We start from the raw sequence: 72,089 nt of genomic DNA, 5'->3' as shown, positions 1-72,089 counted from the left end.
AGTTATTTCCATGCGCAAATAGATAGCTGTGGAGATATTTCCATGTATATGCAGATAGCAGTGTAGATATTTCCATTTTCATGCAGATAGCGGTTTAGATATTTCCATGTTCAAACAGATAGCGGTGTAGATATTTCCATGTTCATACAGATAGCGGTGTAGATATTTCCATGTTTATACAGATAGCGGTGAAGATGTATGCATGTTTACACAGATAGCGGTGTAGATATTTCCATGTTCATACAGATAGCGGTGTAGATATTTCCATGTTCATCCAGATGGCTTTGTAGATATATCCATGTTCATAGAGATAGCGGTGTAGATATTTCCATGTTCATACAGATAGTGGTGTAGATATTTCCATGTTCATACAGATGGCGGTGTAGATATTTCCATGTTCATACAGAGAGCGGTGTAGTTATTTCCATGTGTAAAGAGATAGCTGTGTAGATATTTCCATGTATATGCAGATAGCTGTGAAGATATTTCCATTTTCATGCAGATTGCGGTTTAGATATTTCCATGTTCAAACAGATAGCGGTGTAGATATTTCCATGTTCATACAGATAGCGGTGTAGATATTTCCATGTTTATACAGATAGCGGTGAAGATTTATGCATGTTTACACGGATAGTGGTGTAGATATTTCCATGTTCATACAGATAGCGGTGTAGATATTTCCATGTTCATCCAGATGGTTGTGTATATATATCCATGTTCATACAGATAGCGGTGTAGATATTTCCATGTTTATACAGATAGCGGTGAAGATGTATGCATGTTTACACAGATAGCGGTGTAGATATTTCCATGTTCATACAGATAGCGGTGTAGATATTTCCATGTTCATCCAGATGGCTTTGTAGATATATCCATGTTCATACAGATAGCGGTGTAGATATTTCCATGTTCATACAGATAGTGCTGTAGATATTTCCATGTTCATACAGATAGTGGTGTAGCTATTTCCATGTTCATACAGATAGCGGTGTAGATATTTCCATGTTCGTACAGATAGCGGTGTAGATATTTCCATGTTCATACAGATAGCGGTGCTGATATTTCCATGTTTATACAGGTAGCGGTGCAGATATTTCCATGTTTATACAGATAGCGGTGTAGATATTTCCATGTTTATACAGATAGCGGTGTAGATATTTCCAGGTTTATACAGCGAGTGGTGTAGATATCTCCATCTTAATACAGATGGCGGTGTAGTTATTTATATGTTCATACAGAAGGCGGTGGAGATATTTCCATGTTCATACAGATGGCGGTGTAGATATTTGCATGTTCATACAGATGGCGGTATAGCTATTTCCATATTCATGGAGATAGCGGTGTAGATATTTCCATGTTAATCCAGATGACTGTGTAGAGATATCCATGTTCATACAGATGGCGGTGAAGATATTTCCATGTTCATACAGATAGCGGTGTAGATATTTCCATGTTCATATAGATAGTGGTGTAGATATTTCCATGTTCATACAGATAGCTTTGTAGATGTATCCATGTTTATACAGATAGTGGCGAAGATGTATGCATGTTTACACTGATAGCGGTGTAGATATTTCCATGTTTATACAGATAGCGGTGTAGATATTTCCATGTTCATCCAGATGGCTGTGTAGATATATCCATGTTCATACAGATAGTGGTGTAGATATTTCCATGTTCATACAGATAGTGCTGTAGATATTTCCATGTTCATACAGATAGCGGTGCAGCTATTTCCATGTTCATACAGATAGCTGTGTAGATATTTCCATGTTCGTACAGATAGCGGTGTAGATATTTCCATGTTCATACAGATAGCGGTGCTGATATTTCCATGTTTATACACATAGCGGTGTAGATATTTCCATGTTTATACAGATAGCTGTGTAGATATTTCCATGTTTATACAGATAGCGGTGTAGATATTTCCAAGTTTATACAGATAGCGGTGTAGATATCTCCATCTTAATACAGATGGCGGTGTAGATATTTCCATGTTCATACAGATGGCGGTGTAGATATTTCCATGTGTAAAGAGATAGCTGTGTAGATATTTCCAGTATATGCAGATAGCTGTGAAGATATTTCCATTTTCATGCAGATTGCGGTTTAGATATTTCCATGTTCAAACATATAGCGGTGTAGATATTTCCATGTTCATACAGAGAGCGGTGTAGATATTTCCATGTTTATACAGAGAGCTGTGAAGATGTATGCATGTTTACACAGATAGCGGTGTAGATATTTCCATGTTCATACAGATGGCGGTGTAGATATTTCCATGTTCATCCAGATGGCTGTGTAGATATATACATGTTCATACAGATAGCGGTGTAGATATTTCCATGTTCATATAGATAGTGCTGTAGATATTTCCATGTTCATACAGATAGCGGTGTAGCTATTTCCATGTTCATACAGATAGCGGTGTAGATATTTCCATGTTCAAACAGATAGCGGTGTAGATATTTCCATGTTCATACAGATAGCGGTGCTTATATTTCCATGTTTATACAGGTAGCGGTGTAGATATTTCCATCTTTATACAGATAGCGGTGTAGATATTTCCATGTTTATACAGATAGCGGTGTAGATATTTCCATGTTCATACAGATGGCTGTGTAGATATATCCATGTTCATACAGATGGCGGTGAAGTTATTTGCATGTTCATACAGATAGCGGTGTAGATATTTCCATGTTCATACAGATAGTGGTGTAGATATTTCAATGTTCATACAGATAGCGGTGTAGATATTTCCATGTTTATACAGATAGCGGTGTAGATATTTCCATGTTCATCCAGATGGCTGTGTAGACATATCCATGTTCATAAAGATGGCGGTGAAGATAATTCCATGTTCATACAGATAGCGGTGTAGATATTTCCATGTTCATACAGATAGTGGTGTAGATATTTCCATGTTCATATAGATAGAGGGGCTGATATTTCCATGTTCATACAGATAGCGGTGCTGATATTTCCATGTTTATACAGGTAGCGGTGTAGATATTTCCATGTTTATACAGATAGCGGTGTAGATATTTCCATGTTTATACAGATAGCGGTGTAGATATCTCCATCTAAATACAGATGGCAGTGTAGATATTTATATGTTCATACAGATGGCCGTGCAGATATTTCCATGTTCATACAGATGGCGATGTAGATATTTCCATGTTCGTACAGATAGCAGTGTAGATATTTCCCTGTTCATACAGATAGCGGTGCTGATATTTCCATGTTTATACAGGCAGCGGTGTGGATATTTCCATGTTTATACAGATAGCGGTGTGGATATTTCCATGTTTATACAGATAGCGGTGTAGATATTTCCAGGTTTATACAGATAGCGGTGCAGATATCTGCATCTTAAAATGGATGGCCGTGTAGATATTTATATGTTCATAAAGATGGCGCTGCAGATATTTCCATGTTCATACAGATAGCGGTGTAGCTATTTCCATGTTCATGCAGATAGCGGTGTAGATATTTCCACGTTCATCCATATGTCTGTGTAGATATATCCATGTTCATACAGATGGCGGTGAAGATATTTCCATGTTCATACAGATAGCGGTGTAGATATTTGCATGTTCATACAGATATCGGTGTAGATATTTCCATGTTCAGATAGTTGTGTAGATGTTTCCATGTTCATACAGATGGCGGTGTAGATATTTCCATGTTCATACAGAGAGCGGTGTAGTTATTTCCATGTGTAAAGAGATAGCTGTGTAGATATTTCCATGTATATGCAGATAGCTGTGAAGATATTTCCATTTTCATGCAGATTGCGGTTTAGATATTTCCATGTTCAAACAGATAGCGGTGTAGATATTTCCATGTTCATACAGATAGCGGTGTAGATATTTCCATGTTTATACAGATAGCGGTGAAGATTTATGCATGTTTACACAGATAGCGGTGTAGATATTTCCATGTTCATACAGATAGCGGTGTAGATATTTCCATTTTCATCCAGATGGTTGTGTAGATATATCCATGTTCATACAGGTAGCGGTGTAGATATTTCCATGTTCATACAGATAGTGCTGTAGATATTTCCATGTTCATAAAGATAGCGGTGTAGCTATTTCCATGTTCATACAGATAGCGGTGTAGATATTTCCATGTTCAAACAGATAGCGGTGTAGATATTTCCATGTTCATACAGATAGCGGTGCTTATATTTCCATGTTTATACAGGTAGCGGTGTAGATATTTCCATGTTCATACAAATAGCGGTGTAGATATTTCCATGTTCATACAGATAGCGGTGTAGGTATTTCCATGTTCATACAGATAGTGGTGTAGATATTTCCATGTTCATACAGATAGCGGTGTAGATATTTCCATGTTTATACAGGTAGAGGTGTAGTTATTTCCAGGTTTATACAGATAGCGGTGTAGACATTTCCATGTTTATACAGATAGTGGTGTAGATATTTCCATATTTATACAGAAAGCGGTGTAGATATTTCCATGTTTATACAGATAGCGGTGTAGATATTTCCAGGTTTATACAGATAGCGGTGTAGTTATCTCCATCTTAATACAGATGGCGGTATAGTTATTTATATGTTCACACAGACGGCGGTGCAGATATTTCCATGTTCATACAGATGGCGGTGTAGATATTTGCATGTTCATACAGATGGCGGTGTAGCTATTTCCATGTTCATGGAGATAGCGGTGTAGATATTTCCATTTTCATCCAGATGGCTGTGTAGAGATATCCATGTTCATACAGATGGCGGTAAAGTTATTTCCATGTTCATACAGATAGCGGTGTAGATATTTCCATGTTCATACACATAGTGGTGTAGATATTTCCATGTTCATACAGATAGGGGGGCTGATATTTCCATGTTCATACAGATAGCGGTGCTGATATTTCCATGTTTATACAGGTAGCGGTGTTGATATTTCCAGGTTTATACAGATAGCGGTGTAGATATTTCCATGTTTATACAGATAGCGGTGTAGATATCTCTATCTTAATACAGATGGCGGTGTAGATATTTATATGTTCATACAGATGGCCATGCAGATATTTCCATGATCATACAAATAGCGGTGTAGATATTTCCATGTTCCTCCAGATGGCTGTGTAGACATAACCATGTTCATACAGATGGCGGTGACGATAATTCCATGTTCATACAGTTAGCGGTGTAGATATATATATGTTCATACAGATAGTGGTGTAGATATTTCCATGTTCATACAGATAGAGGGGCTGATGTTTCCATGTTCATACAGATAGCGGTGCTGATATTTCCATGTTTATACAGGTAGCGGTTTAGATATTTAGATGTTTATACAGATAGCGGTGTAGATATTTCCATGTTTATACAGATAGCGGTGTAGATATCTCCATCTTAATACAGATGGCAGTGTAGATATTTATATGTTCATAAAGATGGCCGTGCCGATATTTCCAGGTTCATACAGATGGCGGTGTAGAGATTTCCATGTTCATACATATAGCGGTGTAGTTATTTCCATGCGCAAAGAGATAGCTGTGGAGATATTTCCATGTATATGCAGATAGCAGTGTAGATATTTCCATTTTCATGCAGATAGCGGTTTAGATATTTCCATGTTCAAACAGATAGCGGTGTAGATATTTCCATGTTCATACAGATAGCGGTGTAGATATTTCCATGTTTATACAGATAGCGGTGAAGATGTATGCATGTTTACACAGATAGCGGTGTAGATATTTCCATGTTCATACAGATAGCGGTGTAGATATTTCCATGTTCATCCAGATGGCTTTGTAGATATATCCATGTTCATAGAGATAGCGGTGTAGATATTTCCATGTTCATACAGATAGTGGTGTAGATATTTCCATGTTCATACAGATGGCGGTGTAGATATTTCCATGTTCATACAGAGAGCGGTGTAGTTATTTCCATGTGTAAAGAGATAGCTGTGTAGATATTTCCATGTATATGCAGATAGCTGTGAAGATATTTCCATTTTCATGCAGATTGCGGTTTAGATATTTCCATGTTCAAACAGATAGCGGTGTAGATATTTCCATGTTCATACAGATAGCGGTGTAGATATTTCCATGTTTATACAGATAGCGGTGAAGATTTATGCATGTTTACACAGATAGTGGTGTAGATATTTCCATGTTCATTCAGATAGCGGTGTAGATATTTCCATGTTCATCCAGATGGTTGTGTATATATATCCATGTTCATACAGATAGCGGTGTAGATATTTCCATGTTTATACAGATAGCGGTGAAGATGTATGCATGTTTACACAGATAGCGGTGTAGATATTTCCATGTTCATACAGATAGCGGTGTAGATATTTCCATGTTCATCCAGATGGCTTTGTAGATATATCCATGTTCATACAGATAGCGGTGTAGATATTTCCATGTTCATACAGATAGTGCTGTAGATATTTCCATGTTCATACAGATAGCGGTGTAGCTATTTCCATGTTCATACAGATAGCGGTGTAGATATTTCCATGTTCGTACAGATAGCGGTGTAGATATTTCCATGTTCGTACAGATAGCGGTGCTGATATTTCCATGTTTATACAGGTAGCGGTGCAGATATTTCCATGTTTATACAGATAGCGGTGTAGATATTTCCATGTTTATACAGATAGCGGTGTAGATATTTCCAGGTTTATACAGAGAGTGGTGTAGATATCTCCATCTTAATACAGATGGCGGTGTAGTTATTTATATGTTCATACAGAAGGCGGTGGAGATATTTCCATGTTCATACAGATGGCGGTGTAGATATTTGCATGTTCATACAGATGGCGGTATAGCTATTTCCATATTCATGGAGATAGCGGTGTAGATATTTCCATGTTAATCCAGATGGCTGTGTAGAGATATCCATGTTCATACAGATGGCGGTGAAGATATTTCCATGTTCATACAGATAGCGGTGTAGATATTTCCATGTTCATATAGATAGTGGTGTAGATATTTCCATGTTCATACAGATAGCTTTGTAGATGTATCCATGTTTATACAGATAGTGGCGAAGATGTATGCATGTTTACACTGATAGCGGTGTAGATATTTCCATGTTTATACAGATAGCGGTGTAGATATTTCCATGTTCATCCAGATGGCTGTGTAGATATATCCATGTTCATACAGATAGTGGTGTAGATATTTCCATGTTCATACAGATAGTGCTGTAGATATTTCCATGTTCATACAGATAGCCGTGCAGCTATTTCCATGTTCATACAGATAGCGGTGTAGATATTTCCATGTTCGTACAGATAGCGGTGTAGATATTTCCATGTTCATACAGATAGCGGTGCTGATATTTCCATGTTTATACACATAGCGGTGTAGATATTTCCATGTTTATACAGATAGCTGTGTAGATATTTCCATGTTTATACAGATAGCGGTGTAGATATTTCCAAGTTTATACAGATAGCGGTGTAGATATCTCCATCTTAATACAGATGGCGGTGTAGATGTTTCCATGTTCATACAGATGGCGGTGTAGATATTTCCATGTGTAAAGAGATAGCTGTGTAGATATTTCCAGTATATGCAGATAGCTGTGAAGATATTTCCATTTTCATGCAGATTGCGGTTTAGATATTTCGATGTTCAAACATATAGCGGTGTAGATATTTCCATGTTCATACAGATAGCGGTGTAGATATTTCCATGTTTATACAGAGAGCTGTGAAGATGTATGCATGTTTACACAGATAGCGGTGTAGATATTTCCATGTTCATACAGATGGCGGTGTAGATATTTCCATGTTCATCCAGATGGCTGTGTAGATATATACATGTTCATACAGATAGCGGTGTAGATATTTCCATGTTCATATAGATAGTGCTGTAGATATTTCCATGTTCAAACAGATAGCGGTGTAGCTATTTCCATGTTCATACAGATAGCGGTGTAGATATTTCCATGTTCAAACAGATAGCGGTGTAGATATTTCCATGTTCATACAGATAGCGGTGCTTATATTTCCATGTTTATACAGGTAGCGGTGTAGATATTTCCATCTTTATACAGATAGCGGTGTAGATATTTCCATGTTTATACAGATAGCGGTGTAGATATTTCCATGTTCATACAGATGGCTGTGTAGATATATCCATGTTCATACAGATGGCGGTGAAGTTATTTGCATGTTCATACAGATAGCGGTGTAGATATTTCCATGTTCATACAGATAGTGGTGTAGATATTTCAATGTTCATACAGATAGCGGTGTAGATATTTCCATGTTCATACAGATAGCGGTGTAGATATTTCCATGTTCATCCAGATGGCTGTGTAGACATATCCATGTTCATAAAGATGGCGGTGAAGATAATTCCATGTTCATACAGATAGCGGTGTAGATATTTCCATGTTCATACAGATACTGGTGTAGATATTTCCATGTTCATATAGATAGAGGGGCTGATATTTCCATGTTCATACAGATAGCGGTGCTGATATTTCCATGTTTATACAGGTAGCGGTGTAGATATTTCCATGTTTATACAGATAGCGGTGTAGATATTTCCATGTTTATACAGATAGCGGTGTAGATATCTCCATCTAAATACAGATGGCAGTGTAGATATTTATATGTTCATACAGATGGCCGTGCAGATATTTCCATGTTCATACAGATGGCGATGTAGATATTTCCATGTTCGTACAGATAGCGGTGTAGATATTTCCCTGTTCATACAGATAGCGGTGCTGATATTTCCATGTTTATACAGGCAGCGGTGTGGATATTTCCATGTTTATACAGATAGCGGTGTGGATATTTCCATGTTTATACAGATAGAGGTGTAGATATTTCCAGGTTTATACAGATAGCGGTGCAGATATCTGCATCTTAAAATGGATGGCCATGTAGATATTTATATGTTCATAAAGATGGCGCTGCAGATATTTCCATGTTCATACAGATAGCGGTGTAGCTATTTCCATGTTCATGCAGATAGCGGTGTAGATATTTCCACGTTCATCCATATGTCTGTGTAGATATATCCATGTTCATACAGATGGCGGTGAAGATATTTCCATGTTCATACAGATAGCGGTGTAGATATTTGCATGTTCATACAGATAGCGGTGTAGATATTTCCATGTTCAGATAGTTGTGTAGATGTTTCCATGTTCATACAGATGGCGGTATAGATATTTCCATGTTCATACAGAGAGCGGTGTTGTTATTTCCATGTGTAAAGAGATAGCTGTGTAGATATTTCCATGTATATGCAGATAGCTGTGAAGATATTTCCATTTTCATGCAGATTGCGGTTTAGATATTTCCATGTTCAAACAGATAGCGGTGTAGATATTTCCATGTTCATACAGATAGCGGTGTAGATATTTCCATTTTCATCCAGATGGTTGTGTAGATATATCCATGTTCATACAGATAGCGGTGTAGATATTTCCATGTTCATACAGATAGTGCTGTAGATATTTCCATGTTCATAAAGATAGCGGTGTAGCTATTTCCATGTTCATACAGATAGCGGTGTAGATATTTCCATGTTCAAACAGATAGCGGTGTAGATATTTCCATGTTCATACAGATAGCGGTGCTTATATTTCCATGTTTATACAGGTAGCGGTGTAGATATTTCCATGTTCATACAAATAGCGGTGTAGATATTTCCATGTTCATACAGATAGCGGTGTAGATATTTCCATGTTCATACAGATAGTGGTGTAGATATTTCCATGTTCATACAGATAGCGGTGTAGATATTTCCATGTTTATACAGGTAGAGGTGTAGTTATTTCCAGGTTTATACAGATAGCGGTGTAGACATTTCCATGTTTATACAGATAGTGGTGTAGATATTTCCATATTTATACAGATAGCGGTGTAGATATTTCCATGTTTATACAGATAGCGGTGTAGATATTTCCAGGTTTATACAGATAGCGGTGTAGTTATCTCCATCTTAATACAGATGGCGGTGTAGTTATTTATATGTTCATACAGACGGCGGTGCAGATATTTCCATGTTCATACAGATGGCGGTGTAGATATTTGCATGTTCATACAGATGGCGGTGTAGCTATTTCCATGTTCATGGAGATAGCGGTGTAGATATTTCCATTTTCATCCAGATGGCTGTGTAGAGATATCCATGTTCATACAGATGGCGGTAAAGTTATTTCCATGTTCATACAGATAGCGGTGTAGATATTTCCATGTTCATACAGATAGTGGTGTAGATATTTCCATGTTCATACAGATAGGGGGGCTGATATTTCCATGTTCATACAGATAGCGGTGCTGATATTTCCATGTTTATACAGGTAGCGGTGTTGATATTTCCAGGTTTATACAGATAGCGGTGTAGACATTTCCATGTTTATACAGATAGCGGTGTAGATATCTCTATCTTAATACAGATGGCGGTGTAGATATTTATATGTTGATACAGATGGCCATGCAGATATTTCCATGATCATACAAATAGCGGTGTAGATATTTCCATGTTCCTCCAGATGGCTGTGTAGACATAACCATGTTCATACAGATGGCGGTGACGATAATTCCATGTTCATACAGTTAGCGGTGTAGATATATATATGTTCATACAGATAGTGGTGTAGATATTTCCATGTTCATACAGATAGAGGGGCTGATGTTTCCATGTTCATACAGATAGCGGTGCTGATATTTCCATGTTTATACAGGTAGCGGTGTAGATATTTAGATGTTTATACAGATAGCGGTGTAGATATTTCCATGTTTATACAGATAGCGGTGTAGATATCTCCATCTTAATACAGATGGCAGTGTAGATATTTATATGTTCATAAAGATGGCCGTGCCGATATTTCCAGGTTCATACAGATGGCGGTGTAGATATTTCCATGTTCATACATATAGCGGTGAAGTTATTTCCATGCGCAAAGAGATAGCTGTGGAGATATTTCCATGTATATGCAGATAGCAGTGTAGATATTTCCATTTTCATGCAGATAGCGGTTTAGATATTTCCATGTTCAAACAGATAGCGGTGTAGATATTTCCATGTTCATACAGATAGCGGTGTAGATATTTCCATGTTTATACAGATAGCGGTGAAGATGTATGCATGTTTACACAGATAGCGGTGTAGATATTTCCATGTTCATACAGATAGCGGTGTAGATATTTCCATGTTCATCCAGATGGCTTTGTAGATATATCCATGTTCATAGAGATAGCGGTGTAGATATTTCCATGTTCATACAGATAGTGGTGTAGATATTTCCATGTTCATACAGATGGCGGTGTAGATATTTCCATGTTCATACAGAGAGCGGTGTAGTTATTTCCATGTGTAAAGAGATAGCTGTGTAGATATTTCCATGTATATGCAGATAGCTGTGAAGATATTTCCATTTTCATGCAGATTGCGGTTTAGATATTTCCATGTTCAAACAGATAGCGGTGTAGATACTTCCATGTTCATACAGATAGCGGTGTAGATATTTCCATGTTTATACAGATAGCGGTGAAGATTTATGCATGTTTACACAGATAGTGGTGTAGATATTTCCATGTTCATACAGATAGCGGTGTAGATATTTCCATGTTCATCCAGATGGTTGTGTAGATATATCCATGTTCATACAGATAGCGGTGTAGATATTTCCATGTTCATACAGATAGTGCTGTAGATATTTCCATGTTCATAAAGATAGCGGTGTAGCTATTTCCATGTTCATACAGATAGCGGTGTAGATATTTCCATGTTCAAACAGATAGCGGTGTAGATATTTCCATGTTCATACAGATAGCGGTGCTTATATTTCCATGTTTATACAGGTAGCGGTGTAGATTTTTCCATGTTCATACAGATAGCGGTGTAGATATTTCCATGTTCATACAGATAGTGGTGTACATATTTCCATGTTCATACAGATAGTGGTGTAGATATTTCCATGTTCATACAGATAGGGGGGCTGATATTTCCATGTTCATACAGATAGCGGTGTAGATATTTCCATGTTTATACAGGTAGAGGTGTAGATATTTCCAGGTTTATACAGATAGCGGTGTAGACATTTCCATGTTTATACAGATAGTGGTGTAGATATTTCCATATTTATACAGATAGCGGTGTAGATATTTCCATGTTTATACAGATAGCGGTGTAGATATTTCCAGGTTTATACAGATAGCGGTGTAGATATCTCCATCTTAATACAGATGGCGGTGTAGTTATTTATATGTTCATACAGATGGCTGTGCAGATATTTCCATGTTCATACAGATGGCGGTGTAGATATTTGCATGTTCATACAGATGGCGGTGTAGCTATTTCCATGTTCATGGAGATAGCGGTGTAGATATTTCCATTTTCATCCAGATGGCTGTGTAGAGATATCCATGTTCATACAGATGGCGGTAAAGATATTTCCATGTTCATACAGATAGCGGTGTAGATATTTCCATGTTCATACAGATAGTGGTGTAGATATTTCCATGTTCATACAGATAGTGGGGCTGATATTTCCATGTTCATACAGATAGCGGTGCTGATATTTCCATGTTTATACAGGTAGCGGTGTTGATATTTCCAGGTTTATACAGATAGCGGTGTAGATATTTCCATGTTTATACAGATAGCGGTGTAGATATCTCTATCTTAATACAGATGGCGGTGTAGATATTTATATGTTCATACAGATGGCCGTGCCGATATTTCCAGGTTCATACAGATGGCGGTGTAGATATTTCCATGTTCATACAGATAGCGGTGTAGTTATTTCCATGCGCAAAGAGATAGCTGTGTTGATATTTCCATGTATATGCAGATAGCAGTGTAGATATTTCCATTTTCATGCAGATAGCGGTTTAGATATTTCCATGTTCAAACAGATAGCGGTGTAGATATTTCCATGTTCATACAGATAGCGGTGTAGATATTTCCATGTTTATACAGATAGCGGTGAAGATGTATGCATGTTTACACAGATAGCGGTGTAGATATTTCCATGTTCATACAGATAGCGGTGTAGATATTTCCATGTTCATCCAGATGGCTTTGTATATATATCAATGTTCATAGAGATAGCGGTGTAGATATTTCCATGTTCATACAGATAGTGGTGTAGATATTTCCATGTTCATACAGATAGCGGTGTAGCTATTTCCATGTTCATACAGATAGCAGTGTAGATATTTCCATATCCGTACAGATAGCGGTGTAGATATTTCCATGTTCATACAGATAGCGGTGCTGATATTTCCATCTTTATACAGGTAGCGGTGCAGATATTTCCATGTTTATACAGATAGCGGTGTAGATATTTCCATGTATATACAGATAGCGGTGTAGATATTTCCTGGTTTATACAGATAGCGGTGTAGATATCTCCATCTTAACACAGATGGCGGTGTAGTTATTTATATGTTCAAAGAGATGGCAGTGCAGATGTTTCCATGTTCATACAGATGGCGGTGTAGATATTTGCATGTTCATACAGATGGCGGTGTAGCTATTTCCATGTTCATGGAGAGAGCGGTGTAGATATTTCCATGTTCATCCAGATGGCTGTGTAGAGATATCCATGTTCATACAGATGGCGGTGAAGATATTTCCATGTTCATACAGATAGCGGTGTAGATATTTCCATGTTCATACAGATAGGGGGGCTGATATTTCCATGTTCATACAGATAGCGGTGCTGATATTTCCATGTTTATACAGGTAGCGGTGTAGATATTTCCAGGTTTATACAGATAGCGGTGTAGACATTTCCATGTTTATACAGATAGCGGTGTAGATATTTCCATGTTTATACAGATAGCGGTGTAGATATCTCTATCTTAATACAGATGGCGGTGTAGATATTTATATGTTCATACAGATGGCCATGCAGATATTTCCATGTTCATACAGATGGCGGTGTAGATATATCCATGTTCATACAGATAGCGGTGTAGTTATTTCCATCTGTAAAGAGATAGCAGTGTAGATATTTCCATATATATGCAGATAGCTTTGTAGATATTTCCATTTTCATGCAGATAGCTGTGTAGATATTTCCATGTTCATCCAGATGGCTGTGTAGATATATCCATGTTCATACAGATAGCGGTGTAGATATTTCCATGTTCATACAGATAGTGCTGTAGATATTTCCATGTTCATACAGATAGCGGTGTAGCTATTTCCATGTTCATACAGATAGCGGTGTTGATATTTCCATGTTCGTACAGATAGCGGTGTAGATATTTCCATGCTCATACAGATAGCGGTGCTTATATTTCCATGTTTATACAGATAGCGGTGTAGATATTTCCATGTTTATACAGATAGCGGTGTAGATATTTCCATGTTTAAACAGATAGCGGTGTAGATATTTCCAAGTTTATATAGATAGCGGTGTAGATATCTCCATCTTAATACAGATGGCGGTATAGATATTTATATGTTCATACAGATGGCGGTGCAGATATTTCCATGTTCATACAGATGGCAGTGTAGATATTTCCATGTTTATAGAGATAGTGGTGTAGTTATTTCCATGTGTAAAGAGATAGCTTTGTAGATATTTCCATGTATATGCAGATAGCTGTGTAGATATTTCCATTTTCATGCAGATAGCGGTGTAGATATTTCCATGTTCAAACAGATAGCGGTGTATATATTTCCATGTTCATACAGATAGTGGTGTAGATATTTCCAGGTTCATACAGATAGCGGTGTAGCTATTTCCATGTTCATACAGATAGCGGTGTAGATATTTCCATGTTCATCCAGATGGCTGTGTAGACATATCCATGTTCATACAGATAGCGGTGAAGATGTATGCCTGGTTACACAGATAGCGGTGTAGATATTTCCATGTTCATACAGATAGCGGTGTAGATATTTCCATATTCATCCTGATGGCTGTGTAGATATATCCATGTTCATACAGATAGCGGTTTAGATATTTCCATGTTCATACAGATAGTGCTGTAGATATTTCCATGTTCATACAGATAGCGGTGCAGCTATTTCCATGTTCATACAGATAGCGGTGTAGATATTTCCATGTTCGTACAGATAGCGGTGTAGATATTTCCATGTTGATACAGATAGCAGTGCTTATATTTCCATCTTTACACAGGTAGCGGTGTGGATATTTCTATGTTTATACAGTTAGCGGTGTAGATATTTCCATGTTTATACAGATAGCGGTGTAGATATTTCCAAGTTTATACAGATAGCGGTGTAGATATCTCCATCTTAAAACAGATGGCGTTGTAGATATTTATATGTTCATACAGATGGCGGTGCAGATATTTCCATGTTCATACAAATGGCGGTGTAGATATTTCCATGTTTATAGAGATAGTGGTGTAGTTATTTCCATGTGTATAGAGATAGCTTTGTAGATATTTCCATGTATATGCAGATAGCTGTGTAGATATTTCCATTTTCATGCAGATAGCGGTGTAGATATTTCCATGTTCAAACAGATAGCGGTGTAGATATTTCCATGTTCATACAGATAGTGGTGTAGATATTTCCATGTTTATACAGATAGCGGTGAAGATGTTGGCATGTTTACACAGATAGCGGTGTAGATATTTCCATGTTCATAGAGATAGCGGTGTAGATATTTCCATGTTCATCCAGATGGCTGTGTAGATATATCCATGTTCATACAGATGGCGGTGAAGGTATTTCCATGTTCGTACAGATAGCGGTGTAGTTATTTCCATGTTCATACAAATATTGGTGTAGATATTTCCATGTTCATACAGATAGCGGTGTAGCTATTTCCATGTTCATGCAGATAGCGGTGTAGATATTTCCATGTTCATTCAGATGGCTGTGTAGATATATCCATGTTCATACAGATGGCGGTGAAGATATTTCCATGCTCATACAGATAGCAGTGTAGATATTTCCATGTTCATACAGATAGTGGTGTAGATATTTCCATGTTCATACAGATAGAGGGGCTGATATTTCCATGTTCATACAGATAGCGGTGCTGATATTTCCATGTTTATACAGGTAGCGGAGTAGATATTTCCATGTTTATACAGATAGCGGTGTAGATATTTCCATGTTTATACAGATAACGGTGTAGATATCTCCATCTTAATACAGATGGCGGTCTAAATATTTATATGTTCATACAGATGGCCGTGCAGATATTTCCATGTTCATACAGATGCCGGTGTAGATATTTCCATGTTCATACAGATAGCGGTGTAGTTATTTCCATGTGTAAAGAGATAGCTGTGTAGATATTTCCATGTATATGAAGATAGCTGTGTAGATATTTCCATTTTCATGCAGGTAGCGGTTTAGATATTTCCATGTTCAAACAGATAGCGGTGTAGATATTTCCATGTTCATACAGATAGCGGTGTAGTTATTTCCATGTTTATACAGATAGCGGTGAAGATGTATGCATGTTTACACAGATAGCGGTGTAGATATTTCCATGTTCATACAGATAGCGGTGTACATATTTCCATGTTCATACAGATAGCGGTGTAGCTATTTCCATGTTCATACAGATAGCGGTGTAGATATTTCCATGTTCATCCAGATGGCTGTGTAGACATATCCATGTTCATACAGATGGCGGTGAAGATAATTCCATGTTCATACATATAGCGGTGTAGATATTTCCATGTTCATACTGATAGTGGTGTAGATATTTCCATGTTCATACAGATAGAGGGGCTGATATTTCCATGTTCATACCGATAGCGGTGCTTATATTTCCATGTTTATACAGGTAGCGGTGTAGATATTTCCATGTTCATACAGATAGCGGTTTAGATATTTCCATGTTTATACAGATAGTGGTGTAGATATCTCCATCTTAATACAGATGGCGGTGTAGATATTTCCATGTTCATACCGATAGTGGTGTAGTTATTTCCATGTGTAAAGAGATAGCTGTGTAGATATTTAAATGTATATGCAGATAGCAGTGTAGGTATTTCCATTTTCATGCAGATAGCGGTGTAGATATTTCCATGTTCAGACAGATAGTGGTGTAGATATTTCCATGTTCATACAGATAGCGGTGTAGATATTTCCATGTTCATACAGATAGCGGTGTAGATATTTCCATGTTTATACAGATAGCGGTGAAGAAGTATGCATGTTTTCACAGATAGCTGTGTAGCTATTTCCATGTTCATACAGATAGCGGTGTAGCTATTTCCATGTTCATTCAGATAGCGGTGTAGATATTTCCATGTTCGTACAGATAGCGGTGTAGATATTTCCATGTTCATACAGATAGCTGTGCTGATATTTCCATGTTTATACAGGTAGCGGTGTGGATATTTCCATGTTTATACAGATAGCGGTGTAGATATTTCCATTTTTATACAGATAGCGGTGTAGATATTTCCAAGTTTATACAGATAGCGGTGTAGATATCTCCATCATAATACAGAAGGCGGTGTAGATATTTATATGTTCATACAGATGGCGGTGCAGATATTTCCATGTTCATACAGATGGCGGTGTAGCTATTTCCATGTTCATACAGATGTCGGTGTAGCTATTTCCATGTTCATGCAGATAGCGGTGTAGATATTTCCATGTTCATCCATATGGCTGTGTAGATATATCCATGTTCATACAGATGGCGGTGAAGATATTTCCATGTTCAAACAGATAGCGGTGTAGATATTTCCATGTTCATACAGATAGCGGTGCTTATATTTCCATGTTTATACAGGTAGCGGTGTAGATATTTCCATGTTCATACAGATAGCGGTGTAGATATTTCCATGTTCATACAGATAGCGGTGTAGATATTTCCATGTTCATACAGATAGTGGTGTAGATATTTCCATGTTCATACAGATAGGGGGGCTGATATTTCCATGTTCATACAGATAGCGGTGTAGATATTTCCATGTTTATACAGGTAGAGGTGTAGATATTTCCAGGTTTATACAGATAGCGGTGTAGACATTTCCATGTTTATACAGATAGTGGTGTAGATATTTCCATATTTATACAGATAGCGGTGTAGATATTTCCATGTTTATACAGATAGCGGTGTAGATATTTCCAGGTTTATACAGATAGCGGTGTAGATATCTCCATCTTAATACAGATGGCGGTGTAGTTATTTATATGTTCATACAGATGGCGGTGCAGATATTTCCATGTTCATACAGGTGGCGGTGTAGATATTTGCATGTTCATACAGATGGTGGTGTAGCTATTTCCATGTTCATGGAGATAGCGGTGTAGATATTTCCATGTTCATCCAGATGGCTGTGTAGAGATATCCATGTTCATACAGATGGCGGTAAAGATATTTCCATGTTCATACAGATAGCGGTGTAGATATTTCCATGTTCATACAGATAGTGGTGTAGATATTTCCATGTTCATACAGATAGGGGGGCTGATATTTCCAAGTTCATACAGATAGCGGTGCTGATATTTCCATGTTTATACAGGTAGCGGTGTTGATATTTCCAGGTTTATACTGATAGCGGTGTAGACATTTCCATGTTTATAAAGATAGCGGTGTAGATATTTCCATGTTTATACAGATAGCGGTGTATATATCTCTATGTTAATACAGATGGCGGTGTAGATATTTATATGTTCATACAGATGGCCATGCAGATATTTCCATGATTATACAAATAGCGGTGTAGATATTTCCATGTTCATCCAGATGGCTGTGTAGACATAACCATGTTCATACAGATGGCGGTGAAGATAATTCCATGTTCATACAGTTAGCGGTGTAGATATATATATGTTCATACAGATAGTGGTGTAGATATTTCCAGGTTCATACAGATAGAGGGGCTGATATTTCCATGTTCATACAGATAGCGGTGCTGATATTTCCATGTTTATACAGGTAGCGGTGTAGATATTTAGATGTTTATACAGATAGCGGTGTAGATATTTCCATGTTTATACAGATAGCGGTGTAGATATCTCCATCTTAATACAGATGGCAGTGTAGATATTTATATGTTCATACAGATGGCCGTGCCGATATTTCCAGGTTCATACAGATGGCGGTGTAGATATTTCCATGTTCATACAGATAGCGGTGTAGTTATTTCCATGTGCAAAGAGATAGCTGTGGAGATATTTCCATGTATATGCAGATAGCAGTGTAGATATTTCCATTTTCATGCAGATAGCGGTTTAGATATTTCCATGTTCAAACAGATAGCGGTGTAGATATTTCCATGTTCATACAGATAGCGGTGTAGATATTTCCATGTTTATACAGATAGCTGTGAAGTTGTATGCATGTTTACACAGATAGCGGTGTAGATATTTCCATGTTCATACAGATAACGGTGTAGATATTTCCATGTTCATTCAGATGGCTTTGTAGATATATCCATGTTCATAGAGATAGCGGTGTAGATATTTCCATGTTCATACAGATAGCGGTGTAGATATTTCCATGTTCATCCAGATGGTTGTGTAGATATATCCATGTTCATACAGAGAGCGGTGTAGATATTTCCATGTTCAAACAGATAGCGGTGTAGATATTTCCACGTTCATACAGATAGCGGTGCTTATATTTCCATGTTTATACAGGTAGCGGTGTAGATATTTCCATGTTCATACAGATAGCGGTGTAGATATTTCCATGTTCATACAGATAGCGGTGTAGATATTTCCATGTTCATACAGATAGTGGTGTAGATATTTCCATGTTCATACAGATAGGGGGGCTGATATTTCCATGTTCATATAGATAGCGGTGTAGTTATTTCCATGTTTATACAGGTAGAGGTGGAGATATTTCCAGGTTTATACAGATAGCGGTGTAGACATTTCTATGTTTATACAGATAGTGGTGTAGATATTTCCATATTTATACAGATAGCGGTGTAGATATTTCCATGTTTATACAGATAGCGGTGTAGATATTTCCAGGTTTATACAGATAGCGGTGTAGATATCTCCATCTTAATACAGATGGCGGTGTGGTTATTTATATGTTCATACAGATGGCGGTGCAGATATTTCCATGTTCATACAGATGGCGGTGTAGATATTTGCATGTTCATACAGATGGCGGTGTAGCTATTTCCATGTTCATGGAGATAGCGGTGTAGATATTTCCATGTTCATCCAGATGGCTGTGTAGAGATATCCATGTTCATACAGATGGCGGTAAAGATATTTCCATGTTCATACAGATAGCGGTGTAGATATTTCCATGTTCATACAGATAGTGGTGGAGATATTTCCATGTTCATACAGATAGGGGGGCTGATATTTCCATGTTCATACAGATAGCGGTGCTGATATTTCCATGTTTATACAGGTAGCGGTGTTGATATTTCCAGCTTTATACAGATAGCGGTGTAGACATTTCCATGTTTATACAGATAGCGGTGTAGATATTTCCATGTTTATACAGATAGCGGTGTAGATAACTCTATCTTAATACAGATGGCGGTGTAGATATTTATATGTTCATACAGATGGCCATGCAGATATTTCCATGATCATACAAATAGCGGTGTAGATATTTCCATGTTCATCCAGATGGCTGTGTAGACATAACCATGTTCATACAGATGGCGGTGAAGATAATTCCATGTTCATACAGTTAGCGGTGTGCATATATATATGTTCATACAGATAGTGGTGTAGATATTTCCATGTTCATACAGATAGCGGTGCTGATATTTCCATGTTTATACAGGTAGCGGTGTAGATAATTAGATGTTTATACAGATAGTGGTGTAGATATTTCCATGTTTATACAGATAGCGGTGTAGATATCTCCATCTTAATACAGATGGCAGTGTAGATATTTATATGTTCATACAGATGGCCATGCCGATATTTCCAGGTTCATACAGATGGCGGTGTAGATATTTCCATGTTCATACAGATAGCGGTGTAGTTATTTCCATGCGCAAAGAGATAGCTGTGGAGATATTTCCATGTATATGCAGATAGCAGTGTAGATATTTCCATTTTCATGCTGATAGCGGTTTAGATATTTCCATGTTCAAACAGATAGCGGTGTAGATATTTCCATGTTCATACAGATAGCGGTGTAGATATTTCCATGTTTATACAGATAGCGGTGAAGATGTATGCATGTTTACACAGATAGCGGTGTAGATATTTCCATGTTCATACAGATAGCGGTGTAGATATTTCCATGTTCATCCAGATGGCTTTGTAGATATATCCATGTTCATAGAGATAGCGGTGTAGATATTTCCATGTTCATACAGATAGTGGTGTAGATATTTCCATGTTCATACAGATGGCGGTGTAGATATTTCCATGTTCATACAGAGAGCGGTGTAGTTATTTCCATGTGTAAAGAGATAGCTGTGTAGATATTTCCATGTATATGCAGATAGCTGTGAAGATATTTCCATTTTCATGCAGATTGCGGTTTAGATATTTCCATGTTCAAACAGTTAGCGGTGTAGATATTTCCATGTTCATACAGATAGCGGTGTAGATATTTCCATGTTTATACAGATAGCGGTGAAGATTTATGCATGTTTACACAGATAGTGGTGTAGATATTTCCATGTTCATACAGATAGCGGTGTAGATATTTCCATGTCCATCCAGATGGTTGTGTAGATATATCCATGTTCATACAGATAGCGGTGTAGATATTTCCATGTTCATACAGATAGTGCTGTAGATATTTCCATGTTCATAAAGATAGCGGTGTAGCTATTTCTATGTTCATACAGATAGCGGTGTAGATATTTCCATGTTCAAACAGATAGCGGTGTAGATATTTCCATGTTCATACAGATAACGGTGCTTATATTTCCATGTTTATACAGGTAACGGTGTAGATATTTCCATGTTCATACAGATAGCGGTGTAGATATTTCCATGTTCATACAGATAGCGGTGTACATATTTCCATGTTCATACAGATAGTGGTGTAGATATTTCCATGTTCATACAGATAGGGGGGCAGATATTTCCATGTTCATACAGATAGCGGTGTAGATATTTCCATGTTTATACAGGTAGAGGTGTAGATATTTCCAGGTTTATACAGATAGCGGTGTAGACATTTCTATGTTTATACAGATAGTGGTGTAGATATTTCCATATTTATACAGATAGCGGTGTAGATATTTCCATGTTTATACAGATAGCGGTGTAGATATTTCCAGGTTTATACGGATAGCGGTGTAGATATCTCCATCTTAATACAGATGGCGGTGTGGTTATTTATATGTTCATACAGATGGCGGTGCAGATATTTCCATGTTCATACAGATGGCGGTGTAGATATTTGCATGTTCATACAGATGGCGGTGTAGCTATTTCCATGTTCATGGAGATAGCGGTGTAGATATTTCCATGTTCATCCAGATGGCTGTGTAGAGATATCCATGTTCATACAGATGGCGGTAAAGATATTTCCATGTTCATACAGATAGCGGTGTAGATATTTCCATGTTCATACAGATAGTGGTGGAGATATTTCCATGTTCATACAGATAGGGTGGCTGATATTTCCATGTTCATACAGATAGCGGTGCTGATATTTCCATGTTTATACAGGTAGCGGTGTTGATATTTCCAGCTTTATACAGATAGCGGTGTAGACATTTCCATGTTTATACAGATAGCGGTGTAGATATTTCCATGTTTATACAGATAGCGGTGTAGATAACTCTATCTTAATACAGATGGCGGTGTAGATATTTATATGTTCATACAGATGGCCATGCAGATATTTCCATGATCATACAAATAGCGGTGTAGATATTTCCATGTTCATCCAGATGGCTGTGTAGACATAACCATGTTCATACAGATGGCGGTGAAGATAATTCCATGTTCATACAGTTAGCGGTGTGCATATATATATGTTCATACAGATAGTGGTGTAGATATTTCCATGTTCATACAGATAGAGGGGCTGATATTTCCATGTTCATACAGATAGCGGTGCTGATATTTCCATGTTTATACAGGTAGCGGTGTAGATATTTAGATGTTTATACAGATAGTGGTGTAGATATTTCCATGTTTATACAGATAGCGGTGTAGATATCTCCATCTTAATACAGATGGCAGTGTAGATATTTATATGTTCATACAGATGGCCATGCCGATATTTCCAGGTTCATACAGATGGCGGTGTAGATATTTCCATGTTCATACAGATAGCGGTGTAGTTATTTCCATGCGCAAAGAGATAGCTGTGGAGATATTTCCATGTATATGCAGATAGCAGTGTAGATATTTCCATTTTCATGCAGATAGCGGTTTAGATATTTCCATGTTCAAACAGATAGCGGTGTAGATATTTCCATGTTCATACAGATAGCGGTGTAGATATTTCCATGTTTATACAGATAGCGGTGAAGATGTATGCATGTTTACACAGATAGCGGTGTAGATATTTCCATGTTCATACAGATAGCGGTGTAGATATTTCCATGTTCATCCAGATGGCTTTGTAGATATATCCATGTTCATAGAGATAGCGGTGTAGATATTTCCATGTTCATACAGATAGTGGTGTAGATATTTCCATGTTCATACAGATGGCGGTGTAGATATTTCCATGTTCATACAGAGAGCGGTGTAGTTATTTCCATGTGTAAAGAGATAGCTGTGTAGATATTTCCATGTATATGCAGATAGCTGTGAAGATATTTCCATTTTCATGCAGATTGCGGTTTAGATATTTCCATGTTCAAACAGATAGCGGTGTAGATATTTCCATGTTCATACAGATAGCGGTGTAGATATTTCCATGTTTATACAGATAGCGGTGAAGATTTATGCATGTTTACACAGATAGTGGTGTAGATATTTCCATGTTCATACAGATAGCGGTGTAGATATTTCCATGTCCATCCAGATGGTTGTGTAGATATATCCATGTTCATACAGATAGCGGTGTAGATATTTCCATGTTCATACAGATAGTGCTGTAGATATTTCCATGTTCATAAAGATAGCGGTGTAGCTATTTCTATGTTCATACAGATAGCGGTGTAGATATTTCCATGTTCAAACAGATAGCGGTGTAGATATTTCCATGTTCATACAGATAGCGGTGCTTATATTTCCATGTTTATACAGGTAACGGTGTAGATATTTCCATGTTCATACAGATAGCGGTGTAGATATTTCCATGTTCATACAGATAGCGGTGTACATATTTCCATGTTCATACAGATAGTGGTGTAGATATTTCCATGTTCATACAGATAGGGGGGCTGATATTTCCATGTTCATACAGATAGCGGTGTAGATATTTCCATGTTTATACAAGTAGAGGTGTAGATATTTCCAGGTTTATACAGATAGCGGTGTAGACATTTCCATGTTTATACAGATAGTGGTGTAGATATTTCCATATTTATACAGATAGCGGTGTAGATGTTTCCATGTTTATACAGATAGCGGTGTAGATATTTCCAGGTTTATACAGATAGCGGTGTAGATATCTCCATCTTAATACAGATGGCGGTGTAGTTATTTATATGTTCATACAGATGGCGGTGCAGATATTTCCATGTTCATACAGATGGCGGTGTAGATATTTGCATGTTCATACAGATGGCGGTGTAGCTATTTCCATGTTCATGGAGATAGCGGTGTAGATATTTCCATTTTCATCCAGATGGCTGTGTAGAGATATCCATGTTCATACAGATGGCGGTAAAGATATTTCCATGTTCATACAGATAGCGGTGTAGATATTTCCATGTTCATACAGATAGTGGTGTAGATATTTCCATGTTCATACAGATAGGGGGGCTGATATTTCCATGTTCATACAGATAGCGGTGCTGATATTTCCATGTTTATACAGGTAGCGGTGTTGATATTTCCAGGTTTATACAGATAGCGGTATAGATATTTCCATGTTTGTACAGATAGCGGTGTAGATATCTCTATCTTAATACAGATGGCGGTGTAGATATTTATATGTTCATACAGATGGCCGTGCCGATATTTCCAGGTTCATACAGATGGCGGTGTAGATATTTCCATGTTCATACAGATAGCGGTGTAGTTATTTCCATGCGCAAAGAGATAGCTGTGGAGATATTTCCATGTATATGCAGATAGCAGTGTAGATATTTCCATTTTCATGCAGATAGCGGTTTAGATATTCCCATGTTCAAACAGATAGCGGTGTAGATATTTCCATGTTCATACAGATAGCGGTGTAGATATTTCCATGTTTATACAGATAGCGGTGAAGATGTATGCATGTTTACACAGATAGCGGTGAAGATATTTCCATGTTCATACAGATAGCGGTGTAGATATTTCCATGTTCATCCATATGGCTTTGTAGATATATCCATGTTCATAGAGATAGCGGTGTAGATATTTCCATGTTCATACAGATAGTGGTGTAGATATTTCCATGTTCATACAGATAGCGGTGTAGCTATTTCCATGTTCATACAGATAGCAGTGTAGATATTTCCATATCCGTACAGATAGCGGTGTAGATATTTCCATGTTCATACAGATAGCGGTGCTGATATTTCCATTTTTATACAGGTAGCGGTGCAGATATTTCCATGTTTATACAGATAGCGGTGTAGATATTTCCATGTATATACAGATAGCGGTGTAGATATTTCCAGGTTTATACAGATAGCGGTGTAGATATCTCCATCTTAATACAGATGGCGGTGTAGTTATTTATATGTTCAAAGAGATGGCGGTGCAGATGTTTCCATGTTCATACAGATGGGGGTGTAGATATTTGCATGTTCATACAGATGGCGGTGTAGCTATTTCCATGTTCATGGAGAGAGCGGTGTAGATATTTCCATGTTCATCCAGATGGCTGTGTAGAGATATCCATGTTCATACAGATGGCGGTGAAGTTATTTCCATGTTCATACAGATAGCGGTGTAGATATTTCCATGTTCATACAGATAGTGGTGTAGATATTTCCATGTTCATACAGATAGGGGGGCTGATATTTCCATGTTCATACAGATAGCGGTGCTGATATTTCCATGTTTATACAGGTAGCGGTGTAGATATTTCCAGGTTTATACAGATAGCGGTGTAGACATTTCCATGTTTATACAGATAGCGGTGTAGATATTTCCATGTTTATACAGATAGCGGTGTAGATATCTCTATCTTAATACAGATGGCGGTGTAGATATTTATATGTTCATACAGATGGCCATGCAGATATTTCCATGTTCATACAGATAGCGGTGTAGTTATTTCCATCTGTAAAGAGATAGCTGTGTAGATATTTCCATGTATATGCAGATAGCTTTGTAGATATTTCCATTTTCATGCAGATAGCTGTGTAGATATTTCCATGTTCATCCAGATGGCTGTGTAGATATATCCATGTTCATACAGATAGCGGTGTAGATATTTCCATGTTCATACAGATAGTGCTGTAGATATTTCCATGTTCATAAAGATAGCGGTGTAGCTATTTCTATGTTCATACAGATAGCGGTGTAGATATTTCCATGTTCATACAGATGGCAGTGTAGATATTTTCATGTTTATAGAGATAGTGGTGTAGTTATTTCCATGTGTAAAGAGATAGCTTTGTAGATATTTCCATGTATATGCAGATAGCTGTGTAGATATTTCCATTTTCATGCAGATAGCGGTGTAGATATTTCCATGTTCAAACAGATAGCGGTGTATATATTTCCATGTTCATACAGATAGTGGTGTAGATATTTCCATGTTCATACAGATAGCGGTGTAGCTATTTCCGTGTTCATACAGATAGCGGTGTAGATATTTCCATGTTCATCCAGATGGCTGTGTAGACATATCCATGTTCATACAGATAGCGGTGAAGATGTATGCCTGGTTACACAGATAGCGGTGTAGATATTTCCATGTTCATACAGATAGCGGTGTAGATATTTCCATATTCATCCTGATGGCTGTGTAGATATATCCATGTTCATACAGATAGCGGTGTAGATATTTCCATGTTCATACAGATAGTGCTGTAGATATTTCCATGTTCATACAGAGAGCGGTGCAGCTATTTCCATGTTCATACAGATAGCGGTGTAGATATTTCCATGTTCGTACACATAGCGGTGTAGATATTTCCATGTTCATACAGATAGCAGTGCTTATATTTCCATCTTTACACAGGTAGCGGTGTGGATATTTCTATGTTTATACAGATAGCGGTGTAGATATTTCCATGTTTATACAGATAGCGGTGTAGATATTTCCAAGTTTATGCAGATAGCGGTGTAGATATCTCCATCTTAATACAGATGGCGTTGTAGATATTTATATGTTCATACAGATGGCGGTGCAGATATTTCCATGTTCATACAGATGGCGGTGTAGATATTTCCATGTTTATAGAGATAGTGGTGTAGTTATTTCCATGTGTATAGAGAAAGCTTTGTAGATATTTCCATGTATACGCAGATAGCTGTGTAGATATTTCCATTTTCATGCAGATAGCGGTGTAGATATTTCCATGTTCAAACAGATAGCGGTGTAGATATTTCCATGTTCATACAGATAGCGGTGTAGATATTTCCATGTTTATACAGATGGCGGTGAAGATGTTTGCATGTTTACACAGATAGCGGTGTAGGTATTTCCATGTTCTTAGAGATAGCGGTGTAGATATTTCCATGCTCATCCAGATGGCTGTGTAGATATATCCATGTTCATACAGATGGCGGTGAAGGTATTTCCATGTTCGTACAGATAGCGGTGTAGTTATTTCCATGTTCATACAAATATTGGTGTAGATATTTCCATGTTCATACAGATAGCGGTGTAGCTATTTCCATGTTCATGCAGATAGCGGTGTAGATATTTCCATGTTCATTCAGATGGCTGTGTAGATATATCCATGTTCATACAGATGGCGGTGAAGATATTTCCATGCTCATACAGATAGCAGTGTAGATATTTCCATGTTCATACAGATAGTGGTGTAGATATTTCCATGTTCATACAGATAGAGGGGCTGATATTTCCATGTTCATACAGATAGCGGTGCTGATATTTCCATGTTTATACAGGTAGCGGAGTAGATATTTCCATGTTTATACAGATAGCGGTGTAGATATTTCCATGTTTATACAGATAACGGTGTAGATATCTCCATCTTAATACAGATGGCGGTCTAAATATTTATATGTTCATACAGATGGCCGTGCAGATATTTCCATGTTCATACAGATGACGGTGTAGATATTTCCATGTTCATACAGATAGCGGTGTAGTTATTTCCATGTGTAAAGAGATAGCTGTGTAGATATTTCCATGTATATGAAGATAGCTGTGTAGATATTTCCATTTTCATGCAGGTAGCGGTTTAGATATTTCCATGTTCAAACAGATAGCGGTGTAGATATTTCCATGTTCATACAGATAGCGGTGTAGTTATTTCCATGTTTATACAGATAGCGGTGAAGATGTATGCATGTTTACACAGATAGCGGTGTAGATATTTCCATGTTCATACAGATAGCGGTGTAGATATTTCCATGTTCATACAGATAGCGGTGTAGCTATTTCCATGTTCATACAGATAGCGGTGTAGATATTTCCATGTTCATCCAGATGGCTGTGTAGACATATCCATGTTCATACAGATGGCGGTGAAGATAATTCCATGTTCATACAGATAGCGGTGTAGATATTTCCATGTTCATACTGATAGTGGTGTAGATATTTCCATGTTCATACAGATAGAGGGGCTGATATTTCCATGTTCATACCGATAGCGGTGCTTATATTTCCATGTTTATACAGGTAGCGGTGTAGATATTTCCATGTTCATACAGATAGCGGTTTAGATATTTCCATGTTTATACAGATAGTGGTGTAGATATCTCCATCTTAATACAGATGGCGGTGTAGATATTTATATGTTCATACAGATGGCCGTGCAGATATTTCCATGTTCATACAGATGGCGGTGTAGATATTTCCATGTTCATACCGATAGTGGTGTAGTTATTTCCATGTGTAAAGAGATAGCTGTGTAGATATTTAAATGTATATGCAGATAGCAGTGTAGGTATTTCCATTTTCATGCAGATAGCGGTGTAGATATTTCCATGTTCAGACAGATAGTGGTGTAGATATTTCCATGTTCATACAGATAGCGGTGTAGATATTTCCATGTTCATACAGATAGCGGTGTAGATATTTCCATGTTTATACAGATAGCGGTGAAGAAGTATGCATGTTTACACAGATAGCTGTGTAGCTATTTCCATGTTCATACAGATAGCGGTGTAGCTATTTCCATGTTCATTCAGATAGCGGTGTAGATATTTCCATGTTCGTACAGATAGCGGTGTAGATATTTCCATGTTCATACAGATAGCTGTGCTGATATTTCCATGTTTATACAGGTAGCGGTGTGGATATTTCCATGTTTATACAGATAGCGGTGTAGATATTTCCATTTTTATACAGATAGCAGTGTAGATATTTCCAAGTTTATACAGATAGCGGTGTAGATATCTCCATCATAATACAGAAGGCGGTGTAGATATTTATATGTTCATACAGATGGCGGTGCAGATATTTCCATGTTCATACAGATGGCGGTGTAGCTATTTCCATGTTCATACAGATGTCGGTGTAGCTATTTCCATGTTCATGCAGATAGCGGTGTAGATATTTCCATGTTCATCCATATGGCTGTGTAGATATATCCATGTTCATACAGATGGCGGTGAAGATATTTCCATGTTCAAACAGATAGCGGTGTAGATATTTCCATGTTCATACAGATAGCGGTGCTTATATTTCCATGTTTATACAGGTAGCGGTGTAGATATTTCCATGTTCATACAGATAGCGGTGTAGATATTTCCATGTTCATACAGATAGCGGTGTAGATATTTCCATGTTCATACAGATAGTGGTGTAGATATTTCCATGTTCATACAGATAGGGGGGCTGATATTTCCATGTTCATACAGATAGCGGTGTAGATATTTCCATGTTTATACAGGTAGAGGTGTAGATATTTCCAGGTTTATACAGATAGCGGTGTAGACATTTCCATGTTTATACAGATAGTGGTGTAGATATTTCCATATTTATACAGATAGCGGTGTAGATATTTCCATGTTTATTCAGATAGCGGTGTAGATATTTCCAGGTTTATACAGATAGCGGTGTAGATATCTCCATCTTAATACAGATGGCGGTGTAGTTATTTATATGTTCATACAGATGGCGGTGCAGATATTTCCATGTTCATACAGGTGGCGGTGTAGATATTTGCATGTTCATACAGATGGTGGTGTAGCTATTTCCATGTTCATGGAGATAGCGGTGTAGATATTTCAATGTTCATCCAGATGGCTGTGTAGAGATATCCATGTTCATACAGATGGCGGTAAAGATATTTCCATGTTCATACAGATAGCGGTGTAGATATTTCCATGTTCATACAGATAGTGGTGTAGATATTTCCATGTTCATTCAGATAGGGGGGCTGATATTTCCATGTTCATACAGATAGCGGTGCTGATATTTCCATGTTTATACAGGTAGCGGTGTTGATATTTCCAGGTTTATACTGATAGCGGTGTAGACATTTCCATGTTTATACAGATAGCGGTGTAGATATTTCCATGTTTATACAGATAGCGGTGTATATATCTCTATGTTAATACAGATGGCGGTGTAGATATTTATATGTTCATACAGATGGCCATGCAGATATTTCCATGATCATACAAATAGCGGTGTAGATATTTCCATGTTCATCCAGATGGCTGTGTAGACATAACCATGTTCATACAGATGGCGGTGAAGATAATTCCATGTTCATACAGTTAGCGGTGTAGATATATATATGTTCATACAGATAGTGGTGTAGATATTTCCATGTTCATACAGATAGCGGTGCTGATATTTCCATGTTTCTACAGGTAGCGGTGTAGATATTTAGATGTTTATACAGATAGCGGTGTAGATATTTCCATGTTTATACAGATAGCGGTGTAGATATCTCCATCTTAATACAGATGGCAGTGTAGATATTTATATGTTCATACAGATGGCCGTGCCGATATTTCCAGGTTCATACAGATGGCGGTGTAGATATTTCCATGTTCATACAGATAGCGGTGTAGTTATTTCCATGTGCAAAGAGATAGCTGTGGAGATATTTCCATGTATATGCAGATAGCAGTGTAGATATTTCCATTTTCATGCAGATAGCGGTTTAGATATTTCCATGTTCAAACAGATAGCGGTGTAGATATTTCCATGTTCATACAGATAGCGGTGTAGATATTTCCATGTTTATACAGATAGCTGTGAAGTTGTATGCATGTTTACACAGATAGCGGTGTAGATATTTCCATGTTCATACAGATAGCGGTGTAGATATTTCCATGTTCATCCAGATGGCTTTGTAGATATATCCATGTTCATAGAGATAGCGGTGTAGATATTTCCATGTTCATACAGATAGCGGTGTAGATATTTCCATGTTCATCCAGATGGTTGTGTAGATATATCCATGTTCATACAGAGAGCGGTGTAGATATTCCCATGTTCAAACAGATAGCGGTGTAGATATTTCCACGTTCATACAGATAGCGGTGCTTATATTTCCATGTTTATACAGGTAGCGGTGTAGATATTTCCATGTTCATACAGATAGCGGTGTAGATATTTCCATGTTCATACAGATAGCGGTGTAGATATTTCCATGTTCATACAGATAGTGGTGTATATATTTCCATGTTCATACAGATAGGGGGGCTGATATTTCCATGTTCATTCAGATAGCGGTGTAGATATTTCCATGTTTATACAGGTAGAGGTGGAGATATTTCCAGGTTTATACAGATAGCGGTGTAGACATTTCCATGTTTATACAGATAGTGGTGTAGATATTTCCATATTTATACAGATAGCGGTGTAGATATTTCCATGTTTATACAGATAGCGGTGTAGATATTTCCAGGTTTATACAGATAGCGGTGTAGATATCTCCATCTTAATACAGATGGCGGTGTAGTTATTTATATGTTCATACAGATGGCGGTGCAGATATTTCCATGTTCATACAGATGGCGGTGTAGATATTTGCATGTTCATACAGATGGCGGTGTAGCTATTTCCATGTTCATGGAGATAGCGGTGTAGATATTTCCATGTTCATCCAGATGGCTGTGTAGAGATATCCATGTTCATACAGATGGCGGTAAAGATATTTCCATGTTCATACAGATAGCGGTGTAGATATTTCCATGTTCATACAGATAGTGGTGTAGATATTTCCATGTTCATACAGATAGGGGGGCTGATATTTCCATGTTCATACAGATAGCGGTGCTGATATTTCCATGTTTATACAGGTAGCGGTGTTGATATTTCCAGCTTTATACAGATAGCGGTGTAGACATTTCCATGTTTATACAGATAGCGGTGTAGATATTTCCATGTTTATACAGATAGCGGTGTAGATAACTCTATCTTAATACAGATGGCGGTGTAGATATTTATATGTTCATACAGATGGCCATGCAGATATTTCCATGATCATACAAATAGCGGTGTAGATATTTCCATGTTCATCCAGATGGCTGTGTAGACATAACCATGTTCATACAGATGGCGGTGAAGATAATTCCATGTTCATACAGTTAGCGGTGTGCATATATATATGTTCATACAGATAGTGGTGTAGATATTTCCATGTTCATACAGATAGAGGGGCTGATATTTCCATGTTCATACAGATAGCGGTGCTGATATTCCCATGTTTATACAGGTAGCGGTGTAGATATTTAGATGTTTATACAGATAGCGGTGTAGATATTTCCATGTTTATACAGATAGCGGTGTAGATATCTCCATCTTAATACAGATGGCAGTGTAGATATTTATATGTTCATACAGATGGCCATGCCGATATTTCCAGGTTCATACAGATGGCGGTGTAGATATTTCCATGTTCATACAGATAGCGGTGTAGTTATTTCCATGCGCAAAGAGATAGCTGTGGAGATATTTCCATGTATATGCAGATAGCAGTGTAGATATTTCCATTTTCATGCAGATAGCGGTTTAGATATTTCCATGTTCAAACAGATAGCGGTGTAGATATTTCCATGTTCATACAGATAGCGGTGTAGATATTTCCATGTTTATACAGATAGCGGTGAAGATGTATGCATGTTTACACAGATAGCGGTGTAGATATTTCCATGTTCATACAGATAGCGGTGTAGATATTTCCATGTTCATCCAGATGGCTTTGTAGATATATCCATGTTCATAGAGATAGCGGTGTAGATATTTCCATGTTCATACAGATAGTGGTGTAGATATTTCCATGTTCATACAGATAGCGGTGTAGCTATTTCCATGTTCATACAGATAGCATTGTAGATATTTCCATATTCGTACAGATAGCGGTGTAGATATTTCCATGTTCATACAGATAGCGGTGCTGATATTTCCATGTTTATACAGGTAGTGCTGCAGATATTTCCATGTTTATACAGATAGCGGTGTAGATATTTCCATGTTTATACAGATAGCGGTGTAGATATTTCCAGGTTTATACAGATAGCGGTGTAGATATCTCCATCTTAATACAGATGGCGGTGTAGTTATTTATATGTTCATAGAGATGGCGGTGCAGATGTTTCCATGTTCATACAGATGGCGGTGTAGATATTTGCATGTTCATACAGATGGCGGTGTAGCTATTTCCATGTTCATGGAGAGAGCGGTGTAGATATTTCCATGTTCATCCAGATGGCTGTGTAGAGATATCCATGTTCATACAGATGGCGGTGAAGTTATTTCCATGTTCATACAGATAGCGGTGTAGATATTTCCATGTTCATACAGATAGTGGTGTAGATATTTCCATGTTCATACAGATAGGGGGGCTGATATTTCCATGTTCATACAGATAGCGGTGCTGATATTTCCATGTTTATACAGGTAGCGGTGTAGATATTTCCAGGTTTATACAGATAGCGGTGTAGACATTTCCATGTTTATACAGATAGCGGTATAGATATTTCCATGTTTATACAGATAGCGGTGTAGATATCTCTATCTTAATACAGATGGCGGTGTAGATATTTATATGTTCATACAGATGGCCATGCAGATATTTCCATGTTCATACAGATGGCGGTGTAGATATATCCATGTTCATACAGATAGCGGTGTAGTTATTTCCATCTGTAAAGAGATAGCTGTGTAGATATTTCCATGTATATGCAGATAGCTGTGTAGATATTTCCATTTTCATGCAGATAGCTGTGTAGGTATTTCCATGTTCATCCAGATGGCTGTGTAGATATATCCATGTTCATACAGATAGCGGTGTAGATATTTCCATGTTCATACAGATAGTGCTGTAGATATTTCCATGTTCATACAGATAGCGGTGTAGCTATTTCCATGTTCATACAGATAGCGGTGTTGATATTTCCATGTTCATACAGATAGCGGTGTAGATATATCCATGTTCATACAGATAGCGGTGCTTATATTTCCATGTTTATACAGATAGCGGTGTAGATACTTCCATGTTTATACAGATAGCGGTGTAGATATTTCCATGTTTAAACAGATAGCGGTGTAGATATTTCCAAGTTTATATAGATAGCGGTGTAGATATTTCCATCTTAATACAGATGGCGGTATAGATATTTATATGTTCATACAGATGGCGGTGCAGATATTTCCATGTTCATACAGATGGCAGTGTAGATATTTCCATGTTTATAGAGATAGTGGTGTAGTTATTTCCATGTGTAAAGAGATAGCTTTGTAGATATTTCCATGTATATGCAGATAGCTGTGTAGATATTTCCATTTTCATGCAGATAGCGGTGTAGATATTTCCATGTTCAAACAGATAGCGGTGTAGATATTTCCATATTCATCCTGATGGCTGTGTAGATATATCCATGTTCATACAGATAGCGGTGTAGATATTTCCATGTTCATACAGATAGTGCTGTAGATATTTCCATGTTCATACAGATAGCGGTGCAGCTATTTCCATGTTCATACAGATAGCAGTGTAGATATTTCCATGTTCATACAGATAGTGGTGTAGATATTTCCATGTTCATACAGATAGAGGGGCTGATATTTCCATGTTCATACAGATAGCGGTGCTGATATTTCCATGTTTATACAGGTAGCGGAGTAGATATTTCCATGTTTATAAAGATAGCGGTGTAGATATTTCCATGTTTATACAGATAGCGGTGTAGATATTTCCATGTTTATACAGATAGCGGTGTAGATATCTCCATCTTAATACAGATGGCGGTGTAAATATTTATATGTTCATACAGATGGCCGTGCAGATATTTCCATGTTCATACAGATGCCGGTGTAGATATTTCCATGTTCATACAGATAGCGGTGTAGTTATTTCCATGTGTAAAGAGATAGCTGTGTAGATATTTCCATGTATATGCAGATAGCTGTGTAGATATTTCCATTTTCATGCAGGTAGCGGTTTAGATATTTCCATGTTCAAACAGATAGCGGTGTAGATATTTCCATGTTCATACAGATAGCGGTGTAGTTATTTCCATGTTTATACAGATAGCGGTGAAGATGTATGCATGTTTACATAGATAGCGGTGTAGATATTTCCATGTTCATACAGATAGCGGTGTAGATATTTCCATGTTCATACAGATAGCGGTGTAGATATTTCCATGTTCATACAGATAGCGGTGTAGCTATTTCCATGTTCATACAGATAGCGGTGTAGATATTTCCATGTTCATCCAGATGGCTGTGTAGACATATCCATGTTCATACAGATGGCGGTGAAGATAATTCCATGTTCATACAGATAGCGGTGTAGATATTTCCATGTTCATACAGATAGTGGTGTAGATATTTCCATGTTCATACAGATACAGGGGCTGATATTTCCATGTTCATACAGATAGCGGTGCTTATATTTCCATGTTTATACAGGTAGCGGTGTAGATATTTCCATGTTCATACAGATAGCGGTTTAGATATTTCCCTGTTTATACAGATAGGGGTGTAGATATCTCCATCTTAATACAGATGGCGGTGTAGATATTTATATGTTCATACAGATGGCCGTGCAGATATTTCCATGTTCATACAGATGGCGATGTAGATATTTCCATGTTCATACCGATATTGGTGTAGTTATTTCCATGTGTAAAGAGATAGCTGTGTAGATATTTAAATGTATATGCAGATAGCAGTGTAGGAATTTCCATTTTCATGCAGATAGCGGTATAGATATTTCCAGGTTCAAACAGATAGTGGTGTAGATATTTCCATGTACATACAGATAGCGGTGTAGATATTTGCATGTTCATACAGATAGCGGTGTAGATATTTCCATGTTTATACAGATAGCGGTGAAGAAGTATGCATGTTTACAGAGATAGCTGTGTAGCTATTTCCATGTTCATACAGATAGCGGTGTAGCTATTTCCATGTTCATACGGATAGCTGTGCTGATATTTCCATGTTTATACAGGTAGCGGTGTGGATATTTCCATGTTTATACAGATAGCGGTGTAGATATTTCCATTTTTATACAGATAGCGGTGTAGATATTTCCAAGTTTATACAGATAGCGGTGTAGATATCTCCATCATAATACAGAAGGCGGTGTAGATATTTATATGTTCATACAGATGGCGGTGCAGATATTTCCATGTTCATACAGATGGCGGTGTAGCTATTTCCATGTTCATACAGATGGCGGTGTAGCTATTTCCATGTTCATGCAGATAGCGGTGTAGATATTTCCATGTTCATTCATATGGCTGTGTAGATATATCCATGTTCATACAGATGGCGGTGAAGATATTTCCATGTTCATACAGATAGCGGTGTAGATATTTCCATGTTCATCCAGATGGCTGTGTAGATATATCCATGTTCATACAGATAGAGGGGCTGATATTTCCATGTCCATACAGATAGAGGGGCTGATATTTCCATGTTCATACAGATAGCGGTGCTGATATTTCCATGTTTATACAGGTAGCGGTGTAGATATTTAGATGTTTATACAGATAGCGGTGTAGATATTTCCATGTTTATACAGATAGCGGTGTAGATATCTCCATCTTAATACAGATGGCAGTGTAGATATTTATATGTTCATACAGATGGCCGTGCCGATATTTCCAGGTTCATACAGATGGCGGTGTAGTTATTTCCATGCGCAAAGAGATAGCTGTGGAGATATTTCCATGTATATGCAGATAGCAGTGTAGATATTTCCATTTTCATGCAGATAGCGGTTTAGATATTTCCATGTTCAAACAGATAGCGGTGTAGATATTTCCATGTTCATACAGATAGCGGTGTAGATATTTCCATGTTTATACAGATAGCGGTGAAGATGTATGCATGTTTACACAGATAGCGGTGTAGATATTTCCATGTTCATACAGATAGCGGTGTAGATATTTCCATGTTCATCCAGATGGCTGTGTAGATATATCCATTTTCGTACAGATAGCGGTGTAGTTATTTCCATGTTCATACAAATATTGGTGTAGATATTTCCATGTTCATACAGATAGCGGTGTATCTATTTCCATGTTCATGCAGATAGCGGTGTAGATATTTCCATGTTCATTCAGATGGCTGTGTAGATATATCCATGTTCATACAGATGGCGGTGAAGATCTTTCCATGCTCATACAGATAGCAGTGTAGATATTTCCATGTTCATAGAGATAGTGGTGTAGATATTTCCATGTTCATACAGATAGAGGGGCTGATATTTCCATGTTCATACAGATAGCGGTGCTGATATTTCCATGTTTATACAGGTAGCGGTGTAGATATTTCCATGTTTATAAAGATAGCGGTGTAGATATTTCCATGTTTATACAGATAGCGGTGTAGATATCTCCATCTTAATACAGATGGCGGTGTAGATATTTATATGTTCATACAGATGGCCGTGCAGATATTTCCATGTTCATACAGATGGCGGTGTAGGTATTTGCATGTTCATACAGATAGCGGTGAAGTTATTTCCATGTGTAAAGAGATAGCTGTGTAGATATTTCCATGTATATGCAGATAGCTGTGTAGATATTTCCATTTTCATGCAGATAGCTGTTTAGATATTTCCATGTTCAAACAGATAGCGGTGTAGATATTTCCATGTTTACACAGATAGCGGTGTAGATATTTCCATGTTCATACAGATAGCGGTGTAGATATTTCCATGTTCATACAGATAGCGGTGTAGCTATTTCCATGTTCATACAGATATCGGTGTAGATATTTCCATGTTCATCCAGATGGCTGTGTAGACATATCCATGTTCATACAGATGGCGGTGAAGATAATTCCATGTTAATACAGATAGCGGTGTAGATATTTCCATGTTCATACACATAGTGGTGTAGATATTTCCATGTTCATACAGATAGAGGGGCTGATATTTCCATATTCATACAGATAGCGGTGCTGATATTTCCATGTTTATTCAGGTAGCGATGTAGATATTTCCATGTTCATACAGATAGCGGTGTAGATATTTCCATGTTTATGCAGATAGCGGTATAGATATCTCCATCTTAATACAGATGGCTCTGTAGGTATTTATATGTTCATACAGATGGCCGTGCAGATATTTCCATGTTCATACAGATGGCGGTGTAGATATTTCCATGTTCATACCGATAGAGGTGTAGATATTTCCATGTGTAAAGAGATAGCTGTGTAGATATTTAAATGTATATGCAGATAGCAGTGTAGGTATTTCCATTTTCATGCAGATAGCGGTTTAGATATTTCCATGTTCAAACAGATAGTGGTGTAGGTATTTCCATGTTCATACAGATAGCGGTGTAGATATTTCCATGTTCATACAGATAGCGGTGTAGATATTTCCATGTTTATACAGATAGCGGTGAAGAAGTATGCATGTTTACACAGATAGCTGTGTAGCTATTTCCAAGTTCATACAGATAGTGTTGTAGATATTTCCATGTTCATACAGATAGCGGTGTAGCTATTTCCATGTTCATTCAGATAGCGGTGTAGATATTTCCATGTTCGTACAGATAGCGGTGTAGAAATTTCCATGTTCATACAGATAGCTGTGCTGATATTTCCATGTTTATACAGGTAGCGGTGTGGATATTTCCATGTTTATACAGATAGCGGTGTAGATATTTCCATTTTTATACAGATAGCGGTGTAGATATTTCCAAGTTTATACAGATAGCGGTGTAGATATCTCCATCTTAATACAGATGGCGGTGTAGATATTTATATGTTCATACAGATGGCTGTGCAGATATTTCCATGTTCATACAGATGGCGGTGTAGCTATTTCTATGTTCATACAGATGGCTGTGTAGCTATTTCCATGTTCATGCAGATAGCGGTGTAGATATTTCCATGTTCATCCATATGGCTGTGTAGATATATCCATGTTCATACAGATGGCGGTGAAGATATTTCCATGTTCATACAGATAGCGGTGTAGATATTTCCATGTTCATCCAGATGGCTGTATAGATATATCCATGTTCATACAGATGGCGGTGAAGATATTTCCATGCTCATACAGATAGCAGTGTAGATATTTCCATGTTCACACAGATAGTGGTGTAGATATATCCATGTTCATTCAGATAGAGGGGCTGATATTTCCATGTTCATACTGATAGCGGTGCTGATATTTCCATGTTTATACAGGTAGCGGTGCTGATATTTCCATGTTTATAAAGACAGCGGTGTAGATATTTCCATGTTTATACAGATAGCGGTGTAGATATTTCCATGTTTATACAGATAGCGGTGTAGATATCTCCATCTTTATACAGATGGCGGTGTAGATATTTCCATGTTCATACAGTTAGCGGGGTAGTTATTTCCATGTGTAAAGAGATAGCTGTGTAGATATTTCCATGTATATGCAGATAGCTGTGTAGATATTTCCATTTTCATGCAGATAGCGGTTTAGATATTTCCATGTTCAAACAGATAGCGGTGTAGATATTTCCATGTTCATACAGATAGTGCTGTAGGTATTACCATGTTCATACAGATAGCGGTGTAGCTATTTCCATGTTCATACAGATAGCGGTGTAGATATTTCCATGTTTGTACAGACAGCGGTGTAGATATTTCCATGTTCATACAGATAGCGGTGCTTATATTTCCATGTTTATACAGGTAGCAGTGTAAATATTTCCATGTTTATACAGATAACGGTGTAGATATTTCCATGTTTATACAGATAGCGGTGTAAATATTTCCATGTTCATCCAGATGGTTGTGTAGATATATCCATGTTCATACAGATGGCGATGAAGATATTTCTATGTTCATACAGATAGCGGTGTAGATATTTCCATGTTCATACAGATAGTGGTGTAGATATTTCCATGTTCATACAGATAGAGGGGCTGATATTTCCATGTTCATACAGATAGCGGTGCGTATATTTCCATGTTTATACAGGTAGCGGTGTAGATATTTCCATGTTTACACAGATAGCGGTGTAGATATTTCCATGTTTATACAATTAGCGGTGTAGGTATCTCCATCTTAATACAGATAGCGATGTAGATATTTATATGTTCATACAGATGGCCGTGCAGATATTTCCATGTTCATACAGATGGCGGTGTAGGTATTTCCATGTTCATACAGAAAGCGGTGTAGTTATTTCCATGGGTAAAGAGATAGCTGTGTAGATATTTCCATTTTCATGCAGATAGCTGTTTAGATATTTCCATGTTCAAACAGATAGCGGTGTAGATATTTCCATGTTCATACAGATAGCTTTGTAGATATATCCATGTTTATACAGATAGCGGTGAAGATGTATGCATGTTTACCCTGATAGCGGTGTAGATATTTCCATGTTCATTCAGATAGCGGTGTAGATATTTCCATTTTCATACTGATGGCTGTGTAGATATATCCATGTTCATACAGATAGCGGTGAAGATATTTCCATGTTCATACAGATAGTGATGTAGATATTTCCATGTTCATACAGATAGCGGTGCAGCTATTTCCATGTTGATACAGATAGCGGTGTAGATATTTCCATGTTCGTACAGATAGCGGTGTAGATATTTCCATGTTCATACTGATAGCGGTGCTTATATTTCCATGTTTATACAGGTAGCGGTGTAGATATTTCCATGTTTATACAGATAGCGGTGTAGATATTTCCATGTTTATACAGATAGCGGTGTAGATATTTCCAAGTTTATACAGATAGCGGTGTAGATATCTCCATCTTAATACAGATGGCGGTGTAGATATTTATATGTTCATACAGATGGCGGTGCAGATATTTCCATGTTCATACAGATGGCGGTGTAGATATTTCCATGTTTATAGAGATAGTGGTGTAGTTATTTCCATGTGTAAAGAGATAGCTTTGTAGATATTTCCATGTATATGCAGATAGCTGTGTAGATATTTCCATTTTCCTGCAGATAGCGGTTTAGATATTTCTATGTTGCAACAGATAGCGGTGTAGATATTTCCATGTTCATACAGATAGCGGTGTATATATATCCATGTTTATACAGATAGCGGTGAAGATGTGTGCATGTTTACACAGATAGCGGTGTAGATATTTCCATGTTCATACAGATAGCGGTGTAGATATTTCCATGTTCATCCAGAAGGCTGTGTAGATATATCCATGTTCATACAGATGGCGGTGAAGATACTTCCATGTTCATACAGATAGCAGTGTAGATATTTCCATGTTCATACAGATAGGGGGGCTGATATTTCCATGTTCATTCAGATAGCGGTGTAGATATTTCCATGTTTATACAGGTAGAGGTGGAGATATTTCCAGGTTTATACAGATAGCGGTGTAGACATTTCTATGTTTATACAGATAGTGGTGTAGATATTTCCATATTTATACAGATAGCGGTGTAGATATTTCCATGTTTATACAGATAGCGGTGTAGATATTTCCAGGTTTATACAGATAGCGGTGTAGATATCTCCATCTTAATACAGATGGCGGTGTAGTTATTTATATGTTCATACAGATGGCGGTGCAGATATTTCCATGTTCATACAGATGGCGGTGTAGATATTTGCATGTTCATACAGATGGCGGTGTAGCTATTTCCATGTTCATGGAGATAGCGGTGTAGATATTTCCATGTTCATCCAGATGGCTGTGTAGAGATATCCATGTTCATACAGATGGCGGTAAAGATATTTCCATGTTCATACAGATAGCGGTGTAGATATTTCCATGTTCATACAGATAGTGGTGTAGATATTTCCATGTTCATACAGATAGGGGGGCTGATATTTCCATGTTCATACAGATAGCGGTGCTGATATTTCCATGTTTATACAGGTAGCGGTGTTGATATTTCCAGCTTTATACAGATAGCGGTGTAGACATTTCCATGTTTATACAGATAGCGGTGTAGATATTTCCATGTTTATACAGATAGCGGTGTAGATAACTCTATCTTAATACAGATGGCGGTGTAGATATTTATATGTTCATACAGATGGCCATGCAGATATTTCCATGATCATACAAATAGCGGTGTAGATATTTCCATGTTCATCCAGATGGCTGTGTAGACATAACCATGTTCATACAGATGGCGGTGAAGATAATTCCATGTTCATACAGTTAGCGGTGTGCATATATATATGTTCATACAGATAGTGGTGTAGATATTTCCATGTTCATACAGATAGAGGGGCTGATATTTCCATGTTCATACAGATAGCGGTGCTGATATTTCCATGTTTATACAGGTAGCGGTGTAGATATTTAGATGTTTATACAGATAGCGGTGTAGATATTTCCATGTTTATACAGATAGCGGTGTAGATATCTCCATCTTAATACAGATGGCAGTGTAGATATTTATATGTTCATACAGATGGCCATGCCGATATTTCCAGGTTCATACAGATGGCGGTGTAGATATTTCCATGTTCATACAGATAGCGGTGTAGTTATTTCCATGCGCAAAGAGATAGCTGTGGAGATATTTCCATGTATATGCAGATAGCAGTGTAGATATTTCCATTTTCATGCAGATAGCGGTTTAGATATTTCCATGTTCAAACAGATAGCGGTGTAGATATTTCCATGTTCATACAGATAGCGGTGTAGATATTTCCATGTTTATACAGATAGCGGTGAAGATGTATGCATGTTTACACAGATAGCGGTGTAGATATTTCCATGTTCATACAGATAGCGGTGTAGATATTTCCATGTTCATCCAGATGGCTTTGTAGATATATCCATGTTCATAGAGATAGCGGTGTAGATATTTCCATGTTCATACAGATAGTGGTGTAGATATTTCCATGTTCATACAGATAGCGGTGTAGCTATTTCCATGTTCATACAGATAGCATTGTAGATATTTCCATATTCGTACAGATAGCGGTGTAGATATTTCCATGTTCATACAGATAGCGGTGCTGATATTTCCATGTTTATACAGGTAGTGCTGCAGATATTTCCATGTTTATACAGATAGCGGTGTAGATATTTCCATGTTTATACAGATAGCGGTGTAGATATTTCCAGGTTTATACAGATAGCGGTGTAGATATCTCCATCTTAATACAGATGGCGGTGTAGTTATTTATATGTTCATAGAGATGGCGGTGCAGATGTTTCCATGTTCATACAGATGGCGGTGTAGATATTTGCATGTTCATACAGATGGCGGTGTAGCTATTTCCATGTTCATGGAGAGAGCGGTGTAGATATTTCCATGTTCATCCAGATGGCTGTGTAGAGATATCCATGTTCATACAGATGGCGGTGAAGTTATTTCCATGTTCATACAGATAGCGGTGTAGATATTTCCATGTTCATACAGATAGTGGTGTAGATATTTCCATGTTCATACAGATAGGGGGGCTGATATTTCCATGTTCATACAGATAGCGGTATAGATATTTCCATGTTTATACAGATAGCGGTGTAGATATCTCTATCTTAATACAGATGGCGGTGCAGATATTTCCATGTTCATACAGATGGCGGTGTAGATATATCCATGTTCATACAGATTGCGGTGTAGTTATTTCCATCTGTAAAGAGATAGCTGTGTAGATATTTCCATGTATATGCAGATAGCTGTGTAGATATTTCCATTTTCATGCAGATAGCTGTGTAGGTATTTCCATGTTCATCCAGATGGCTGTGTAGATATATCCATGTTCATACAGATAGCGGTGTAGATATTTCCATGTTCATACAGATAGTGCTGTAGATATTTCCATGTTCATACAGATAGCGGTGTAGCTATTTCCATGTTCATACAGATAGCGGTGTTGATATTTCCATGTTCATACAGATAGCGGTGTAGATATATCCATGTTCATACAGATAGCGGTGCTTATATTTCCATGTTTATACAGATAGCGGTGTAGATACTTCCATGTTTATACAGATAGCGGTGTAGATATTTCCATGTTTAAACAGATAGCGGTGTAGATATTTCCAAGTTTATATAGATAGCGGTGTAGATATTTCCATCTTAATACAGATGGCGGTATAGATATTTATATGTTCATACAGATGGCGGTGCAGATATTTCCATGTTCATACAGATGGCAGTGTAGATATTTCCATGTTCATACAGATAGCGGTGCAGCTATTTCCATGTTCATACAGATAGCAGTGTAGATATTTCCATGTTCATACAGATAGTGGTGTAGATATTTCCATGTTCATACAGATAGAGGGGCTGATATTTCCATGTTCATACAGATAGCGGTGCTGATATTTCCATGTTTATACAGGTAGCGGAGTAGATATTTCCATGTTTATAAAGATAGCGGTGTAGATATTTCCATGTTTATACAGATAGCGGTGTAGATATTTCCATGTTTATACAGATAGCGGTGTAGATATCTCCATCTTAATACAGATGGCGGTGTAAATATTTATATGTTCATACAGATGGCCGTGCAGATATTTCCATGTTCATACAGATGCCGGTGTAGATATTTCCATGTTCATACAGATAGCGGTGTAGTTATTTCCATGTGTAAAGAGATAGCTGTGTAGATATTTCCATGTATATGCAGATAGCTGTGTAGATATTTCCATTTTCATGCAGGTAGCGGTTTAGATATTTCCATGTTCAAACAGATAGCGGTGTAGATATTTCCATGTTCATACAGATAGCGGTGTAGTTATTTCCATGTTTATACAGATAGCGGTGAAGATGTATGCATGTTTACACAGATAGCGGTGTAGATATTTCCATGTTCATACAGATAGCGGTGTAGATATTTCCATGTTCATTCAGATAGCGGTGTAGATATTTCCATGTTCATACAGATAGCGGTGTAGCTATTTCCATGTTCATACAGATAGCGGTGTAGATATTTCCATGTTCATCCAGATGGCTGTGTAGACATATCCATGTTCATACAGATGGCGGTGAAGATAATTCCATGTTCATACAGATAGCGGTGTAGATATTTCCATGTTCATACAGATAGTGGTGTAGATATTTCCATGTTCATACAGATACAGGGGCTGATATTTCCATGTTCATACAGATAGCGGTGCTTATATTTCCATGTTTATACAGGTAGCGGTGTAGATATTTCCATGTTCATACAGATAGCGGTTTAGATATTTCCCTGTTTATACAGATAGGGGTGTAGATATCTCCATCTTAATACAGATGGCGGTGTAGATATTTATATGTTCATACAGATGGCCGTGCAGATATTTCCATGTTCATACAGATGGCGATGTAGATATTTCCATGTTCATACCGATATTGGTGTAGTTATTTCCATGTGTAAAGAGATAGCTGTGTAGATATTTAAATGTATATGCAGATAGCAGTGTAGGAATTTCCATTTTCATGCAGATAGCGGTATAGATATTTCCAGGTTCAAACAGATAGTGGTGTAGATATTTCCATGTACATACAGATAGCGGTGTAGATATTTGCATGTTCATACAGATAGCGGTGTAGATATTTCCATGTTTATACAGATAGCGGTGAAGAAGTATGCATGTTTACACAGATAGCTGTGTAGCTATTTCCATGTTCATACAGATAGCGGTGTAGCTATTTCCATGTTCATACGGATAGCTGTGCTGATATTTCCATGTTTATACAGGTAGCGGTGTGGATATTTCCATTTTTATACAGATAGCGGTGTAGATATTTCCAAGTTTATACAGATAGCGGTGTAGATATCTCCATCATAATACAGAAGGCGGTGTAGATATTTATATGTTCATACAGATGGCGGTGCAGATATTTCCATGTTCATACAGATGGCGGTGTAGCTATTTCCATGTTCATACAGATGGCGGTGTAGCTATTTCCATGTTCATGCAGATAGCGGTGTAGATATTTCCATGTTCATTCATATGGCTGTGTAGATATATCCATGTTCATACAGATGGCGGTGAAGATATTTCCATGTTCATACAGATAGCGGTGTAGATATTTCCATGTTCATCCAGATGGCTGTGTAGATATATCCATGTTCATACAGATAGAGGGGCTGATATTTCCATGTCCATACAGATAGAGGGGCTGATATTTCCATGTTCATACAGATAGCGGTGCTGATATTTCCATGTTTATACAGGTAGCGGTGTAGATATTTAGATGTTTATACAGATAGCGGTGTAGATATTTCCATGTTTATACAGATAGCGGTGTAGATATCTCCATCTTAATACAGATGGCAGTGTAGATATTTATATGTTCATACAGATGGCCGTGCCGATATTTCCAGGTTCATACAGATGGCGGTGTAGTTATTTCCATGCGCAAAGAGATAGCTGTGGAGATATTTCCATGTATATGCAGATAGCAGTGTAGATATTTCCATTTTCATGCAGATAGCGGTTTAGATATTTCCATGTTCAAACAGATAGCGGTGTAGATATTTCCATGTTCATACAGATAGCGGTGTAGATATTTCCATGTTTATACAGATAGCGGTGAAGATGTATGCATGTTTACACAGATAGCGGTGTAGATATTTCCATGTTCATACAGATAGCGGTGTAGATATTTCCATGTTCATCCAGATGGCTGTGTAGATATATCCATTTTCGTACAGATAGCGGTGTAGTTATTTCCATGTTCATACAAATATTGGTGTAGATATTTCCATGTTCATACAGATAGCGGTGTATCTATTTCCATGTTCATGCAGATAGCGGTGTAGATATTTCCATGTTCATTCAGATGGCTGTGTAGATATATCCATGTTCATACAGATGGCGGTGAAGATCTTTCCATGCTCATACAGATAGCAGTGTAGATATTTCCATGTTCATAGAGATAGTGGTGTAGATATTTCCATGTTCATACAGATAGAGGGGCTGATATTTCCATGTTCATACAGATAGCGGTGCTGATATTTCCATGTTTATACAGGTAGCGGTGTAGATATTTCCATGTTTATAAAGATAGCGGTGTAGATATTTCCATGTTTATACAGATAGCGGTGTAGATATCTCCATCTTAATACAGATGGCGGTGTAGATATTTATATGTTCATACAGATGGCCGTGCAGATATTTCCATGTTCATACAGATGGCGGTGTAGGTATTTGCATGTTCATACAGATAGCGGTGAAGTTATTTCCATGTGTAAAGAGATAGCTGTGTAGATATTTCCATGTATATGCAGATAGCTGTGTAGATATTTCCATTTTCATGCAGATAGCTGTTTAGATATTTCCATGTTCAAACAGATAGCGGTGTAGATATTTCCATGTTTACACAGATAGCGGTGTAGATATTTCCATGTTCATACAGATAGCGGTGTAGATATTTCCATGTTCATACAGATAGCGGTGTAGCTATTTCCATGTTCATACAGATATCGGTGTAGATATTTCCATGTTCATCCAGATGGCTGTGTAGACATATCCATGTTCATACAGATGGCGGTGAAGATAATTCCATGTTAATACAGATAGCGGTGTAGATATTTCCATGTTCATACACATAGTGGTGTAGATATTTCCATGTTCATACAGATAGAGGGGCTGATATTTCCATGTTCATACAGATAGCGGTGCTGATATTTCCATGTTTATTCAGGTAGCGATGTAGATATTTCCATGTTCATACAGATAGCGGTGTAGATATTTCCATGTTTATGCAGATAGCGGTATAGATATCTCCATCTTAATACAGATGGCGGTGTAGGTATTTATATGTTCATACAGATGGCCGTGCAGATATTTCCATGTTCATACAGATGGCGGTGTAGATATTTCCATGTTCATACCGATAGAGGTGTAGATATTTCCATGTGTAAAGAGATAGCTGTGTAGATATTTAAATGTATATGCAGATAGCAGTGTAGGTATTTCCATTTTCATGCAGATAGCGGTTTAGATATTTCCATGTTCAAACAGATAGTGGTGTAGATATTTCCATGTTCATACAGATAGCGGTGTAGATATTTCCATGTTCATACAGATAGCGGTGTAGATATTTCCATGTTTATACAGATAGCGGTGAAGAAGTATGCATGTTTACACAGATAGCTGTGTAGCTATTTCCAAGTTCATACAGATAGTGTTGTAGATATTTCCATGTTCATACAGATAGCGGTGTAGCTATTTCCATGTTCATTCAGATAGCGGTGTAGATATTTCCATGTTCGTACAGATAGCGGTGTAGAAATTTCCATGTTCATACAGATAGCTGTGCTGATATTTCCATGTTTATACAGGTAGCGGTGTGGATATTTCCATGTTTATACAGATAGCGGTGTAGATATTTCCATTTTTATACAGATAGCGGTGTAGATATTTCCAAGTTTATACAGATAGCGGTGTAGATATCTCCATCTTAATACAGATGGCGGTGTAGATATTTATATGTTCATACAGATGGCTGTGCAGATATTTCCATGTTCATACAGATGGCGGTGTAGCTATTTCTATGTTCATACAGATGGCTGTGTAGCTATTTCCATGTTCATGCAGATAGCGGTGTAGATATTTCCATGTTCATCCATATGGCTGTGTAGATATATCCATGTTCATACAGATGGCGGTGAAGATATTTCCATGTTCATACAGATAGCGGTGTAGATATTTCCATGTTCATCCAGATGGCTGTATAGATATATCCATGTTCATACAGATGGCGGTGAAGATATTTCCATGCTCATACAGATAGCAGTGTAGATATTTCCATGTTCACACAGATAGTGGTGTAGATATATCCATGTTCATTCAGATAGAGGGGCTGATATTTCCATGTTCATACTGATAGCGGTGCTGATATTTCCATGTTTATACAGGTAGCGGTGCTGATATTTCCATGTTTATAAAGACAGCGGTGTAGATATTTCCATGTTTATACAGATAGCGGTGTAGATATTTCCATGTTTATACAGATAGCGGTGTAGATATCTCCATCTTTATACAGATGGCGGTGTAGATATTTCCATGTTCATACAGTTAGCGGGGTAGTTATTTCCATGTGTAAAGAGATAGCTGTGTAGATATTTCCATGTATATGCAGATAGCTGTGTAGATATTTCCATTTTCATGCAGATAGCGGTTTAGATATTTCCATGTTCAAACAGATAGCGGTGTAGATATATCCATGTTCATACAGATAGTGCTGTAGGTATTACCATGTTCATACAGATAGCGGTGTAGCTATTTCCATGTTCATACAGATAGCGGTGTAGATATTTCCATGTTTGTACAGACAGCGGTGTAGATATTTCCATGTTCATACAGATAGCGGTGCTTATATTTCCATGTTTATACAGGTAGCAGTGTAAATATTTCCATGTTTATACAGATAACGGTGTAGATATTTCCATGTTTATACAGATAGCGGTGTAAATATTTCCATGTTCATCCAGATGGTTGTGTAGATATATCCATGTTCATACAGATGGCGATGAAGATATTTCTATGTTCATACAGATAGCGGTGTAGATATTTCCATGTTCATACAGATAGTGGTGTAGATATTTCCATGTTCATACAGATAGAGGGGCTGATATTTCCATGTTCATACAGATAGCGGTGCGTATATTTCCATGTTTATACAGGTAGCGGTGTAGATATTTCCATGTTTACACAGATAGCGGTGTAGATATTTCCATGTTTATACAATTAGCGGTGTAGGTATCTCCATCTTAATACAGATAGCGATGTAGATATTTATATGTTCATACAGATGGCCGTGCAGATATTTCCATGTTCATACAGATGGCGGTGTAGGTATTTCCATGTTCATACAGAAAGCGGTGTAGTTATTTCCATGGGTAAAGAGATAGCTGTGTAGATATTTCCATTTTCATGCAGATAGCTGTTTAGATATTTCCATGTTCAAACAGATAGCGGTGTAGATATTTCCATGTTCATACAGATAGCTTTGTAGATATATCCATGTTTATACAGATAGCGGTGAAGATGTATGCATGTTTACCCTGATAGCGGTGTAGATATTTCCATGTTCATTCAGATAGCGGTGTAGATATTTCCATTTTCATACTGATGGCTGTGTAGATATATCCATGTTCATACAGATAGCGGTGAAGATATTTCCATGTTCATACAGATAGTGATGTAGATATTTCCATGTTCATACAGATAGCGGTGCAGCTATTTCCATGTTGATACAGATAGCGGTGTAGATATTTCCATGTTCGTACAGATAGCGGTGTAGATATTTCCATGTTCATACTGATAGCGGTGCTTATATTTCCATGTTTATACAGGTAGCGGTGTAGATATTTCCATGTTTATACAGATAGCGGTGTAGATATTTCCATGTTTATACAGATAGCGGTGTAGATATTTCCAAGTTTATACAGATAGCGGTGTAGATATCTCCATCTTAATACAGATGGCGGTGTAGATATTTATATGTTCATACAGATGGCGGTGCAGATATTTCCATGTTCATACAGATGGCGGTGTAGATATTTCCATGTTTATAGAGATAGTGGTGTAGTTATTTCCATGTGTAAAGAGATAGCTTTGTAGATATTTCCATGTATATGCAGATAGCTGTGTAGATATTTCCATTTTCCTGCAGATAGCGGTTTAGATATTTCTATGTTCCAACAGATAGCGGTGTAGATATTTCCATGTTCATACAGATAGCGGTGTATATATATCCATGTTTATACAGATAGCGGTGAAGATGTGTGCATGTTTACACAGATAGCGGTGTAGATATTTCCATGTTCATACAGATAGCGGTGTAGATATTTCCATGTTCATCCAGAAGGCTGTGTAGATATATCCATGTTCATACAGATGGCGGTGAAGATACTTCCATGTTCATACAGATAGCAGTGTAGATATTTCCATGTTCATGCAGATAGTGGTGTGGATATTTCCATGTTCATACAGATAGAGGGGCAGATATTTCCATGTTCATACAGATAGCGGTGCTGATATTTCCATGTTTATAGAGGTAGCGGTGTAGATATTTCCATGTTTATACAGATAGCGGTGCAGATATTTCCATGTTTATACAGATAGCGGTGTAGATATCTCCATCTTAATACAGATGGCAGTGTAGATATTTACATGTTCCTACAGATGGCCGTGCAGATATTTCCATGTTCATACAGATGGCGGTGTAGATATTTCCATCTTCATACAGATAGCGGTGTAGATATTTCCATGTTCATACAGATGGTGGTGTAGATATTTCCATGTTCATACAGATAGCGGTGTAGATATTTCCATGTTTATACAGATAGCGGTGAAGATGTATGCATGTTTACACAGATAGCGGTGTAGATATTTCCATGTTCCCACAGATAGCAGTGTAGATATTTCCATGTTCACCAGATGGCTGTGTAGGTATATCCATGTTCATACAGATAGCGGTGTAGACATTCCCATGTTCATACAGATAGTGGTGTAGATATTTCCATGTTCATACAGATAGCGGTGTAGCTATTTCCATGTTCATACAAATAGCGGTGTAGATATTTCCATGTTCGTACAGATAGCGGTGTAGATATTTCCATGTTCATACAGATAGCGGTGCTGTTATTTCCATGTTTATACAGGTAGCGGTGCAGATATTTCCATGTTTATACAGATAGCGGTGTAGATATTTCCATGTTTATACAGATAGAGGTGTAGATATTTCCAGGTTTATACAGATAGCGGTGTAGATATCTTCATCTTAATACAAATGGCGGTTTAGTTATTTATATGTTCATAAAGATGGCGGTGCAGATATTTCCATGTTCATACAGATGGCGGTGTGGATATTTGCATGTTCATACAGATGGTTGTGTAGCTATTTCCATGTTCATGGAGATAGCGGTGTAGGTATTTTCATGTTCATCCAGATGGCTGTGTAGAGATATCCATGTTCATACAGATGGCGGTGAAGATATTTCCATGTTCATACAGATAGCGGTGCTGATTTTTCCATGTTTATAGTTGTAGCGGTCTAGATATTTCCAGGTTTATACAGATAGCGGTGTAGACATTTCCATGTTTATACAGATAGCGGTGTAGATATTTCCATGTTTATACAGATAGTGGTGTAGATATCTCCATCTTAATACAGATGGCGGTGTAGATATTTATATGTTCATACAGATGGCCGTGTAGATATTTCCATGTTCATACAGATGGCGCTGTAAATATATCCATTTTCATACTGATATCGGTGTAGTTATTTCCGAGTGTAAAGAGATAGCTGTGTAGGTATTTCCGTGTTCATACAGATAGTGCTGTAGATATTTCCATGTTCATACAGAATGCGGTGCAGCTATTTCCATGTTCATACAGATAGCGGTGCAGATATTTCCATGTTCATACAGATAGTGGTGTAGATATTTCCATGTTTATACAGATAGCGGTGCTTATGTTTCCATGTTTATACAGATAGCGGTGTAGATATTTCCATGTTTATACAGATAGCGGTGTAGATATTTCCATGTTTATACAGATAGCGGTGTAGATATTTCCATGTTTATGCAGATAGCGATGTAGATATTTCCATGTTCATCCAGATGGCTGTGTAGACATATCCATGTTCATACTGATGGCGGTGAAGATACTTCCATGTTCATACAGAAAGCGGTGTAGATATCTCCATCTTAATACAGATGGCGGAGTAGATATTTATATGTTCCTACAGATGGCCGTGTAGATATTTCCATGTTCATACAGATGGCAGTGTAGATATTTCCATGTTCATACAGATAGCGGTGTAGTTATTTCCATGTGAAAAGAGATATCTGTGTAGATATTTCCATGTATATGCAGATAGCTGTGTAGATATTTCCATTTTCATGCAGATAGCGGTTTAGATATTTCCATGTTCAAACAGATAGCGTTGTAGATATTTCCATGTTCATACAGATAGTGGTGTGGATATTTCCATGTTCATAGAGATAAAGGGGCTATTTCCATGTTCATACAGATAGCGGTGCTGATATTTCCATGTTTATACAGGTAGCGGTGTAGATATTTCCATGTTCATAGAGATAGCGGTGTAGATATTTCCATGTTTATACAGATAGCGGTGTAGATATCTCCATCTTAATACAGACGGCAGTGTAGATATTTATATGTTCCTACAGATGGCCGTGTAGATATTTCCATGTTCATACAGATGGCGGTGTAGATATTTCCATGTTCATACAGATAGCGGTGTAGTTATTTCCATGTGCAAAGAGATATCTGTGTAGATATTTCCATGTATATGCAGATAGCTGTGTAGATATTTCCATTTTCATGCAGATAGCGGTTTAGATATTTCCATGTTCAAACAGATAGCGGTGTAGATATTTCCATGTTCATACAGATAGTGGTGTAGATATTTCCATGTTTATACAGATAGCGGTGAAGATGTATGCATGTTTACACAGATAGCGGTGTAGATATTTCCATGTTCCCACAGATAGCGGTGTAGGTATTTCCATGTTCATCCAGATGGCTGTGTATGTATATCCATGTTCATACAGATAGCGGTGTAGACATTTCCATGTTCATACAGATAGCGGTGTAGATATTTCCATGTTCATACCGATAGCGGTGTAGCTATTTCCATGTTCATACAGATAGCAGTGTAGATATTTCCATGTTCATACAGATAGCGGTGTAGATATTTCCATGTTCGTACAGATAGCGGTGCTGATATTTCCATGTTTATACAGGTAGCGGTGCAGATATCTCCATGTTTATACAGATAGCGGTGTAGATATTTCCATGTTTATACAGATAGAGGTGTAGATATTTCCAGGTTTATACAGGTAGCGGTGTAGATATCTCCATCTTAATACACATGGCGGTGTAGTTATTTATATGTTCATACAGATGGCGGTGCAGATATTTCCATGTTCATACAGATGGCGGTGTGGATATTTGCATGTTCATACAGATGGCGGTGTAGATATTTCCATGTTCATGGAGATAGCGGTGTAGATATTTTCATGTTCATCCAGATGGCTGTGTAGAGATATCCATGTTCATACAGATGGCGGTGAAGATATTTCCATGTTCATACAGATAGCGGTGCTGATATTTCCATGTTTATACAGGTATCGGTGTAGATATTTCCAGGTTTATACAGATAGCGGTGTAGACATTTCCATGTTTATACAGATAGCGGTGTAGATATTTCCATGTTTATACAGATAGCGGTGAAGATGTTTGCATGTTTTCAGAGATAGCTGTGTAGATATTTCCATGTTCATACAGATAGCGGTGTAGATATTTCCATGTTCATCCAAATGGCTGTGTAGATATATCCATGTTCATACAGATGGCGGTGAAGATACTTCCATGTTCCTACAAATAGCGGTGTAGAAATCTCCATCTTAATACACATGGCGGTGTAGATATTTATATGTTCATACAGATGGCAGTGCAGATATTTCCATGTTCGTACAGATGGCGGTGTAGATATTTCCGTGTTTATAGAGATAGTGGTGTAGTTATTTCCATGTGTAAAGAGATAGCTTTGTAGATATTTCCATGTATATGCAGAAAGCTGTGTAGATATTTCCATTTTCATGCAGATAGCAGTGTAGATATTTCCATGTTCAAACAGATAGCGGTGTAGATATTTCCATGTTCATACAGATAGTGGTGTAGATATTTCCATGTTCATACAGATAGCTGTGTAGCTATTTCCATGTTCATACAGATAGCGGTGTAGATATTTCCATGTTCATCCAGATGGCTGTGTAGAGATCTCCATCTTAATACAGATGGCGGTGAAGATATTTCCATGTTCATACAGATAGCGGTGTAGATATTTCCATGTTCATACAGATAGAGGGGGTGATATTTCCATGTTCATACAGATAGCGGTGCTGATATTTCCATGTTTATACAGGTAGCGGTGTAGATATTTCCAAGTTTATACAGATAGCGGTGTAGATATTTCCATGTTTATACAGATAGCGGTGGAGATATTTCCATGTTTATACAGATAGCGGTGTAGATATCTCCATCTTAATACAGATGGCGGAGTAGATATTTATATGTTCATACAGAAGGCCGTGCAGATATTTCCATGTTCATACAGATGGCGGTGTAGATATTTCCAGGTTCATACCGATAGCGGTGTAGTTACTTCCATGTGCAAAGAGATAGCTGTGTAGATATTTCCATGTATATGCAGGTAGCTGTGTAGATATTTCCATTTTCATGAAGATAGCGGTTTAGATGTTTCCATGTTCATACAGATAGCGGTGTAGATATTTCCATGTTCATACAGATAGCGGTGTAGATATTTCCATGTTCATCCAGATGGCTGTGTAGATATATCCATGTTCATACAGATAGTGGTGTAGATATTTCCATGTTCATACAGATAGTGCTGTAGGTATTTCTATGTTCATACATATAGCAGTGCAGCTATTTCCATGTTCATACAGATAGCGGTGTAGATATTTCCATGTTCGTACAGATAGCGGTGTAGATATTTCCATGTTCATACAGATAGCGGTGCTTATATTTCCATGTTTATAAAGGTAGCGGTGTAGATATTTCCATGTTTATACAGATAGCGGTGTAGATATTTCCATGTTTATACAGATAGCGGTGTAGATATTTCCAAGTTTATACAGATAGCGGTGTAGATATCTCCATCTTAATACAGATGGCGGTGTAGATATTTATATGTTCATACAGATGGCGGTGCAGATATTTCCATGTTCATACAGATGGCGGTGTAGATATTTCCATGTTTATAGAGATAGTGGTGTAGTTATTTCCATGTGTAAAGAGATAGCTTTTTAGATATTTCCATGTATATGCAGATACCTGTGTAGATATTTCCGTTTTCATGCAGATAGTGCTGTAGATATTTCCATGTTCAAACAGAAAGCGGTGTAGATATTTCCATGTTCATGCAGATAGTGGTGTAGATATTTCCATGTTTATACAGATAGCGGTGAAGATGTTTGCCTTTTTACACAGATAGCGGTGTAGATATTTCCATGTTCATACAGATAGCGGTGTAGATATTTCCATGTTCATCCAGATGGCTGTGTAGATATATCCATGTTCATCCAGATGGCGGTGAAGATATTTCCATGTTCGTACAGATAGCGGTGTAGATATTTCCATCTTCATACAGATATTGGTGTAGATATTTCCATCTTCATACAGATAGCGGTGTAGATATTTCCATGTTCATGCAGATAGCGGTGTAGATATTTCCATGTTCATCCAGATGGCTGTGTAGATATACCCATGTTCATACAGATAGCGGTGAAGATACTTCCATGTTCATACAGATAGCGGTGTAGCTATTTCCATGTTCATACAGATAGCGGTGTAGATACTTCCATGTTCATCCAGATGGCTGTGTAGACATATCCATGTTCATACAGATGGCGGTGAAGATACTTCCATGTTGATACTGATAGCGGTGTAGATATTTCCATGTTCATACAGATAGTGGTGTGGATATTTCCATGTTCATACAGATAGAGGGGCTGATATTTCCATGTTCATACAGATAGCGGTGCTGATATTTCCATGTTTATACAGGTAGCGGTGTAGATATTTCCATGTTTATACAGATAGCGGTGTAGATATTTCCATGTTTATACAGATAGCGGTGTAGATATCTCCATTTTAATACAGACGGCAGTGTAGATATTTATATGTTCCTACAGATGGCCGTGCAGATATTTCCATGTTCATACAGATGGCAGTGTAGATATTTCCATGTTCATACAGATAGTGGTGTATTTATTTCCATGTGCAAAGAGATAGCTGTGTAGATATTTCCATGTATATGCAGATAACTGTGTAGATATTTCCATTTTCATGCAGATAGCGGTTTAGATATTTCCATGTTCAAACAGATAGCGGTGTAGATATTTCCATGTTCATACAGATAGTCGTGTAGGTATTTCCATGTTTATACAGATAGCGGTGAAGATGTATGCATGTTTAAACAGATAGCGGTGTAGATATTTCCATGTTCCCACAGATAGCGGTGTAGATATTTCCATGTTCATCCAGATGGCTGTGTAGTTATATCCATGTTCATACAGATAGCGGTGTAGACATTTCCATGTTCATACAGATAGAGGTGTAGGTATTTCCATGTTCATACAGATAGCGGTGTAGCTATTTCCATGTTCATACAGATAGCGGTGTCGATATTTCCATGTTCGTACAGATAGCGGTGTAGATATTTCCATGTTCATACAGATAGCGGTGCTGATATTTCCATGTTTATACAGGTAGCGGTGCAGATATTTCCATGTTTATACAGATAGCAGTGTAGATATTTCCATGTTTATACAGATAGAGGTGTAGATATTTCCAGGTTTATACAGATAGCGGTGTAGATATCTCCATCTTAATACAGATGGCGGTGTAGTTATTTATATGTTCATACAGATGGCGGTGCAGATATTTCCATGTTCATACAGAAGGCGGTGTGGATATTTGCACGTTCATACAGATGGCGGTGTAGATATTTCCATTTTCATGGAGATAGCGGTGTAGATATTTTCATGTTCATCCTGATGGCTGTGTAGAGATATCCATGTTCATACAGATGGCGGTGAAGATATTTTCATGTTCATACAGATAGCGATGCTGATATTTCCATGTTTATACAGGAAGCGGTGTAGATATTTCCAGGTTTATACCGATAGCGGTGTAGACATTTCCATGTTTATACAGATAGTGGTGTAGATATTTCCATGTTTATACAGATAGCGGTGAAGATGTTTGCATGTTTACACAGATAGCGGTGTAGATATTTCCATGTTCATACAGATAGCGGTGTAGATATTTCCATGTTCATCCAGATGGCTGTGTAGATATATCCATGTTCATACAGATGGCGGTGAAGATACTTCCATGTTCATACAGATAGCGGTGTAGATATCTCCATCTTAATACAGATGGCTGTGTAGATTTATATGTTCATACAGATGGCAGTGCAGATATTTCCGTGTTCATACAGATGGCGGTGTAGATATTTCCATGTTTATAGAGATAGTGGTGTAGTTATTTCCATGTGTAAAGAGATAGCTTTGTAGATATTTCCATGTATATGCAGATAGCTGTGTAGATATTTCCATTTTCATGCAGATAGCGGTGTAGATATTTCCATGTTCATCCAGATGGCTGTGTAGACATATCCATGTTCATACAGATGGCGGTGAAGATAATTCCATGATCATACAGATAGCGGTGCTGATATTTCCATGTTTATACAGGTAGCGGTTTAGATATTTCCATGTTCATACAGATTGCGGTGTAGATATTTCCATGTTTATACAGATAGCGGTGTAGATATCTCCATCGTAATACAGATGGCGGTGTAGATATTTATATGTTCATACAGATGGCCGTGCAGATATTTCCATGTTCATACAGATGGCAGTGTAGATATTTCCATGTTCATACAGATAGCGGTGTAGATATTTCCATGTGTAAAGAGATAGCGGTGTAGATATTTCCATGTATATGCAGATAGCTGTGTAGATATTTCCATTTTCATTCAGATAGCGGTTTAGATATTTCCATGTTCAAACAGATAGCGGTGTAGATATTTCCATGTTCATACAGATAGCGGTGTAGATATTTCCATGTTTATACAGATAGCGGTGAAGATGTATGCATGTTTACACAGATAGCGGTTTAGATATTTCCATGTTCAAACAGATAGCGGTGATGATATTTCCATGTTTATACAGGTAGCAGTGTGGATATTTCCATGTTTATACAGATAGCGGTGTAGATATTTCCATTTTTATACAGATAGCGGTGTAGATTTTTCCAAGTTTATACAGATAGCGGTGTAGATAACTCCATCTTAATACAGATGTCGGTGTAGATATTTCCATGTTCCTCCAGATGGCTGTGTAGACATATCCATGATCATACAGATGGCGGTGAAGATACTTCCATGTTCATACAGATAGCGGTGTAGATATTTCCATGTTCATAAAGATAGTGGTGTGGATATTTCCATGTTCATACAGATAGAGGGGCTGATATTTCCATGTTCATACAGATAGCGGTGCTGATATTTCCATGTCTATACAGGTAGCGGTGTAGATATTTCCATGTTTATACATATAGCGGTGTAGATATTTCCATGTTCATCCAGATGGCTGTGTAGATATATCCATGTTCATACAGATAGGGGTGTAGATATTTCCATGTTCATACAGATAGTGCTGTAGGTATTTCTATGTTCATACAGATAGCAGTGCAGCTATTTCCATGTTCATACAGATAGCGGTGTAGATATTTCCATGTTCGTACAGATAGCGGTGTAGATATTTCCATGTTCATACAGATAGCGGTGCTTATATTTCCATGTTTATAAAGGTAGCGGTGTAGATATTTCCATGTTTATACAGATAGCGGTGTAGATATTTCCATGTTTATACAGATAGCGGTGTAGATATCTCCATCTTAATACAGATGGCGGTGTAGATATTTATATGTTCATACAGATGGCGGTGCAGATATTTCCATGTTCATACAGATGGCGGTGTAGATATTTCCATGTTTATAGAGATAGGGGTGTAGTTATTTCCAAGTGTAAAGAGATAGCTTTGTAGATATTTCCATGTATATGCAGATAGCTGTGTAGATGTTTCCATTTTCATGCAGATAGTGGTTTAGATATTTCCATGTTCAAACAGATAGCGGTGTAGGTATTTCCATGTTCATGCAGATAGTGGTGTAGATATTTCCATGTTTATACAGATAGCGGTGAAGATGTTTGTATGTTTACACAGATAGCGGTGTAGATATTTCCATGTTCATACAGATAGCGGTGTAGATATTTCCATGTTCATCCAGATGGCTGTGTAGATATATCCATGTTCATCCAGATGGCGGTGAAGATATTTCCATGTTCGTACAGATAGCGGTGTAGATATTTCCATGTTAATGCAGATAGCGGTGTAGATATTTCCATGTTCATCCAGATGGCTGTGTAGATATACCCATGTTCATGCAGATAGAGGTGTACATATTTCCATGTTCATCCAGATGGCTGTGTAGACATATCCATGTTCATACAGATGGCGGTGGAGATAATTCCATGTTCATACAGATAGCGGTGTAGATATTTCCATGTTCATACAGATAGTGGGGTAGATATTTCCATGTTCATACAGATAGAAGGGCTGATATTTCCATGTTCATACAGATAGTGGTGCTGATATTTCCATGTTTATTCAGGTAGCGGTGTAGATATTTCCATGTTCATACAGATTGGGGTGTAGATATTTCCATGTTTATACAGATAGCTTTGAAGATGTATGCATGTTTACACAGATAGCGGTTTAGATATTTCCATGTTAAAACAGATAGTGGTGTAGATATTTCCATGTTCATACATATAGCTGTGTAGATATTTCCATGTTTATACAGATAGCGGTGTAGATATCTCCATCTTAATACAGATGGCAGTGTAGATATTTCTATGTTCCTACAGATTGCCGTGCAGATATTTCCATGTTCAAACAGATGGCGGTGTAGATATTTCCATGTTCGTACAGATAGCGGTGTAGATATTTCCATGTTCTTACAGATAGCGGTGCTGATATTTCCATGTTTATACAGGCAGCGGTGTGGATACTTCCATGTTTATACAGATAGCGGTGTAGATATCTCCATCTTAAAACGGATGGCGGTGTAGATATTTATATGTTCATTCAGATGGCGGTGCAGATATTTCCATGTTCATACAGATGGCGGTGCAGATATTTCCATGTTCATACAGATGTCGGTGTAGCTATTTCCATGTTCATACAGATAGCGGTGTAGCTATATCCATGTTCATGCAGATAGCGGTGTAGATATTTCCATGTTCATCCATATGGCTGAGTAGATATTTCCATGTTCATACAGATGGCGGTGAAGATATTTCCATGTTCATACAGATAGCGGTGTAGATATTTCCATGTTCATACAGATAGTGGTGTAGATATTTCCATGTTCATACAGATAGCGGTGTAGATATTTCCATGTTCATGCAGATAGCGGTGTAGATATTTCCATGTTCATCCATATGGCTGTGTAGATATATCCATGTTCATACAGATGGCGGTGAAGATATTTCCATGTTCATACAGATAGCGGTGTAGATATTTCCATGTTCATACAGATAGCGGTGTAGATATTTCCATGTTCATACAGATAATGGTGTAGATATTTCCATTTTCATACAGATACAGGGGCTGATATTTCCTTGTTCATACAGATAGCGGTGCTGATATTTCCATGTTTATACAGGTAGCGGTGTAGATACTTAGATGTTTATACAGATAGCGGTGTAGATATTTCCATGTTTATACAGATAGCGGTGAAGATATTTCCATGTTTATACAGATAGCGGTGTAGATATCTCCATCTTAATACAGACGGCAGTGTAGATATTTATATGATCATACAGATGTCGGTGCAGATATTTCCATGTTCATACAGATGGCGGTGTAGATATTTCCATGTTTATAGAGATAGCGGTGTAGTTATTTCCATGCGCAAAGAGATAGCTGTGTAGATATTTCCATGTATATGCAGATAGCAGTGTAGATATTCCCATTTTCATGCAGATAGCCGTTTAGATATTTCCATGTTCATACAGATAGCGGTGTAGATATTTCCATGTTTATACAGATAGCGGTGAAGATGTGTGCAGGTTTACACAGATAACGGTGTAGATATTTCCATGTTCATCCAGATGGCTGTGTAGATATATCCATGTTCATAGAGATAGCGGTGTAGATATTTCCATGTTCATACTGATAGTGGTGTAGATATTTCCATCTTCATACAGATAGCGGTGTAGCTATTTCCATGTTCATACAGATAGCGGTGTAGTTATTTCCATGTTCGTACAGATAGCGGTGTAGATATTTCCACGTTCATACAGATAGCGGTGCTGATATTTCCATGTTTATACAGGTAGAGGTGTAGATATTTCCAAGTTTATACAGATAGCGGTGTAGATATCTCCATCTTAATTCAGTTGGCGGTGTAGATATTTATATGTTCATACAGATGGCGGTGCAGATATTTCTATTTTCAGGCAGACAGCGGTTTAGATATTTCCATGTTCAAACAGATAGCGGTGTAGATATTTCCATGCTCATACAGATAGTGGTGTAGATATATCCATGTTTATACAGATAGCGGTGAAGATGTATGCCTGTTTGCACAGATAGCAGTGTAGATATTTCCATGTTCATACAGATAGCGGTGTAGATATTTCCATGTTCATCCTGATGGCTGTGTAGATATATCCATCTTCATACAGATAGCGGTGTAGATATTTCCATGTTCATACAGATAGTGCTGTAGATATTTCCATGTTCATACAGATAGCGGTGCAGCTATTTCCATGTTCATACAGATAGCGGTGTAGCTATTTCCGTGTTCATGCAGATAGCGGTGTAGATATTTCCATGTTCATCCATATGGCTGTGTAGATATATCCATGTTCATACAGATGGCGGTGAAGTTATTTCCGTGTTCATGCAGATAGCGGTGTAGATATTTCCATGTTCATACAGATAGCGGTGTAGATATTTCCATGTTCATACAGATAATGGTGTAGATATTTCCATGTTCATACAGATGGCGGTGTAGATATTTCCATGTTCATACAGAGAGCGGTGTAGTTATTTCCATGTTCATACAGATAGTGCTGTAGATATTTCCATGTTCATACAGATAGCTGTGTAGCTATTTCCATGTTCATACAGGTAGCGGTGTAGATATTTCCATGTTCAAACAGATAGCGGTGTAGATATTTCCATGCTCATACAGATAGCGGTGCTTATATTTCCATGTTTATACAGGTAGCGGTGTAGATATTTCCATGTTAATACAGATAGCGGTGCAGCTATTTCCATGTTCATACAGATAGCGGTGTAGCTATTTCCGTGTTCATGCAGATAGCGGTGTAGATATTTCCATGTTCATCCATATGGCTGTGTAGATATATCCATGTTCATACAGATGGCGGTGAAGATATTTCCGTGTTCTTACAGATAGCGGTGTAGATATTTCCATGTTCATACAGATAGCGGTGTAGATATTTCCATGTTTATACAGATAGCGGTGAAGATGTATGCAGGTTTACACAGATAACGGTGTAGATATTTCCATGTTCATCCAGATGGCTGTGTAGATATATCCATGTTCATAGAGATAGCGGTGAAGATATTTCCATGTTCATACTGATAGTGGTGTAGATATTTCCATCTTCATACAGATAGCGGTGTAGCTATTTCCATGTTCATACAGATAGCGGTGTAGTTATTTCAATGTTCGTACAGATAGCGGTGTAGATATTTCCACGTTCATACAGATAGCGGTGCTGATATTTCCATGTTTATACAGGTAGAGGTGTAGATATTTCCAAGTTTATACAGATAGCGGTGTAGATATCTCCATCTTAATTCAGTAGGCGGCGTAGATATTTATATGTTCATACAGATGGCGGTGCAGATATTTCTATTTTCAGGCAGACAGCGGTTTAGATATTTCCATGTTCAAACAGATAGCGGTGTAGATATTTCCATGCTCATACAGATAGTGGTGTAGATATATCCATGTTTATACAGATAGCGGTGAAGATGTATGCCTGTTTGCACAGATAGCAGTGTAGATATTTCCATGTTCATACAGATAGCGGTGTAGATATTTCCATGTTCATCCTGATGGCTGTGTAGATATATCCATCTTCATACAGATAGCGGTGTAGATATTTCCATGTTCATACAGATAGTGCTGTAGATATTTCCATGTTCATACAGATAGCGGTGCAGCTATTTCCATGTTAATACAGATAGCGGTGTAGCTATTTCCGTGTTCATGCAGATAGCGGTGTAGATATTTCCATGTTCATCCATATGGCTGTGTAGATATATCCATGTTCATACAGATGGCGGTGAAGTTATTTCCGTGTTCATACAGATAGCGGTGTAGATATTTCCATGTTCATACAGATAGCGGTGTAGATATTTCCATGTTCATACAGATAATGGTGTAGATATTTCCATGTTCATACAGATGGCGGTGTAGATATTTCCATGTTCACACAGAGAGCGGTGTAGTTATTTCCATGTTCATACAGATAGTGCTGTAGATATTTCCATGTTCATACAGATAGCTGTGTAGCTATTTCCATGTTCATACAGGTAGCGGTGTAGATATTTCCATGTTCAAACAGATAGCGGTGTAGATATTTCCATGTTCATACAGATAGCGGTGCTTATATTTCCATGTTTATACAGGTAGCGGTGTAGATATTTCCATGTTCATACAGATAGCGGTGCAGCTATTTCCATGTTCATACAGATAGCGGTGTAGCTATTTCCGTGTTCATGCAGATAGCGGTGTAGATATTTCCATGTTCATCCATATGGCTGTGTAGATATATCCATGTTCATACAGATGGCGGTGAAGATATTTCCGTGTTCATACAGATAGCGGTGTAGATATTTCCATGTTCATTCAGATAGCGGTGTAGATATTTCCATGTTCATACAGATAGCAGTGTAGCTATTTCCATGTTCATACAGGTAGCGGTGTAGATATTTCCATGTTGAAACAGATAGCGGTGTAGATATTTCCATGTTCATACAGATAGCGGTGTAGATATTTCCATGTTTATACGGATAGCGGTGTAGATATTTCCATGTTCATCCAGATGGCTGTTTAGATATATCCATGTTCATACAGATGGCGGTGAAGATATTTCCATGTTCATACAGATAGCGGTGTAGATATTTCCATGTTCATACAGATAGTGGTGTAGATATTTCCATGTTCATACAGATAGCGGTGTAGTTATTTCCATGTTAATACAGATAGCGGTGTAGATATTTCCATATTCATCCAGATGGCTGTGTAGACATATCCATGTTCATACAGATGGCGGTGAAGATAATTCCATGTTCATACAGTTAGCGGTGAAGATATATCCATGTTCATACAGATAGTGGTGTAGATATATCCATGTTCATACACATAGAGGGGCTGATATTTCCATGTTCATACAGATAGCGGTGCTGATATTTCCATGTTTATACTGGTAGCGGTGTAGATATTTAGATGTTTATACAGATAGCGGTGTAGATATTTCCAAGTTTATACAGATAGCGGTGTAGATATCTCCATCTTAATACAGATGGCAGTGTAGGTATTTATATGTTCATACAGATGGCCGTGCAGATATTTCCAGGTTCATACAGATGGCGGTGTGGATATTTCCATGTTCATACAGATAGCGGTGTAGTTATTTCCATGCGCAAAGAGATAGCTGTGTAGATATTTCCATGTATATGCAGATAGCAGTGTAGATATTTCCATTTTCATGCAGATAGCCGTTTAGATATTTCCATGTTCAAACAGATAGCGGTGTAGATTTTTCCAGGTTTATACAGATAGCGGTGTAGATATCTCCATCTTAAAACGGATGGCGGTGTAGATATTTATATGTTCATACAGATGGCGGTGCAGATATTTCCATGTTCATACAGATGGCGGTGTAGCTATTTCCATGTTCATACAGATAGCGGTGTAGCTATATCCATGTTCATGCAGATAGCGGTGTAGATATTTCCATGTTCATCCATATGGCTGAGTAGATATTTCCATGTTCATACAGATGGCGGTGAAGATATTTCCATGTTCATACAGATAGCGGTGTAGATATTTCCATGTTCATACAGATAGTGGTGTAGATATTTCCATGTTCATTCAGATAGCGGTGTAGCTATTTCCATGTTCATGCAGATAGCGGTGTAGATATTTCCATGTTCATCCATATGGCTGTGTAGATATTTCCATTTTTATACAGATAGCGGTGTAGATATTTCCAAGTTTATACAGATAGCGGTGTAGATATCTGCATTTTAATACAGTTGGCGGTGTAGATATTTATATGTTCATACAGATGGCTGTGCAGATATTTCCATGTTCATACAGATAGCGGTGTAGGTATTTCCATGTTCATCCAGATGGCTGTGTAGATATATCCATGTTCATACAGATGGCGGTGAAGATATTTCCATGCTCATACACATAGCAGTGTAGATATTTCCATGTTCATACAGATAGTGGTGTAGATATTTCCATGTTCATACAGATAGAGGGGCTGATATTTCCATGTTCATACAGATAGCGGTGCTGATATTTCCATGTTTATACAGGTAGCGGTGTGGATATTTCCATGTTTATAAAGATAGCGGTGTAGATATTTCCATGTTTATACAGATAGCAGTGTAGATATTTCCATGTTTATACAGATGGCGGTGTCGATATTTATATGTTCATACAAATGGCCGTCCAGATATTTCCATGTTCATACAGATGCCGGTGTAGATATTTCCATGTTCATACAGATAGCAGTGTAGTTATTTCCATGTGTAAAGAGATAGCTGTTTAGATATTTCCATGTATATGCAGATAGCTGTGTAGATATTTCCATTTTCATGCAGATAGCGGTTTAGATATTTCCATGTTCAAACAGATAGCGGTGTAGATATTTCCATGTTCATACAGATAGCGGTGTAGATATTTCCATGTTTATACAGATAGCGGTGAAGAAGTATGCATGTTTACACAGTTAGCGGTGTAGCTATTTCCATGTTCATACAGATAGTGGTGTAGATATTTCCATGTTCATACAGATAGCGGTGTAGGTATTTCCATGTTCATACAGATAGCGGTGTAGATATGTCCATGTTCGTACAGATAGTGGTGTAGATATTTCCATGTTCATACAGATAGCGGTGTAGATATTTCCATGTTTATACAGGTAGCGGTGTGGATATTTCCATGTTTATACAGATAGCGGTGTAGATATTTCCATGTTTATACAGATAGCGGTGAAGAAGTATGCATGTTTACACAGATAGCTGTGTAGCTATTTCCATGTTCATACAGATAGCGGTGTAGGTATTTCCATTTTTATACAGATAGCGGTGTAGATTTTTTCAAGTTTATACAGATAGCGGTGTAGATATCTCCATCTTAATACAGATGGCGGTGTAGATATTTATATGTTCATACAAATGGCCGTGCAGATATTTCCATGTTCATACAGATGCCGGTGTAGATATTTCCATGTTCATACAGATAGCGGTGTAGTTATTTCCATGTGTAAAGAGATAGCTGTGTAGATATTTCCATGTATATGTAGATAGCTGTGTAGATATTTCCATTTTCATGCAGATAGCGGTTTAGATATTTCCATATTCAAACAGATAGCGGAGTAGATATTTACATGTTCATCCAGATGGCTGTGTAGACATATCCATGTTCATACAGATGGTGGTGAAGATAATTCCATGTTCATACAGATAGCGGTGTAGATATTTCCATGTTCGTACAGATAGCGGTGTAGATATTTCCATGTTCATACATATAGCGGTGCTTATATTTCCATGTTTATACAGGTAGCGGTGTGGATAGTTCCATGTTTATACAGATAGCGGTGTAGATATTTCCATGTTTATACAGATAGCGGTGTAGATATTTCCAAGTTTATACAGATAGCGGTGTAGATATCTCCATCTTAATACAGATGGCGGTGTAGATATTTATATGTACGTGCAGATGACGGTGCAGATATTTCCATTTTCATGCGGATAGCGGTTTAGATATTTCCATGTTCAAACAGATAGCGCTGTAGATATTTCCATGTTCATACAGATAGCGGTGTAGTTATTTCCATGTTTATACAGATAGCGGTGAAGATGTATGCATGTTTACACAGATAGCGGTGTAGATATTTCCATGTTCATACAGATAGCGGTGTAGATATTTCCATGTTCATCCAGATGGTTGTGTAGATATATCCATGTTCATATAGAAGGCGGTGAAGATATTTCCATGTTCATCCTTATGGCTGTGTAGACATATCCTTGTTCATACAGATGGCAGTGAAGATAATTCCATGTTCATACAGATAGCGGTGTAGATATTTCCAAGTTCATACAGATAGTGGTGTAGATATTTCCATGTTCATACAGATAGAGGGGCTGATATTTCCATCTTCATACAGATTGCGGTGCTGATATTTCCATGTTGATACAGGTAGCGGTGTAGATATTTCCATGTTCATACAGATAGAGGTGTAGATATTTCCATGTTTATACAGGTAGCGGTGTAGATATCTCCATCTTAATACTGATGGCGGTGTAGATATTTATATGTTCATACAGATGGCCGTGCAGATATTTCCATGTTCATACAGATGGCGGTGTAGATATTTCCACGTTCATACAGATAGCGGCGTAGTTATTTCCATGTGTAAAGAGATAGCTGTTTAGATATTTAAATGTATATGCAGATAGCAGTGTAGATATTTCCATTTTCATGCAGATAGCAGTGTAGATATTTCCATGTTCAAACAGCGTTGTAGATATTTCCATGTTCATACAGATAGCGGTGTAGATATTTCCATGTTCATACAGATAGCAGTGTAGATATTTCCATGTTTATACAGACAGCGGTGAAGAAGTATGCATGTTTACACAGATAGCTGTGTAGCTATTTCCATGTTCATACAGATAGCGGTGTAGATATTTCCATTTTTATACAGATAGCGGTGTAGATATTTCCAAGTTTATACAGATAGCGGTGTAGATATCTCCATCTTAATACAGATGGCGGTGTAGATATTTATATGTTTATACAGATGGCGGTGCAGATATTTCCATGTTCATACACATGGCGGTGTAGCTATTTCCATGTTCATACAGATAGCGGTGTAGCTATTTCCATGTTCATGCAGATAGCGGTGTAGATATTTCCATGTTCATCCATATGGCTGTGTAGATATATCCATGTTCATACAGATGGCGGTGAAGGTATTTCCATGTTCATACAGATAGCGGTGTAGATAATTCCATGTTCATCCAGATGGCTGTGTAGGTATATCCATGTACATACAGATGGCGGTGAAGATATTTCCATGCTCATACAGATAGCAGTGTAGATATTTCCATGTTTACACAAATAGTGGTGTAGATATTTCCATGTTCATTCAGATAGAGGGGCTGATATTTCCATGTTCATACTGATAGCGGTGCTGATATTTCCATGTTTATACAGGTAGCGGAGTAGATATTTCCATGTTTATAAAGACAGCGGTGTAGATATTTCCATGTTTATACAGATAGCGGTGTAGATATTTCCATGTTTATACAGATTGCGGTGTAGATATCTCCATCTTTATACAGATGGCGGTGTAGATATTTATATGTTCTTGCAGATGGCCGTGCAGATATTTCCATGTTCATACAGATGCCGGTGTAGATATTTCCATGTTCATGCAGATAGCGGTGTAGTTATTTCCATGTGTAAAGGGATAGCTGTGTAGATATTACCATCTACATGCAGATAGCTGTGTAGATATTTCCATTTTCATGCAGATAGCGGTTTAGATATTTCCACGTTCAAACAGATAGCGGTGTAGATATTTCCATGTTCATACAGATAGTGGTGTAGTTATTTCCATGTTTATACAGATAGCGGTGAAGATGTATGCATGTTTACACAGATAGCGGTGTAGATATTTCCATGTTCATACAGATAGCGGTGTAGATATTTCCATGTACATCCAGATGGCTGTGTAGATATATCCATGTTCATTCAGATAGCGGTGTAGATATTTCCATGTTCATACAGATAGTGCTGTAGATATTTCCATGTTCATACAGATAGCGGTGTAGCTATTTCCATGTTCGTACAGATAGCGGTGTAGATATATCCATGTTCATACAGATAGCGGTGTAGATATTTCCATGTTTATACAGATATCGGTGAAGAACTATGCATGTTTACACAGATAGCGGTGTAGCTATTTCCATGTTCATACAGGTAGTGGTGTATATATTTCCATGTTCATACAGATAGCGGTGTAGCTATTTCCATGTTCATACAGATACTGGTGTAGATAAGTCCATGTTCGTACAGATAGCGGTGTAGATATTTCCATGTTCATACAGATAGCGGTGCTGATATTTCCATGTTTATACAGGTAGTGGAGTGGATATTTCCATGTTTATACAGATAGCGGTGTAGATATTTCCATTTTTATACGATAGCGGTGTAGATATTTCCAAGTTTATACAGATAGCGGTGTAGATAACTCCATCTTAATACAGATGGCGGTGTAGATATTTATATGTTCATACAGATGGCGGTGCAGATATTTCCATGTTCATACAGATGGCGGTGTAGCTATTTCCATGTTCATATAGATAGCGGTGTAGCTATTTCCATGTTGATGCAGATAGCGGTGTAGATATTTCCATGTTTATCCATATGACTGTGTAGATTTATCCATGTTCATACAGATGGCGGTGAAGATATTTCCATGTTCGTACAGATAGCGGTGTAGATATTTCCATGTTCATCCAGATGGCTGTGTAGAGATATCCATGTTCATACAGATGGCGGTGAAGATATTTCCATGCTCATTCAGATAGCAGTGTAGATATTTCCATGTTCATACAGATAGTGGTGTAGATATTTCCATGTTCATACAGATAGAGGGGCTGATATTTCCATGTTCATACAGATTGCGGTGCTGATATTTCCATGTTTATACAGGTAGCGGTGTAGATATTTCCATGTTTATAAAGATAGCGGTGTAGATATTTCCATGTTTATACAGATAGCGGTGTAGATATTTCCATGTTTATACAGATAGCGGTGTAGATATTTCCATCTTAATACAGATGGCGGTGTAGATATATATATGTTCATACAAATGGCCGTGCAGATATTTCCATGTTCATACAGATGCCGGTGTAGATATTTCCATGTTCATACAGATAGCGGTGTAGTTATTTCCATGTTTAAAGAGATAGCTTTGTAGATATTTCCATGTATATGCAGATAGCTGTGTAGATATTTCCATGTTTATACAGATAGCGGTGTAGATATCTCCATCTTAATACAGATGGCGGTGTAGATATTTATAAGTTCATACAGATGGCGGTGCATATATTTCCAAGTTCATACAGATGGCGGTGTAGCTATTTCCATGTTTATACAGATAGCGGTGTAGCAATTTCCATGTTCATGCAGATAGCGGTGTAGATGTTTCCATGTTCTTCCATATGGCTGTGTAGATATATCCATGTTTATACAGATAGCGGTGAAGATGTATGCATGTTTACACGGAGAGCGGTGTAGATATTTCCATGTTCATACAGATAGCGGGGTAGATATATCCATGTTCATACAGATGGCTGTGTAGATATATCCATGTTCATACAGATAGCGGAGAAGATATTTCCATGTTCATACAGATAGTGATGTAGATATTTCCATGTTCATACAGATAGCGGTGCAGCTATTTCCATGTTCATACAGATAGCGGTGTAGATATTTCCAAGTTCGTACAGATAGCGGTGTAGATATTTCCATGTTCATACAGATAGCGGTGCTTATATTTCCATGTTTATACAGGTAGCGGTGTAGATATTTCCATGTTTATACAGATAGCGGTGTAGATATTTCCAAGTTTATACAGATAGCGGTGTAGATATCTCCATCTTAATACAGATGGCAGTGTAGATATTTATATGTTCATACAGATAGCGGTGCAGATATTTCCATGT

This window comes from Gorilla gorilla, chromosome 9 (genome assembly GCF_029281585.2).
Source record: "Gorilla gorilla gorilla isolate KB3781 chromosome 9, NHGRI_mGorGor1-v2.1_pri, whole genome shotgun sequence".
In the NCBI taxonomy this organism is placed as follows: Eukaryota; Metazoa; Chordata; class Mammalia; order Primates; family Hominidae; genus Gorilla; species Gorilla gorilla.
This window is presented reverse-complemented; position numbering follows the sequence as displayed.